This window comes from Musca domestica, unplaced genomic scaffold (assembly GCF_030504385.1).
Source record: "Musca domestica strain aabys unplaced genomic scaffold, Musca_domestica.polishedcontigs.V.1.1 14, whole genome shotgun sequence".
Taxonomy (NCBI): Eukaryota; Metazoa; Arthropoda; class Insecta; order Diptera; family Muscidae; genus Musca; species Musca domestica.
The window spans coordinates 10,193,914-10,266,002 of NW_026712192.1; the positions used below are offsets into that span (position 1 = coordinate 10,193,914).

At 35.3% G+C, this 72,089-nt stretch overlaps 4 protein-coding genes across 4 annotated transcripts; 2 read left to right on the top strand and 2 right to left on the bottom strand.

The window, feature by feature from the left end:
- Positions 1–4,192: 4,192 nt before the first annotated feature.
- Positions 4,193–5,283, top strand: LOC101900794 (FAD-linked sulfhydryl oxidase ALR). The gene is made up of 3 exons (XM_005184882.4): positions 4,193–4,420; positions 4,487–4,722; positions 4,796–5,283. The coding sequence occupies exons 1-3, from the start codon at positions 4,304–4,306 to the stop codon at positions 4,956–4,958; spliced, it is 516 nt and encodes a 171-aa protein (XP_005184939.1). The 5' UTR covers positions 4,193–4,303; the 3' UTR covers positions 4,959–5,283.
- A 4,320-nt stretch (positions 5,284–9,603) lies between these two features.
- Positions 9,604–17,709, bottom strand: LOC131800401 (cytochrome c oxidase subunit 6B2-like). Its single transcript, XM_059119174.1, has 2 exons — positions 17,552–17,709; positions 9,604–10,001 (listed from the first exon to the last, which is right to left on the bottom strand). Exon 2 carries the CDS (start codon positions 9,985–9,987, stop codon positions 9,760–9,762), a length of 228 nt encoding a protein of 75 aa, XP_058975157.1. The 5' UTR covers positions 9,988–10,001; positions 17,552–17,709; the 3' UTR covers positions 9,604–9,759.
- On the bottom strand, positions 14,575–17,545 carry LOC131801100 (arginine/serine-rich coiled-coil protein 2-like). The gene is made up of 2 exons (XM_059119173.1): positions 16,762–17,545; positions 14,575–16,426 (listed from the first exon to the last, which is right to left on the bottom strand). Exon 2 carries the CDS (start codon positions 16,323–16,325, stop codon positions 15,099–15,101), a length of 1,227 nt encoding a protein of 408 aa, XP_058975156.1. The 5' UTR covers positions 16,326–16,426; positions 16,762–17,545; the 3' UTR covers positions 14,575–15,098.
- A 3,001-nt stretch (positions 17,710–20,710) lies between the features above and the next one.
- On the top strand, positions 20,711–58,580 carry LOC101901316 (ATP-binding cassette sub-family D member 3). Its single transcript, XM_005184885.4, has 11 exons — positions 20,711–21,508; positions 46,034–46,146; positions 51,469–51,659; positions 51,719–51,816; positions 51,888–52,068; positions 52,137–52,419; positions 52,486–52,583; positions 54,836–54,926; positions 55,017–55,236; positions 57,470–57,644; positions 57,713–58,580. The coding sequence occupies exons 1-11, from the start codon at positions 21,396–21,398 to the stop codon at positions 58,124–58,126; spliced, it is 1,977 nt and encodes a 658-aa protein (XP_005184942.1). The 5' UTR covers positions 20,711–21,395; the 3' UTR covers positions 58,127–58,580.
- Positions 58,581–72,089: the final 13,509 nt, after the last annotated feature.

Below are 72,089 nucleotides of genomic sequence, written 5' to 3' on the forward strand. Positions count from 1 at the left end.
GTTGTTGTTGTTATAGTTGTGTTTGATTTTCCTTTGAACAAGGAATAAAGCTTGCCTTATGACATTAACATTGCCCACTTGATGGTGATGGGTGGAGGGTTGGCGAAAAGCTTTGTGTGTGTGCGTTGAAATTCACCACCAGCAGAGGGGAAGCCGAGACCCAGCTGACTATCGTGCCACAAAACGACCACCATCACAACAGGTTTACAGTAGTAATGCTGTTGCAGCGACGAGTGCAGGTACAGCATGCCATCAGGGTTGCCAATGTGCAAGAAATTGTTTATTCAAAACAAGACATTTTAAATTGTGACTAATATCGGGTGATTTTTTAAAAAAACACATAGAGGTCAGAACTAATAAGGAAAAGTCAAAAGTGGCGCGGGGCCGACTATATGATACCTAATATCGACTATATGATACCTAATATCGACTATATGATACCCAATATGCATATTTAGAAGATATATATGGGACCTTTACCCAAATGTGAACCGATTTTGATAAAATTTGGCAAAGGTATTTCTGAGCTCTATAAGATATCTGGTACCAAATATCATTGCTGTCGAATGCTTATTACATATGTATATATGGATGATGAAACATATAAATGAATCGATTTTCTCCGAACTCGATATACTTGCTTCTAGACTGAATTCGGTCGGATGTACCAAAAAATCAGGACTTTTGGACAGATATTGGCCATTTGGCGCACAATTAACCCAAAATCGACTGAGGAGATATTTGGGAGTTATATCCAAATCTGGACCGATCTTGACAAAATTTTAAGCACTTATTTCTGAGCTGTGTCTGATTTCTGGCACCAAATATTAATCTTGCGGAGCGCATATTTCGCATGTGGGGGTCTTAAAACGCCAAATCGGATGAAACATATATATATGGAAGCTATAGCTATATGCGAACCCATTTTCAATTCCAAATTTGATATACTTGCTTCTAGACTGAATTCGGTCGTATGTACCAAAATTCAGGTCAATTTGACTGATATGGGTCATTGGGTGCACAATAAACCTGATACATATGGGAGCTATATCGAAATATGAACCGATTGTCATCAACTTCAATAGGGTCGTCCTTGGGCCAATCAAATATTGTTTGGAAACTTTCAATCGAATAATAAATGAGAGCTTCATTTCGTTCACAAAAATGGATAAACGGACGGACTGACATGCATAATTCGACTCAGAAAGTGATTCTATGAAGATCTTCAAAAGTAACTATGGCTTCGATCTCGCTTCCTTCTCCGTGTTATTTTCATTTTGATTTTATGTAGAAAAGTAGTCCTGTAGCGACTGAGACATTAGAATTTTTTATAGTTGCTGGCCAGAATTTCCTAAAACAACCCACTAAACAATGAGAAGAGTATGTTTCTCCCTCTCTTGGTTTCACGTTTTGGTGAGTTTTTACAAACGTTTCCCCGTTTAATAAATTACCCCAATGGCAACCCTATAACCATTTGAACTATTCACAACAGAGAACATGTGTTACAGGTGCTCGCTCGCATAAAATCTACTGTTATATCTCTATCGCATTGCATTTGTTATTGTTATCCTTTGCAACAGTAGTAAAACTTGATAAAGCAAAATAGCCAAACATTTTTGTTGGTTTCCGTTTTGTTGTCTTTTAAAGTGAGGGTATGAAAGGCAAGAAGAAGAACACGACAATTTGATGGGTTAAATGGAAAAATATTAAACGAAGTAATTTCGTAGCTTGTTCTCTCGTGTTTCATATGTTTTGCCTTCGTTTTTTCACGAAAGCACGGAAGGAAAGTTGTTGCTTAACTATGACGTAGACTCTTGTGAATCGATTGGGGTTATTTATGTAGACATTGATGTCACCTGTTTATGCTGCAATAGTATCAAGCGTGCTTTACTATTTTTCTTTAGAATGGATTGAAACAAACTATGTTGTCATACGGCTGAAGTGGAAAAAGTGCACAGCATTTTTTGTCAAGTTTATTGAAAAAAAAAAAAAAAACATTATGCTTTGAAAACTAATAATGAATTTGAGTAAAATTAAATAAAAACAAAAATATTAAAAAAAAATAGTTATATACTCTACACCACAAATTGGTAAGGGTATTATGTCTTTGGGCATTTGTTTGTAACATGGAGAAGGAAGCTAGATAGACCCATAGTTACTTTTGAGGATATTCATAGAATCACTTTCTGAATCGATTTACACTGGTGGCCAAAACTAAAGCAACTTAAATCGCAAAGACAATTTCTCTCACAATTTGTGGATCAGTACGGGCTGAAGTTTTTCACGGCCTTCATCAGTTATAGACTGTTACTACTGATCCAGTTTCAAAACACCGACTTAGTATACAGAAATAATTATGAAATCACATACATATTTATGAAATATTTCTCGGAAATCATTTTTTGTGATATATTGTTTTCATAGTTACTGATAATATGCTGTTTTATTCAGGTACTGTATTTGCTTCTAGCTATTTTTAAACTTTTTTGGCCAGTACTTAAAAAACGAAAAGAAAAACACATACTGTTGTAAAAAACTTCTCAAAAAGGATTTATGACAAGCGAAATTGTCGAAGGAAGCAAAAAGCGATAAATATCACAGTAAAAACAACTGAAATTGCAGCGGTTATATGAATGTACAACAGAATTGCTTTTGTTTTGTCCAAGCCAAAATCGGGTTAATTGACTTTACCAAACATTATTTAAACAAACATTATATAAAAAATAATTTTGGTTTTTGTTTTAGGTTTTTAAAAAGCAAATAAAGTACCTAATTTAAAACAAGAAAAACTTTCTCATTTTCTTAAGTTTTGAAAAAGTTACAGGGCATTCATTCTCCTTGTAATTTCAGTTGCTTTAGTTTTGGCCACCAGTGTATGTATGTCAGTCCGTCCGTCCATGAAGGAGGTCAGCAGGTCACATTTATTATACGATTGAAATAAAATTTTTTGCAAACAATATTTGTTTGGCCCAAGGACGAACCCTATTGAAATGAATCGGTTCAAATTTAGATATAGCTCCCATATATATATTCAACCGATTTCGGCCAATATCACCAAGTGACCAATATCAGTCTAAATGACCTGCATTTTGGCACATTCGACCGAATTGAGAAGTAAGTACATCAAATTTTGTGTTAGTCGGTTCAGATATAGCTATATCTCCCATATATATGTTTCATCCGATTTAGGTTTTAAGTCCCCCACATGCGTAATATGCACTACACAAGAATGATATTTGGTACCGGGCATCTGGTGAAAATACGTATGCCAAATTTTATCGAAATCGGTTCAGATTAGGATATAGCTTCCATATATATCTTTATCCGACATCATTAAATGATGGTATGACTTTACCTTCTTCATTGTAACATGGTTTTAAACTTTGATCTGCATATATGTCCTCCTCACAAGATTTATCGGGTAGATCAATTGAACCTAGTGGGTAACTTTCAATAGTATAAACCCGCTCTGGTTGAATTAATACGGGTTAAGCAAATAAAAACTGCTAAAACCTGTATATGATTGCATGACGTTGCCTTCTTAGTTCTACCATGAATATAACAATAAAATTTATTGACATTTTATATTTCGTAGTAATAACATTGCCACTTCTTTTACGATTCCCAAAACATCCACTCCGCTATTACTTTGTAATAGTTATACCATGTTTTATTATATTAGGCCATGGTTAATTATATTATACCTTGGCTTATAAACGGTAAATAAAGTTTTTCGTGCAAGAATTTTTAACTTTAGCAACGCAATTAAAAGAATAATAGCATGGTAGATGAATATAGGTAGACGGGTCGACACAGCTGCTGTGACAATGAACTGTCAAACCAATTTTGGAATTGAAAATGTTGAATGAAAAATTATTTAAATTTGTAAAAATTGTTGAAAAACGCGATTTATAATAGCCCCCGAATGACGTAGCATAAGAAAATATATAAAAATCTACTTATATTTGAAAAAAACATTTAAGTTTTTTTGACGTATCAATGCTCCCAAGCGTTAATGCATCTACCTGTATTCTTCTGCCATGAATAATAGCGTCCATACTGTGCTGTTTACATACCACTGAAAAAAGTAAAAAAATATGCAAATGTAAACGTGCTATTGTCAAACGTTTCGCAACCACCGCCGTCGAAATAAAATCACTCGCCGCCGTTATCCGCTCACCTGACATTTCTCAATTGACAACATTGATCAGCTGTTCTTGATCTATTCATCCCGGCCGCACTTGGACGACTTTTCGCAAATTTTCCAGAAATTGCTAAATTAAACCGACAATAAATTACAAAAATGGCTAGTTATGATGCCTATGGAACCCCAACTAAACCGGATAGCAATTGTCGCACCTGTACCGATTTCAAATCATGGTCAAAACAACAAAGGCACATTTTTCAGAAGGCAACTGATGTAAGCACTTGTACTTTCTTGGTTAAAGAATGACAATTCATGTTTCCTTGTTTTCCCTATTTGTAGAAAGATGCAGCAAAGGCTGGTGGAGATGGCGGTACCAAGGATACTAATATGCCGCGTGAAGATTGCCCTTTAGATAAATCGCGTCTGGGCCAGTCGACATGGGGCTTATTACACACCATGGCGGCATTCTATTCGGATAATCCCACAGATAATCAAAAGAAGGATGTCAAAACTTTTTTCGATGTCTTATCACGTCTCTATCCCTGCGAATATTGTGCTCAAGATTTTCGTAAAGAGTATGTTAGAGTGGATGATGCAATTGTTTGAATAGTTTTTGAAACAATAACTTTTCTAATTTTATTTTTGTAGCCTTCGAGAAAATCCGGTCCAAGTTAATTCTCAAAAGGACTTCTCACAATGGCTGTGTCAGTTCCACAATCGAGTCAATGTCAAATTAGGCAAACCCGAGTTTGATTGCAGCAAGGTGAACGAACGATGGAGGGATGGCTGGCTAGATGGCTCATGTGATTAATAGTAACCTCGAGGTGTTATTTCAAACTACTTGTAATTCCTTTTGTTATTACATCGGTTTTATTTTCCCATCCGATTGCAAATTTGCCAGAAATATGTATTTATTATTAGAATTTTGTATGTTATAAGAAAACTAGTTCATATTTCTTCTTTTTTCGAAATATGAAGTTTCCTTATAATCCCTTTTCTAATTTGTAGCTATTTTGTTGTATTGTATCCTGATATTAATCTGGGGAAAGCATCTTAAACTATATTCCTTGGAAAAAGAAGTTACCTATTTGTAAATATACATATACATACCTACCAGTGTGCAGTTGTTACAACCACTTGACCTTTGTTGTTTTATCTTTTGCTGCAATACATTCGGCCCAATTACGGTTGTCGCATCAATAGTCGTCGTCGACTTTATGTGCAAGTCGCCCTCGCCGTCGCTTCGATTCAAAAATGGTATTACGGTAAGGCATAGAAGCGACATCGACAGTTTAAAATAAAAGTTGGCAACAACTTAAAAAACTTTGGCAACACTCCCTTGTTATTGACAAAAAAGATAAGAAATTTGTTTGTATTTTGAATTCTAATTTTGTCTCTTTCGGAAAAAATATTGTGAAAAAATGAATATTATAAATGCGTTACATATCTTAAGTTCAAGTGAGGAGGAAAGGAGAATGTATTAGCAGTGGCAGCAAACAAACATATTTGCATTGCCTTACTCTTGATTGTGTTGTTCCAAAAGTTTTCAAGAGTTCAATAGTTTCTTCTTTCCTTGATGACTTTTTACGATGGTTTTTTCTGGGCGATAGAGAAGCTTCAATAATAGTTACATCAGTCTCCTCATTAGTTTTTCGTATTTTCTATTCCAAGTGCACGACCTGGCGGATTCAGTAACTTTTGAAACTGCATTACATTCGCGACAGACTCCTCCCAAGGTGACAAAGTCATTTGCTTAAAAATGGCACCTCCAGTACTGCTGGCTTCGCCCTTATTGTGCAGAATTAGTTTTTTAGTTTTAAATTTTAAATCTTTCTAAACCTAAAAGAATTTAAGAAAACTAATTAATAAAAACATACAAAAATAATTTTTAACTTTAACATACTTTTCTCTAATCGGAGGCCCGTTTACATTTAATTTTGTAGCAATGGATTCCCAATCTGATTTAAAATTTGCTGGAACATAACTTTTCGTAAACCCGTTTGCCAAGCATGTTTTTTCGGTAACCAAAATTTTAAATTGCTGTTGTTATTTTCATGGTCAAATATCAAATACAAAATGGTTACAATATCAACGTCGACCAAAAAATACAATGTCGTCACAAATTTTTACGGCGACAGATATTCTCAAATATCGACTTCACGTCGACTGTTGTATCGACAATGATAATGGCAACTATTTGTCGCAATCGACAAAAAACGACAACCGTAATATCATTATTGTCGCCTCGACTTCATTTTGCGACGACGACGATAACCGTAATAGGGCCGATTGTAAAAAACAGGTGCCGAATTGCTATAGGAAGGGAACCCAATGTGAATATATATAAAATTATTAAATATTTTTTTATGGAGGTACCAGATCGCATATGACCCCTTGTCGTTATTCCACATCAAGCATAATAAACATGAAGCGAAGCTATGGCTTAACAACAACAATTTACAATGCGTAACATCCTTGCAGACCCTAGACAAACACCCCTGGCGATTGATTAACTCACTATCGTCCTTAAATTTGGAATTAAATATAAAATGTTAGTATTCCTCTGCAGAGAGGCATAACATTACATAATGAGAAGGCAAAACTGGGTTCTCAATAAGCGATAAGGCAGAGTAGCATATCAAGAAATACAAAACCAAAATGTTAAGCCAAACTCGAACGCAGAAATGATCGTTATTGTGTATTAGAAAACTGAGGATATATATTGAAAATAAAAATCAAAAATGCGTAATAGTACAAATTTTCAAATAGTCTTTGTCTATAAAAAAGCTAACTAAATCCCGCGATTGAAGCAGGAATTTCTTTACTGTGTTACATAGCTTATGGAATTGACATAAAGGGGAAAGATGCTTTACGATTTTTACACCCTATACCACATGGTGGCAAGGGTATTATGTCTTTGTGCATTTGTTTGTTGCTTTTGAGGATCTTCATATAATCACTTTCTGAGTCGATTAATGCATGTCAGTCCGCCTGCCTGTCCATGTATTCTTGTGAACATAATGCAGGTCGCATTTATTATCCGATTGAGATAAAATTTTGCAAACAATATTTGTTTAACCCAAGGACGAACCCTATTGAAATTGGTGATAATCGGATCAGATTTAGATATAGCTCCCATATATCCTCAACCGATTTCGGGTAAATTTTGCACCAAATGGTCAATATCAGTCCAAACGACCCGAAGTTTGGCACATCCAACTGAATTCAGTGTAGAAGCAGAAGTACATCAAATTTGGTGAAAATCGGTTTAGATATAGCTCCCATATATGTGTTTCATCCGATTTGATGTTTACATACCACATGTTCGTAATATGCATTCGACAACAATGATATTAGGTACCAGATATCTTACAGACCTCGTAAATACTTCTGCCAAATTGTATCAAGATCGGCTCGGATTTGGATATAGCTCCCATATATATCTTCAACCGATTTCGTGTTAATTGCACACCAACTGAAAAATATCAGTCCAAATAACCTGAGTTTTGGCACATCCAAGCGAATTCATTCTGTACATTTCATTTACATGGTCAAAATCGGTTCAGTTATAGCTATAGCTCTCATATATATGATTTATCCGATGTTGGGTTTAAAGACCCTCACAGGCGTAATATGCATTCCACAACAATGCTCTTCGGTACCAAATATCAGATACAGCTAAGTGTATCAAGATCGGTTCAGATTTACATATAGCTCCCATATATATTTACAAACGATTAATGGTTAATTGTGAACCAAATAGTCAATATCAGTCCATATGACCTGAATTTTGGCATATTCGACCGGAATCAGTCTAAAAGCAAGCAACATCAAATTCTGTAAAAAACGGTTCAGATATAGCTATAGCTGCCATATATATGTTTTATCAGATTTGGTGTTTAAGTCCCTCACATTCGTAATATGCATTCGACAACAATGATATTTGATACCTGATATCTTATAGAGCTCGGAAATACCTCTGCCAAATTTTATCAAGATTGGTTCAGATTTGGACTTAGCTCCCATCTTCAAACGATTTCGGGTTAATGGTGCACCAAATGGCCAATATCAGCCCAAACGTCCTGAATTTTGGTACATCCAAGCGAATTCAGTCTAGAAGCAAGTTCATCCGATTTGGTGTTAAAGTCCCATAAAAACATAATATGGATATTCAGAATTGGATATGCCTCCCATATATTAGTTTCCTCTGAAATCAAACTATAACTGCTCTAAAGCCAATTGTTGATCGGTGGTATGATCTACTTCAAATAATTTCGTTTGTTACGGGAGCTCTACTAAATATGTATAGTGGTGTAGGATATCATATAGTCGACCCCGTCCGACTTTTGACTTTTCCTTACTGGTTTTAGAACTGTAGAGAAAAACAATTAAGCTCGTAGACTCAAGTAGTGTTAAGCAACAATGCTTCGATAACTAACTGGTGGCAATTCCAGATTTCAAGAATGGACCTTAACTAAGGCGTAAAATGAACCCCTTATATTAAAAACCAATCCCTAATCTGTTGGGTTCCATCAATACAGTAGGGAAAGACGTGGCTGATGAGTTAGTTTGAGGCAAATATCATTCGATTTATATACCGATTAATGAAACATTTTAAACAACAATATAATAGCTTCTTAAAAAACTCTTAGTCACAGGGTATCTAAGGCCATCTGGCGGATAATTTCAAGAAAAACAAGCTCCCTTTTATAACATAGTAGGCCTGATACATAAATCGTGGTGGGAATACTGACCGGTCACTGCAGTATCAGGTATCTGACCTCAAGATGGGACAACAGTGTTCCTGACTATTGTAGACCATGTGAAGATGAAGAAGAAGTAGAGAGAATTGGACACGTACTATGCAGATGTGCCATGTTATCTAACAAGAGACATAGGTTATTTGGCAGGAGAGAGATAGAAACTCGAACGTTCTTCTGAAACATAGATCCCATCATCATTTACAAGTTTGCAAAGGCATCCCAACTACACTTCTTACAAATATCTTCTTCTTCTCGTCTCTCTACCTAAATTTTTCATTTCACCATGGACCAAAGGTCGCCAAGTGAAGCACTTGCCGAATTCGTGTAGCTGCGCATTGTTAAACCGAAACAAAACCAATATGGCTAATGGTATTAAAAAATAACCCCCTTATATCAAAACGTTCTATCTCAGTGAAAAAAATTGTTAAAAAAACCAATTCCCAGTTTGAAAACTCAATCACCCCGAAAAATTTTTGAGGAACATACAAACCTTTCAAACGATTTGGCCTTCTGCTATGTGTATTTTTATGTGTAATGGACACACATTTATTTACTTGATTAACTACATTATCAAGTGTAGCCTCTCTTTATTGGAATTTGCAACAAAGCATTATTATAATGTTTTAGAAATTAAATTTATGGATTTGCGAATTCGCTACATTCTTTTTCAAAATTTAAATGAACTTTTTGTCGTTTTGTTTGTTTTTTTTTTCTTTGTTTTATTTTAAATTAGAATTCACAATTCATGGTAATTTTGTGGATTGCAATAACAATAGACGACAGTTACAAAGCTAGGTGTTCATTAGAAGTGTCTTCTTCTGCACAGCAATTTAACCAATACTGAAGAATTTAGATTCTGCCGGGGAAGGTGCCGCTGTCGATTTGGTCGTTCCACTTTTCAACCCAGGCATTGGGGCACATGGAGTTGAAGACCTTCTTGAAGTAATTGCAGGGTTCGTAGTTGGTACCACGTTTCTTCTGGCAGCGATGGAAATCCACATAGGATTGGTAGCAGTAACGGGTCACGTTTTGGTTGGGGAAACGTGGATCAAAAGGAGCGGTTTCCAATTTAGTCATGTTTGTAGTGTTGCCTTTTTTCGATGACATGGAAATTTGAAATGTTGTAAAATTAATAATACAAACTTTATGTATAAGGGACTATAAATAATGCAATGGATATAGCTTTATTGTTTTGACACAATGAATTGGGGACAAGCACACACACACGCACAGCGTCCAAATGAGGTTAGTTTTTTGAATTTTCCGTTGACAAGCATTTTTAATGGGATTTGAGAGATGTATGTAAATTTTATTGCAATTATTGTTAAGCAAAGATGGGAAAAATAAGTAAATACAAAGACATTTTATTATTAGTTTATGAATCTAATTTAGATTGGCAGATAGTCTTGTTACATAAATCAGAATTGCAGAATCGTTGTGAGATTAGATAGGTGGCAACATTTGTTTACAATTAAAATATTACGAAATTGGATTGAACAATATAAATTCGATTCTGAAACTCTGACATGAATCAGTTGATGTTAGTATAAACAGATACTAATGTAAATAAATTAAAACAGAGTAAGTTCTCATATGGTTTTTATTTAAATCATTCTACATTTTTTATATCATTTTTGAATTTTTCTAATGCGTTCTTTCATTACTGCACCACGTATCACTAAATCACTTAAAACTAGAAATGTGATGTATCATCACATAAAATAAACCGGTCTATTTGTAGAATAGTAAATCAAACATTAGATTCCTTTCTTATTTTCTCAGTGTATTGAGGATATTGATGTTATGTAATATGTGGCGATTTTAAAAAAGAGAGATTTCCATCAATAAGAATAACTATTTTTTAACACTCTGCTATGAGAGTTATTCAATGCATCCACTATCGCATATAGGACAAATATTCATTCATTTATATTTTATACCGAAGCAAGTCAGAATTCTAAAATGTGAGATGAAACAAGTAAAAAAACATTAAGTTCGGCCGGGCCAAACTTTTAATACCCTCCACCTTAGGGTAAAATAAACATTAGAAGAAATGTGGCAAAAACCATTAAAATGCCGATTATGGGGAGGTACCGTAATATGGGGGCTACACCAAAACGTGGACCTATAATTACAATGTTTCGCCACACGAACTAGGACCCATTATGGCCCACAAATACCAATTTTTAGACAAATCAGTGAAAAAATGTGGCAAAAACCATCAAAATACCGAATATCGGGAGGTACCTTTATATGGGGGCTATATCAAATAATGGACCCATGCATGCAATGTTTCGCTACCGAAGCTGGAACCAATTATGACCAACAAATACCGATTTTCAGACAAATCCGTGAGAAAATGTTGCAAAAATCATCAAATTACCGGATATCTGGAGGTACCGTTATATGGGGGCTATACCAAATTTTGGACCCATACATGCAATGTTTTGCCACACGCTCAGGGACCTGCTATGACCTACAAATACCAATTTTAAGACAAATCCGTGAAAAAACGTGGCATAAATCATCAAAATACCGAATATCGGGAGGTACCGTTATATGGGGACTATACCAGAACGTGGACCGATATATCTCATTTTCAATACCAACCATCCTAGACACAATGCAAATAGCTCTGCTAAATTTTGAAGCTCTACGTCAAATAATGTGGGCTGTATCGTGATTTCAACAGACAGACAGACAGACGGACAGACAGACAGACGGACATCGTTAAATCGACTTAGAATTTTATGCTGATTATGAATATATATACTTTATGGGGTCTAAGACGAATATTTAAGGATGTTACAAACGGAATGACAAAGTTAATATACCCTCCTTTCCAAGGTGGAGGGTATAAAAACTGCAACCATCTTCAGACTGCTGTCATTTCGAAGCCACTAGTCCAACAGTTGCTAAAATTATTACAGTGACAGCTCATTATATTGTTTGCAAGCATACAAAAGGATTTTGGTGAGAATTTCCGTGACGGAATTCAATGTAATAGTGTGATTTCTTTACATTTGGCTGGAAAACCACAAGTGGCTATCGTTGGAGCACTCCAGCATTTAAATGTGAATAAATCTTTTGTGTCTCATACCATCGCTCGTTACCGTGATACTGGTAGCGTAGCCCGACGTCAAGGAAGTGGACGGAAGAAAACAGCAACATCAGCAGAAATGGTTCGAAAAGTAAAGAAGCGACTTGATCGACACCCGCGTGGCAGAGGCCGAAAAATGGCTAGTGAGCTGAACGTATCGCAATATTCCATTCGCAAATATTAAAAAATGAGCTCGGGGTAAAGCCATTGAAATTCCAAAAAGTGCAAGAACTTACACCGCAACAGAAAAAAAATGTACCCAAAAGAGCTAAGGAGTTACTTCTCCTGGCCGAAAGTGGTGAACTACCGAATTTGGTTTTCTCCGATGAGATAACATTCGCTCTTAAGCAATTTGTAAACCATGAAAATTATCTTGTTTACTTGCCAAAGAGGTCAGCTGAAAATGTGCACCTTCGGTTGGCCACCAGAACTCAAGCGTTGGCCATGGTAATGGTGTGGGCCGCCATAACAGCCGATAGTCGCTCTCCGCTCGTATTAATCGACCGTGGCATCAGAATAAATGCCGAATATTATCGCTAAAATATTCTGGAGGGTGTATTAAAGCTTTGGGCACGCAAACATTTTGGCCGCAAACCTTGGACATTCCGACAGGACTCATTAACATCGCACTCAGCACGCGAAACCCAAGAATGGTTACAAAATGAGGTTCCTCACTTCATTTCCAGCGCAGAATGGCCACCAAAATCTCCGGATATCAATCCGTTAGACTATTGTGTCTGGAGTATTTTGGAAAGCAAGGTTGGCACTAAAAAATAACAAAGTGTCGATCACCTCAAGCAAGCGCTTCGCCTGGAATGGACCAAAACACCGCAGCGTGTGACGGTTTCATTGGCAGTTTGAAGGCCATAATTCGTGCCAAAGGTGACCAATTCTATTTCGCTATTTCGGACATTTTTAGCTTTTGTAAAAATTATGGCATACATTATGTATACATTTCAGTTTCAATACCAAACCTCTTTGGGGGGTACTACAAATATCACTATTTTTATTTATCCGGACTTAGAAATTTATTCTGTCCACGTGGTGGTGCAAACGGAATGACAAAGTTAATATACCCTTCAACTTATGGTGGAGGACATAAAATAAAAGCCAACAAGGCCTGAGAGATCATAATCCAAAGCAAACAAAAATCAGTGGATTTCAAAATAATACTGCAGCACTGGAAATGAACGAAACTTAACTTCATTTACGAAGTTTTCGCTCGCTAAAACACTTTTATAATTTTAATGAATAAAGTGTTGAAAAGAAAAATGTCACATACATATTTAAAGTTTTGACTTAATGACTTTCATTTGAGAAAAAAAAACAAGTAAAAAAGCTGATGCTTGATTACCCTCCAACATTTGGAACGAATTTGGTAATTTTCAAAAAATGAAAAACGTTTAAAATTCAGTTAAAATCTTAAAAAATACCGAATATAGCCGTTATATTAGGGTCTATACGACGACGTGTACCTGCATAGGCAACTTTTGTCATAAACCATTACATACAATTCAAATGCGAAACTTAAATAATAATAATCGGTGAATAATGTAGCTTAAAATCATCAAAATACCGAATATTTTATGGGCTACACGAAGACGTGGACCTGCACAGACAATTGTCTGTCTTAGGCTGTAGTAAACATTACGAGCATCAAATACCAAATTTGAAACAATTCGGGTGAATAATGTCGTTAAAATCAACGAAGTATCGAATATCGGGAGGTACCCTTATATGGGCGCTCCACGAAGACGTGGACCTGAACAGTCAATCTCCTGTCATAGGCTGTAGCATTCACTACGAACATCAAATGCCAAATTTGAAACAATTCCGGTGAATAATGTCGCTAAAAGCATCAAAATACCCAATATCGGGAGGTACCGTTATATGGGGGCTATACCAAAACGTAGACCTACAGGACCCATTTTCAATACCAAAAGTCCTGCAGACATAATATACATTTGAGTAAAATTTTATCAATCTACTTCATTTCGTTCGGAAGCTAGAGTGATTTCCATAGACGGACGGACACATCGCTAAATCGACATAGCATTTTATGTATATTTTATATATATATATATATATATATATATATATATATACCTTGTGGGGTCTAAAAAGTATATTTCGAGGTGTTACAAACGTAATGACAAACTCCATGCTATGGTGGAGGGTATAAAAATGTAAAAAAATTGTAGATTATGACGTAAGAATAGAATTAAGGAAGAAAGAAATTATTTTTTATATTTCGTTGCGTACCGGTACCCTAACCATGTGTTAGAGTACGACAAAAGTTAAAATATCAAGAGGCTTGCGTACCGGCGATTTGTTAACGTGGTGCCCGAGAACTACACGTAAGAAATATATGTAGCTTCTTTACTTGTTATCATTTGTTATATATCACTTGGAACAATTACATTATCCACTTAGCTTTTTAAAATAATTCAATTGTTGATAAAAAAACACACATTTTTCTCCAAAACCTGCCACAAATTGACTACAATTTGTTCGGGCAAAAATAATTTTGTTCACTTTTCTCTCTTCTCCGATAACAAAAGAAATTTTCGTTTTTTTTTTTTTTTTGTAGATTATTTGCTTTCAAGTCACTATTTATTGTGGATTGGGCTTCCAGGTGCTGTATTGTTGTTTATTGATTGGCTGTCTGTATTTGAAAACATCTACTGGGGGAGTTTCTTTTTCTAATAAATATTATAGTTTCTTGAGTACGGGAGTATGTGTGTGTAATTTGTGGTATACCATATATATAATAATTATATAATTTATACGTGTATTATATAGTTATATAAATGTATCTTACAACTACTTAAAAACTACACTTAGAAATAGGAAAGAGAAATCAAAAAGAATAGGAAGGATATTTCAAGATTCACAATTGAAAAATAAAAAAGTTTGGAAAAAATAACCCGAAAATTGAGTGGGTTAGGTAAAAATTATAAATCGAAAATGTAAAAAAAAAATATATGCACAGTTCATTTCTAAAAAAAGACAGACTCATGTTTTTCAAGTTCATTTCTTGTTCTTCGTTCTTTGCATTCTTAGTTCATTTTATGATTATTTTTTGTGTTTATTTAATTAGAGGTCTATTGCCTTGCTCCGATTCACAAGCTGTGTTTTTATATTTATTCACTTCCGCCAAATACAGTGACCAGAAATCCTTGGGATCATTACTGACTTCTGTTTGGGCCTTTGGCTTGGCCACCACTCCGGTTTTTAGAATTTTACCACCTTTGCGGCGTCCCACAATCGGCGGTGGAGGTGCACTTTTGCCAGTGGCTGTGGCCACCAAATATGGTGCTGTTGCAGGACTGACAGAGGATGCAGCCAGTATGGGCACTACAGGATTTACAATTGCCGGTGGCACAACAGCTGCCACTGAGGTTGATGGTTTCACCTGTAATTGTTGCTGATCTTGCATTTTCTTAAAGATTTCCAGAAATGAACCATCATTTGCAAAGACCGGATGTGATGCCTCCGGTTTGGGTGGTGGATAGACTTTACCCTCTTTGGCCAAGGCCTGCCGTAATTTTTCCTCCATTTCACGGTGTATACGAGCCCGATCAATTGGCTCATTTTCATCGAATTTGTAAATACCTTTATCAGCATCATTTTGCTGTTTGCTTTCATCATTTTTTTGCTGGGGCAAGGGCAAATCTTCTAGGTTGCCTACATAGTTTGAGTCTTGGCTTTGTTTAGATTCTTGTGAGTTATCATTTGATGATGCATCGCTTTCCTTTATAGCATCGAGGTTATTCTTGTGCGTCTTCTTGTTGGATTGTTCTTTCTCATTTCGATCGCTTCGAAAATGTGAAGACGATCTTGATCTGGAACGTGACTTGGAACTACGACGTTTATAATCGCCGCCGCCTCTTCTGTCGTCGGTGTCATAATCACGATGACGATTTTGCCGCCTGTTATAGGCCGGCGACCTGGAACGTGATCTAGAATAGGAGCGGGATCGTGAATCACGATATCGTTTAGAATGTGAAGAATGTTGACTGCCACTGTCAAGACGTCGTCGCGAGGAATGACCACGGCTACGACTGCGGCTGCGACTAACAGAATATCTGCTGTTTCCACGACGTTGACTGCCACCGCCACCGCCGTAACGGCCGCGACTTCGGCTTCGTGAACGACTATAATCATCATCACGATGTCGACTATAAGGAGATCTGCGATTTGAATGACTCCGTCTATCATCTCCTCCTCTTCGATGATGATAATGCTCATCACTTCTCGACTCTATGTCGAATTCATCTCGGCGTATACGTTGACCACCACTTCCACTGGACATGGTGACGAAATTTATTTGCCTTTACTTCTGCTTTATGTTTGGGTGTCTGTCTGTCTGTATGTTTGTTTGTTAGCACCAAGCCACCAATGTGAGCCAAGTACCTGCAAATCAAACCATCATCCTCATAATTAGAATTTTGTGTCTATGTTTTTGCATTACAGATTTTTTTTTTGGTTTGTTATACCTATTATTCTTTTTTCATGCTATATTTCTCTTCAAAAATATTGGTAAATTTCTTTTCTCATTCAAAATATTTTCTTGTTAATTTGGCCAAAGGGCTGTTGCAATTTTTCCAGGATACAATTTACATAAGTATTATTTTGGAATTTAACAAGAAAATATAATGGCATTTTACAAAAATATATTTTGATTTGTTTTTTTTTTTTCGAGTTTAAAGAAAAATATTTGTAAAAAATTGAATATAATTGGACATTACTTGATTCTCGTTTCTTTTGTTAGGGCCGCCGCCTTTGAAGAGCTGTTGTGTTTTACCACCAGCCTTTATTGCTTCAAATGATTTGTTTCCGAGTTTCGATGTTTTTTGCTTAGATTGTTGTTTGGCTGAGTTGCTGCTTTACTGCTGCTGGTTTGTTGGTTATGTTGTTTGGATGGCTGTTACCATTCGCCAGCCACTGGGGATTGATGGTTATTGGTCCTGTTTTATTTTTTAGCGTAGAAATGAAATGTATTTGTGTTTTTCGTAAATTCCTGTATAAAAAATGAACTTGAACGCATGAATATTTTATGTCTCCGCTTGAACTGTGCATTAAAAATTGTCATTTTTTGTTTTTTAGAAAACCAAAATTTCTAAATAAATTCAATTGCAAAAATATACTTCCTTTTCATAATATATTTCATAATTTTTCTTACTGTCCTAGTTTGTTCTCTCCCCTACACCACAGTAACCTTAAACCTACGTAGCATAATTGCTTGGAGCAGTTATGCTCCATGGAAAAAAGTTTTCATAAAAATTCTCGTTATGTAATTTTTTTCTTCTTCCATTAGCTTGCGCTTGCTGTGTATCTCACCCTTCTTGTTCGTTCATTCGTACGGTGTGTTACATATAGTGGTGCAGTAATCACATCACTTAACTTTGTTCTCCACACACAAAACCATTTTCAATAAAATTTGCTTACTCTGTTTTAATTTTATTTATCTCGTTGTAAAATAAGAAATAATGGATTTTTTTTTTTCGATTTGCTTGTTTGATAATAACTTTTGCATACCTTTTGTAGGTTCTTTGCTTCCTCAAAAGAAAATTTTCGCTGCTTCAACGCTGACTGACTATGTCACGATCCTAATAATGTGGCCGATTGAAAATTTTCGTAGCTTCAATTCGTTCGTATTTGCTGAATTATTCGTTGCTGAATAGTGTGCTCGTTGTCTTACATGGCCGAGATTACACAGACTTGTCTACGAGAAAAATACAACACAATGTGGCTACTTAAATTGTGACGGGAAATTAATGCCAAATAACCAAATTCATAAAGTACTTTAATTGTGTTCCAGAACCTGCAAATTAGTACTAATAAGCATTAATTCTGCTACAACGCGTTCCCGTACTCCAAAAACTAGCAAAACTTGCAGCTCTCTCGAGAAAAAAATGGCGCTGAGTGGTGCACATTTCTGCTTTTTTTAGCTACATGAATTTGGCCGAGCAGAAATGTGCATATTGTAAATTTGACATTTAATTGGCAGGGCTAACAAGGTTGAAAAATGTATTGATACATTTCAATAAAGAAAATGATCAACTTGAAAACTAAAGGAAAAACCAATATTTGTCGTGCAAAAAACAAAAGGAGAAAATATGGAGCAACTGATGTATTCACTTTTGGATGATTCCAGCAGTGAAGAGGACTGGCTGAATGAGGAATCAGATTATTAATTATTATTATAAATTATTAATTTTAACTTATCGTCTTCAATACTCATTTTTTAAATGTTGGCGCTCTTTTCAGTAAGGTTTCACCAGTCCGATTTAGGCTGTTTACTTTTGGAATTTTGAATTTTGACATTTTATCGCATTTCTGCTAATTTTCCGTTCCCTTATTTTTTGAGCAAACCTAAATGAGAATGACATTTCGAACTGTTCTCTCTTCTGCTAGTTTTACTACTAAAAAAGTACTGGAACACAACTTTTGCAAGACATAGTCCTGTTTTTTATATATTTTCTTAATAGTACAACTTTGTTATCCCTTTTTATCATTATCTGAGTTAAATTATTACATCGTTCCTTTAAAATAAATGATTTTTGATGATATGGCAATAACATTAGTACTTTTTTAAATGAAACAGGCAGTTACCGCTTTTGTTTACATTGGCAATTTTTTTTTTGTTAAAAAGAATAAACAATATGAACTTTTAATTAATTTCGTAAAATAAATCGCCAATTATTTCTGCAAAAAGAGTCTGAAGCAAAAATAGACAACCCAACGAAAACCATGAACTTTCAAAATTAAAAATTTCGCCCTTGGTACAATTACCAAGATAATCTCATGCAATAATATTATTACTATTTGATGTCCCTTCAATGTCTAATTTTTTACCATTTTTATATCTTTAAAGTCAAGGAAAAATATAATCAAAAACAGAAGACTAAAATATTAGCCTCATACGTCATGTATGACTTGATAATGGAATGGTTGAATTTTGCAGGAAATCGTGAGCGTAAGATTTCGCTTTAGTATAGAAACCATATAACAGCTATTATGGAGATTTTGCTAATATATTTCAGATGGCTACTGTGGGTTTTAACCCCCAAAGACGGACCTATACATAAGGAACCCCGAAATTAATGGATTATTTCCTATTTTTGTAAAATATGCCACTTGTCGTACGTAGATATTTTAGGATTGAAATTAATTTTAAATTGAAAAATGACAAGGTCGAGTTTGTCAGAAAAGCGTTGCCATATTCAATTTAGCAAATGAGACTACCTCTAGTGTTTTAGCCATGGTCACCTCCCTTGAACTGCATGCACAACTTGTGTTCCATGGGAAAAATATTATATTGTTTAAGATTTCATATCCCCAGCTAATATGTTTCGCCATATTGTGGTAGGCGAATAGAGAAAATCAAAACTTTACCGATTAGTTGGTGTGTTTATGTCAATGGTTCCATTCAGAAAAATAAAATTAATTTTACAGAAAATACGCCACACGTCTTGCGTAAATAGTAATGGAATATAAAAATTATTTGAAAATTATAGATGAGTTCCAATATGAAAAAGGGTTGCCATTACCGATCTAAAACTCACGAAGAAGCCAGGCTATGACTTAAGCGAGTCAAAAAAGCGCTTTTATGTACTTTCACCTTTACACACTAGCATATGTTTTTTCATTTTTTGTCTGTTCCAGAACTGCAAGAATGTTAAAATTTTTACTAAGACAACAAAATGTATAATTTTGGGATAAAACAATGTTGTCCATCTATCTCGAATTCAATTTTGCAGGTAAAAAAACATAATGTTCCGTTCATTGTGGTTGTGGTTTTTCCACAATATAGTATTTTTTTTTAAATAAAAAATATAAAATAGACAAGACCCATTGTTGCATGTCTAAAAGTATATTTGACACAATAAGACACCAGTACAGAGTTGAACTTTTTCTACTTTGTTTGAAGTTGAGCCACCTTTCTTATTGATGACTATATATGACTTTTTACTGCAAATTTAATTTTACACAACAAACAAACAACACTTTTAACTATCTAGTCGGAAAACATCTTCTTAGAATCTAATTATGCATTTCTTAAGGCGAGGGTACATAAGCAGCATAAGCTAGGCATATTAGTTCTGAGAAAAAAGTATTGGCTATAATACCAGCACAATATTGAAAAACAATTCTTTTGTTTTCAAGAATTTTAATTATTTTATCGAAGCGTCGTCGTTTATTACCTTGTGTAATTTGACAGAGAGCGGTCATAGCATTAGAGTTGAGTTTTTTTTTATATTTTACAATTTTTTTCCTTTTTATTGTACCGTGTTAAAACAATCCAATCGCTGATTCTGGTTATGCACACCATTTTAATATATTTTTATTATTGGTCTGTTCAAAACCTGCAAGAATCTACTAATTTTGCAATTTTTCCGATATTATAAGGATAAAATCGGTGATCGTAGTAAAACCTCTTTAATTCTTGCTTTTCTGGAAGAGACCACATGTGTGCGTCAACGCGCGACATGAGAAAACGCTTAGATCGTTCGCTCTACTTTGCCATTTGCTAATAAAAGTCACATGAACGTGGCGAAAGTGAGCATAGCAGCAAAAGCAAAACCACCAATCGATAATTTTGGTTTACTACCGATAACACTAATTCGATATATCGTCTTGTCGTGCCTCTCAACTAATCGACCTACATGTCCCTAAGTGTATCTGCATCTGCTCCACAATAAGAAAAAAACATTCCCCACCAATGGTCAGATGTGTTTTGTGCGGTGGAAAACTCGTAACTGTTTAGTAGCAAAGCACGGGATGGGATATTTGTGATTGACAAAATAAAATTTGTTGTATATAAGAAATTAACAAATTAAATAGCGAAATACAATACCAATACACTTGTAAATACCACGACAACGTAACGGCGGCAACAGCGACAAAAGTCAAATAGCACAACCAGCACTATTACAGAAAACCAAACGAAAAAGAAAATTTCGACAGATTTTTATGTAAATTGCACTGAAAACACTTTGCCAAAGGTTAATTAACAACGTTTTGTTTAATATTTAAAGGCAAAGAGAAAAAAAAAAACGAAAAGTGTTTCGAGTTTGTGTGAATGTTGAGCGAGAAGGAATTGCAAAATTGTAACACTTTGACATTTCCATACTAATCAACGGACATTGTTTGGTGTTAACGCGGCGACGACAGGCTGTGCTTTAGTGCAAAGAGAGTTCTAAGAGGCAAAAAGGCCAGAACAAAACAACAAAAGCAAGTGGAATATTTTCTTTTCCCCCTTTGAGTAATTCCACGAAAGCAAGCGAAAATATAGTCTGTGTATTTGTAATACAAGTAATACTAACTTATTTGTAGTAAATTTGTGTTGAATTATTGATTTATCAATTAAACAGTAGACATGGCTCCCGCTCTAAGTAAACTACGCGAAAATCAAAGTGCCATTGTGGGTCTAACAGGCATTTCAGCCGCCCTCTGGATTATAGCCTATGGCAAGATGAATAGCAGACGCAGGTGAGTTTATTTGGCTAGAGTAATGTTTAACCTAAATATGAATGTGTGTACACACTACCTACCTATATCGTATCGTATCAGTATTGGCATGGCTACGCCGTGATCAAAGTGCAAAATGCTAACCAAAAAGAAATTCTTTGGCCCTCTGTTTCTTTGGGTTTTGAAAATACACATCTACTAGCGTGTGTTTTTTTGGAAAGTCATTGTCATTGCTAATAGTGTGAGGTCGTTGTTCGAACATCGACGTGAAACCGCTATCATAGTGACTGTGTTTCATTAGTTCCGTCCGTCCGTCTGTCTGTCTGGTTGATTTTTTACACAATTATTGCTAAGTTGGTTGGATGGTTGGTTGTTATTGCATGTGCTTTACTACATGGAGACTGTTTCGCTGACTAGCTTGCTCACATAGCTAAAAGCTTCAACTAAGGAATCCGGTTTTTAACATAACTTTGTGAGATGTGGGTTATGTTAATACCTGTATTAGACGGTTTTGTTGTTTCTGGTATATTAAGATTTTCAAGTGCATCTTAGCAGACATTGTTGTTGTTGGACAACAGCAGCATTTTAAACAAATCAACTGTATGTTTGTCCTTGAGCAACCACACAAATTTGAAAACTGTTGAAGTATCATCTCGACTGTTTTATGCTTAAAAAAGCCGGTTTTATTGTTTCAAGTTCAGGTCGCACAAATATCGTGAGCATTTGAAAATTCAAAGATAATGCGTTTTTAATCCCTCCCTCACTTTAGATGTATTGGGTAGCTATAGTTTTTTCAAAGGGGAAATATTTTAGATTAATTTATCAAATTTTCCTACTGATCTCAAATCATAAAATAGATCTATGATTAGCGTTGATGCCCTTTTCGACTGGTTGTGGTGGTTCTGGCACCTCCTCCACAAAGGGTCAAAGTATTGAATATTCATGAAGCTCATAAAACACGAAACTAACATCGGATACCAATTAGACTTGGCACATCCCACTATTTCCATAAACACAAGAGCTGGTATAAAGATGGTGGATATCGGACTATTCCTACTGGTACCTCTCCCACAAGGGGTCAAAGTTTTGAATAACCAAAACGATTATAAAATCCGAACTAAGCATCCGGTTCTCTTCGCATTTCACACATCCCACTATTCCTATTAACAGAAGATTTGCTGCTGAAAATGGAATGTATCGGTCCACTCTTTCTGGTACCTCCTCACAAAGGGACAAAATTTTGAATATTTATGGAGGCACAGGTCAATATTTCTATCAACACAAGATCTGTTATAATGATAGTAGAGATCGTATGGTAGAGATTCTTCAGGTACCTCACCCACGGGTTCAAGAATTTTGAAAATCAAAAGGCTCAAAGAAAGCGATATAACCATCCAACTCTCTTCAAATTTCACACATCCAAATAATTTTGCTAACGCAAGATCTGTTGCGAAGATGATAAACAGGGTGAGATTAAAAAAAAAACTGCAACAAAGTCAAACGCCATAATTTTTAATTTTTTTTTTTTAATTTTATTGAATGAAAGCAAAAAATGTCGGAAATATCATCAAGTTTTAGAATAAATTTAGATTCGTTCGAATTGGTCACCTTTGGCACGAATTATGGCCTTGAAACGGCCAATGAAACTATCACACGCTGCCCGAATGTTGCTCTGTGGTATTTTGGCCACTTCGCGGTGAAGCGCTTGCTTGGGGTGATCGACACTTTGGTAGCTTTTAGTGCCAACCTTGCTTTCCAAAATACTCCAGACACAATTGTCCAACGGATTGGTATGTGGAGATTTTGGTGGCCATTGTGCCACCCATTCTTGGGTGGCGCTGGACAACGAATGTTTTCTCATCGGAGAAAATCAAATTCGGCAGTTCACCACTTTTGGCCAAGCGAAGCAACTCGTTAGCTCTTTTAAGTCTATTTTGCCGAATGGAATATATCGATATGTTCAGCTCACAAGCCATTTTTCGGCTACTGCGACGCGGTTTTCCTTCTTTACTTTTCGAACCATTTCTGCTGATGTTGCTGTTTTCTTTCGTACACTTCCTTAAAGTCGGGCTACGCTACCAGTATCACGGTAACGAGCGATGGCACGAGACACAAAAGATTTATTCACATTTAAATGCTGGAGTGCTCTAAGGATAACCACTTGTGGTTTTTCAGCCAAATATAAAGAAATCACAATTGAATTCTGTCACGAATAACTTTTTTTCTGGAAAATTTTCCCCAAAGTGCTTTTGCGTAAACAACATAATGAACTGTCACTGGAATAATTTTAACAGCTGTCGGATGAGTGGCTTAGAAATGGACGAGTGGCTGAAGTTGGTTGCAATTTGTGCATCTCACCCTGTAGAGTAATACTGCAGAACATTTTGAAGAACATGTCTCTATGACTTAGGAAATTGTTCCCTCCGAAGACTTCAGTTATATCCGACGTGATGAATCTCAGAACTTTTCTTCAATCGCAGTAGGAGATCTGGAGAAGGCGGTCCCTCCGAGAGCCAGCACTAGTTTATATGTAATTCCTTACATTCAAGTTGTTCGTTCATAATTCGAAACAATTCTATTGCAAAGTCGGATTATCTCGATTTTTTTATTTGTAGTTCGAATTGTTTTATTTGAAATTCGAATTATTTCTTTAATAATTGGAACGATTTCATTTGTAGTTCAAATAAGCAAATACAAAGCAAGTTTTCAAATTTTTCGTATATTTTTTTTTGCTTCGAATTCCCACTGTAGCTATTCGAATTACAAATGAAAAAAAAATCCAAATAAAAAAGAGTTCTCCCATCACAACTGTTCTCCCATCACAACTGAAATTCAATTTTCGAATTACAAATAAATACAGGCCGATCGTGCATGGAAGTGCTTTAAATAGCCGGAAAAGTATAATGAAAAAATTCTTTGTAACACTTCATTTTCTTTGCACAGATTTCAGAAGAATCAATACTATGTTGTTCTTCGTTCATAAATCTTATACTGCTATGCGGCAGTTGCCAGTGATGTAGTTTATAGAAACGTGCTACTACTTGGTTTTGCCTGAAGTTAGAAAACTGCATCATGTCTAGCAAATTATCAGGTTTAGATTTTGTAATTTGTTAAATGCTGCGCAATAATGATTAAGATTTTTACTGAGTACAATGTAGATGCCAATATGGGTATCATGATATTGTGAAATTAATATATAACTTTGAAGATGTCCTCAAAATGCATGATTTTTAATATTTTTTTAAGAATATTTAAAAAATAAAATGTTGAAGGAAGAATTTTGTTGAGTGATTATATTTTCAAATTAAAATTAAATCATTTAATGTATTTTGTACTCTATATATATTTATATTTTTGTACCTACTTTTAGAATCTCATTTAGTTGCTGATTTTTTTTATCTTGACATCATAGTGATCATGCAAAACAGTTTCAACAATATGTAATTATTTGCAAACTATAACAAATTACTGTTGGTAGTAACGAACGGAATATTTTTTTTTTGTTTAGTGTTGTAATGTAAAACAAAATATCGATATTGTAGTATTTTGTCACGGCCATAATGTGAAGCTGATACACTAAGCTCATACAATGGAAGATGACTTTAAAATCGATTTGTGTAACCTCACGTTTATTTTGTTTCTTTTGGAAAACATGTTTTTTCTGTTTTTTGTTTTGTTGCATGGGAAACCAGTCGTTTTCATCAGATTCACTGGATTACGAAATTAAAACTGCAAGTTGATGTGTTAAGGTTAATTATAAATGAGTTTGTTTTTTAATTGTGGAATTTTACACATGATCCGCCATTGCCCAAAATTTAGTGTGTATTTCCATTGAGAATGAATTGTAAATAAATATATTTTAGTATTCAATTTATTGTATAGGTATATGTATGCTGTATGTATAAATTGGTGAATCAATACTATAGATATATGAATTAAATCATTTTAATTTTTAATCGAGTGAATCGAATTGGGATGCGAAGTATTTAAAATATCGATTAATATTCAATTATATATTTAGTAACACATACCTCAGTAATCAAAGCAAATGACAATTATAATGTTTAACAAATGATCGTGATTAAATATCGATTAACTTCCGAAACAGCGAATTGGGTGGCATAAGTGACAAATGTCAGAAAAGCCAATAAAAAAATTTGACTAAAGGGTGATTTTTTAAGAACTATAGGCAAGTTGGCTTGACTATAGTTTAGCAAAAACTCTTCAATTTTTTCGAATTTTTTCCCAGTTGTAGGTTTTTTGCCCTGATTTCGGAAAACCATTTTTTTTCTTGGGGACGGACCAGGGACCCCAGATTTTGTCCGGCACTAGATCCGGATCTACTTACCCGATAAAGGCAATATAGATATCGTTGGAAAGCTTATAGTGACCCCCATATGGGCCCTTTTCGACTTTTTTTGGATTTTATTAAAACTCCGGTTCCAAAAAATAGATAATTTGACTAAACTTCCGAAGCGCTTATAAGTAACCCCTTCATGCGACCACTTGTTGGATAGGTATTTTTCAAAGGATTCCTATATTGTCTATATCGGGTAAGTGGATCTGGGTCTATACCGGGTCTTGAACACGGACTCCCGGAATCAGAGTAAAAATACCTACCTCTAGAAAAAAAATTCCAAAAAATCGAAGAGTTTTTACTAATCTAGAGTTGTTCCGGCAAGTTTTTCACAAAAAGAAAAGAAACACATAAAATTCGGAAAAATGCATCATTTTTTTTTTTTTTTTGAATTTATAGTTCAGTCCATAAAAAATAATATTTGAAGTTTATTTCTTGTAAAAGTTGACCGTGACTGCGCCTCAAATGGTCCATTCGCTTAGTCCAATTTTGGCCGGTATTTCACGAATTAATGCTTCAATGTTATCTTCCAATGCCCTACAAAAAAGTAGTCTAAATGCGTTAAATCGCACAATCCACGCGGTCGGTCCCGAACATGAAATAAAATGCTTATCGAACTCTCCTCTCAATTAGTCCATTGCTACGACGCGGGTTGTGCGGTAGATGCGGAAACCAACTGCGGAAAATCGCAGGTCTATTTTGAAATTGTTGCGAAAGGTTTTTTACTGAAAAAAAAAAAAAATTAAAAAAATTAAAAAAAAGTTTTCAACTTTCCTGAGTCAGACAAATAGATCTGACGAATTGGTTTAATGAAGTGAAGTTCAATTGTGTGTACTGAAAATGTAAGGCACCGACATTGCAAACAAACAGGAACCGACTATATCATGAGGTTGGAAAATTTCAACAACCGATCGACACAAGGTGGAACTATTTCCAGTGCTTTCCAAAAGTAAAGATCTTAATAAAGAACAAGGCAGCAGGAAAACTTAAAAATGTGATTACTGGAGTCATTACTCGAAGCACTTACCCCTGGTCTTACTGCAGTACCTGCTTGATTGTCACCGTGTGAGTCATCCTAACCATTTTATGGTGGACAGAACCCCCAATCAAGGATAGACTTGTGTGATCCAGAGTGAGAGAGAGAGAGGTCCAATGATAGAAGAGAGAGCCTCTAGATCAAGAAGCCTACCAGGCAGATCTGAGTGGCTTTCATACTGATGTAGCCGCCGAGGTAATTGACCATTACTGTATGAATCCCCCTCCTCAGAGTCCATCTACCACCCATTACAGGCGAGTAACGTCGTCTGCCTAGACAAACCAGGGTATTTTTTAACTTAACTACGTTCAAAATGATGTAGCCTTCACAGTTCATATTGGGCGCGATTTTATGAAGATGTGCGAAACGTCTGCCCAGCGTGGACCGCACAATACGCTGCATCTTTTGCAAAACATACCCAACTCACTCCAGAGGATCTTGAGCCAGAGTCCATAAGAGTAGATGTTCTCTCAAACCTGGATATTGAAGCAGAACCAGATTAGCAGTCCACAAGCCCCAACATATATTACTGCTAAAACAACAGGTCTTGCGTTTTCTCATTATGAAGGGTACTAATTCATCTGCCAATACTACCAAGTTTTAAACCATTTTCTTTGTTCTAACACTTACTATGCAGTAAAAGTGCTTTTTCATAAAAAACAAAAATACAGGCGACACACATTTCCGCACACAACCTTACCCAACCTACCACAAATTGTAACATTTTAATTCTGAAAAATATAGCTAATTAACAGTACTCTAATTTATGGTTTCGAAAAAAGTATTTTAGAACCTCGTCTAAAAATTAATTTAGATTTAAGATGCAAAAGTCCAAATGAGTCTGAAAAAAATTTGTTTGGGATTTTCACACAAAAATCAAGTTTTTTAGATTAAAGGTGAATTAAATTAAAAAAAAAAACACATGTGTGGACTTGACGAACAACAATCAGCATAAATTATAAGAATTAAAAAATTTTATTTTTAAATTTCTTAATGTATTTACAGTTGGCAATTGATTTTGTTTAACTGAAAGAGGTATATAAAAATAAAAATGAAATGCTGCCATATTGTTCTATCTAAAGAAAACCTGGTTTTGAGGGAAGACTTATATAACGATTTTTATGTATGTTTATTGAGAACCAGTAGGAAGTTTTCTATTTATATAAAGTCATTAAAATGTCAATTTAATAGAAGCACTGCAGAAAGCATCCTTTTGCTGAGAGACCATCGATAATTCATATTTGTTGGTAATATTTTTTTACGCTCATGTAATCCACATGTTTTCTTATTGTATCAGGATCAGAAAAGCATATAGCAACCATTGTATTCCTAATATCATAAGTGGCTATCAGTGCGTAACATACTATAAACTTTACTATAACTTTTCATTAATCAAGTTTTGTTTGTGCTTCGTATGTAGGAATATGTGTGCTAACTAACCTACGTTGTTAATATTATTGAAATTTTCATCACGAATTCAAAACTAATTGTGTAATGGTAGTGTCCAGAACTTATGTCTATCAGCGTAATAATTTATAGTTATTATCAAGAGAACATGAAATTTTGCGATATATTTCTCTTTCAATGGCGGCAGCGTAAAAGCAAGCTAATACAGTCAACGCTCATTCTTGTATGCTTATATCCGCTTCTAGTGGCAATATGACTATATTGGGAAGTAAAAGAATTGAAATTTTTATAAAAATAAGCTTTGTATACCATGGTACAATGAATATAAGATAGGATAAGTTTTACAAAATTGTGTAAAGCAAGGGGGTTTGTTTATTTGATGTTTATACCCTCAGCCATGTTAGAAGAAAACAGGTAGTCGCATCGACACTGCTGCTGGGACAATGAACTGTCAATCCAATTTTGGAATTAAAATTTTTGAATAAAAAATTATTCAAATTTTGTAAAAATAATTTAAAAATGCAAATCATCACAACCTCCGATTGATGTCCTATAGGAAAACGTGTGCAAATATACTTATTTCAGAAGAAACATTTAAAAAAATTTAATATATCAACGTTTCCAAGCGTTGATGCATCTACCTGTATTCTAACTGGTGCGCACAATGATTCTCGCAGGGTTGAAACTTGGAACATTGTAATAATATTGTCAAACTTAGATCGAGTACGCAAATGGACAATATTGGTCCAGTCCTTCCGGTCAAAATTAAAAAAATATATGTATATATTTTACTGCACAGAGAGTTCAAATCCTAATATTTGTAGGTGTAAAAATGGACGATATCGGTTCACTCCATCAAGTAGCTCCCCAACAAAGGGTCAACATTTTGAATAATTTTAATTTGATGCAAGAATCCGATTGTCTCCAAATTCCACACCTCACAATATTTTTATTTACCCAGGGTCTGGTGTGAAGATGGAATATATCGGTCCACTCCTTCTGATACCTCGCCCACAAAGGGTCAAAAGCTTGAATATCCATGAAGCTCATAAGACTTGGTACATCTCAATATTTCCATCAAAACGAGATCTGTTATAAAGATGGTAGAGATCCGACCATTTCTTCTGGTACCTCAACCACAAATGATTTGAAGATTTTGAAAAACAAAACGCTCAAAGAACTCTCTTCCAATTGCACGTATATAAACATTTTTGTGAAGATGATATATATCTGCGAACCCAGAAGAAGGTCAAAATTTTCAATGCTTTTATCTGTCGACAATATCGGCCCATTCCATGAAGTACCTCCCCCACAAATAAACTTTCTTTCAAACTCGTCACACCCCAATATTTCTATCAACATAAGACGTTTTGTGAAGATGGAAGATATCGGACTATTTCTTCCTTTCCAATATTTCCACAAACACAAGATCTGGTGTGAAGGTGGAATATATCGGTTCACTCCTTCTGGTACCTTCTCCACAAAGGGTCAACATTTTGAATAATTATATCTCATAAAATGCGAAACAAGCCACCTATTCTTTGCAGACTAGGTTTATCTAAATATTTTTGTCAACGAGAGATCTGAATTTTTGTCAACAAGAGGTCTGAATTTTTGTCAACAAGAGATCTGAATATGGAAGTGAATATGGAATTTATCGGCCCACTTTTTAGATGTTATTTTATGAAGTGAAATACATCGGACCACATCGATCGATCCACATCCACATTTGAACATATTCAAAAATTATCACCCAAATAAAGTACAGGAAGTAATCGATATAGGCCAAATCTGGCCCCTTGTAATATTTGTATCGGACTTAGGTCAGACATGAAATGGTCAATATTGGAACCGCCACCATAAAAGGTCAGAAGCTTTAATAATTATAATAGAATGAAAATAGCGTAACTTCGTTTTTGAGCATATTTTAGGACCTTATTACCCTACGGACCCAGAATTGTTCACGATATAACTGTAATTGCACTTTTTTCGAATCTCTGGAAAATTTTCAAACAAAAATTAAAAATTGAACTGACGTTACATGGAGTCCACTGTGAAATAGAATAACTTGGTATAATTCCTAAACACCTATCATTCATAATCCAGAATGTGATTTTTATAATATCAGCCATAAATTAACGATAAAAACCAGTCTAATAGCATCTCAAAAAATAGTATGACTAAGCATTTGCTTGGGCACGCGTTTAACGTTATGCGTTTTTCTACGTTTTAATTGGTTTCTATACGGATAGAATCTAATAAAGTAAACACCGCTACTATATTTAAATTGAAAAACTATAGCTCAGTCTCAAACCAGCACTTTGTTCATTTTGTATTGAAAGATCTTAATATTTACAATTAATTCGATTGAATATCGCCTGCGTATTTGTTACAAACCGTTAATCGCATAGGATGGTGCGAAATAGGGCCATTCTTCAGAATTTTTTCGGCGAAGGGTTTCAACATTTTTGATAGTTGTTTTTTCCTTACGAATTGGATCATATCTGTTTTAAATAGACGTAAGTCCGTACAGACCCACAAAAATTACTTTTGTAAGAGAATTTAAATATATGTCAAATGTTCATATACATCTCTTATACATTTTTTACTCAATACTTTTTTACATATCTATGTTTGTATCTATATATGTGTATGTTTATTAAAAAAAGTATTTATTTTAAAAATTAATTATAATTTGACATACATATATGTCATTGTGATGAGCAAAGTAGAGTATTTGTTTATATTTTTTCTTTAATTGAAATTCCAAACCAAAGTTCACTTGTCTGTACATAAATAATAAAAACACTTAATGAGTTTTCTTTTAAATAGATTATTCTAAATTGTTTGTTGTAGAACTTTTTGTATTTTTTATACCCTCCACACTATGTATGGGTATATTAAGTTCGCCATTCCGTTTATAACTCATCAAAATAATAATTTTGCACAGACCAGACTTTTGCCCGATGGCAGGTCAAGTTCGAAGATGGGCTACAGGGTGAGATAAAAAACTGCAACAAAGTCAAACGCCATAATTTTTACATTTTTTCAAATTGTATTGAATGAGAGCAAAAAATGTCGGAAACAGCATCAAATTTTAGAATAAGTTTAGATTTGTTCGAATTGGTCACCTTTGGCACGAATTATGGCCACTTCCCGAATGTTGCTCTGCGGTATTTTGTCCCGGCGAAGCGCTTGCTATAATATTTTGCTATAATATTCGGCATTTATTCTCATGCCACGGTTGATTAGTACGAGCGGACAGCCTGTTATGTTATGGCGGCCCACATCATCATCGCTTGAGTTCTCCAACCGAAGGTGCACATTTTTAGCCGATCATTTTATTTATTTACAAACTGCTGGACAACGAATGTTTTCTCATCGGAGAAACCAAAATTCGGCAGTTCACCAGTTTCGGCCGAGCGAAGCAACTCTTTTGCTTCTTTAAGTCTATTTTCTTTCTGTTGCGGTGTAAGTTCTTGCACTTTTTGGAATTTCAATGGCTTTACTCCGAGTTTAGAAATGACGAGTGGCTTAGAAATGACAGCAGTCGGAAGTTGGTTGCAGTTTTTTCAACTAACCCTATATATCGCTCTACGATATCGTATAGCTCCCATATAACGGCACTCCCCCGATTTTCGGTAATTTGGTAATTGTACCCAATTTTTTCAATGAAATTGTCTGAAAATTCACAAAAGGAGTTCCTTCTTATTACTTTACCCCCTGACAGGGAATTGTCTATATAGGTCCACTATATCGTATATCCCCCATATAACGGTACCTCCCTATATTCGGTATTTTGATGATTTTAGCTACTTTTTTCAAAGGAATTGTCTAAAAATCCATACTAGAAGTTCTTTCTAAGCACTTTAATTCTTTTTAAGCACATATTCACGGGAGTTGTTTAAAATTTCGTATTTAGAATTTGTAATGGGTACAACGGCCTATTATGAAAAATTGCGTATGCAGGCCCACGTCTTCGTATAGCCTCCATATAACGGTTCCTCCAAGTATTCACTATTTTAATGATTTTGGCAACATTATTCACCGGAGTTGTTTCAAATTTTCTAGTTAGAGTTCGTATGGGAACAACAGTCTATGAAAAAATTGTCTATGCAGGTTCAGGTCTTCGTACAGGCCTAGGTCTTCGTTTAGGCCCATATATCAGTACCTTCATATATTCGGTATTTTGACTATTTTAGGTAGGTTAGGTGACCGAAATTGTTAGAAATTTTGTGTTTGTAAAGTTCATAATAAGTACTACAGCCTGTGACAGAAAATTGTCTATGCAGGTCTAGGTCTTCTTATAGCCCCTCCAAATATTCGGTATTTTGATGATATAGGCAACATTATTCATTGTTTAAATTTCGTAGTTAGAGTTCGTAATAAAAACTACAGTCTATGATAGAAAATTGTCTATGCCGGTTCAGGTCTTCGCATTCGTTTGAAATTTCGTATTTGAAGTTCCTAATGGGTACTACAGCCGGTTACAGAAAATTGTCTGTGCAGGTCCAGGTCTTCGTATAGATCTATATATCAGTACCACCCTATATTCGGTATTTTGACGATTTTAGGTGCAAAATTCACCGATTATTTTTCAAGTTTTGTATTTGAATATTGTAATGGCTTATGGCAAAAGTTGCCTATGTGGACCTGAACGTCTTCGTATAGACCCCAAATATAACGTCTATATTCGTTATTTTTAAGGTTTTAACAGAGTTTTTAAGGGATTTTATTTTTTGAAAATTTCCAAATTCGTTTTAAATCATGGAGATTATTCAAAGTTCGGCCCGGTCGAACTTACTGCTTTTTTATTTGTATTATATTCTTTTGAAATTGATTTTCACAAATGAACTTTGTTGCTACAAAATAATAACTAATGACGTATGTTAAAAATGGGATTTTATTATAATTATATCTATGTGTGGAAATCGATAAATTTTTTCTAATTCATTAATATTCGAAATGTAATTTTTTTTACAGAACAACATCAACATATTTATTTACACCATTAAAATGGCTAATTTTGTTTAAAAAATTTAATATTAATTATCTAAAATAATAAAATGTAATAAATTTGCCAAAAGTCGATAAAAATATATTGTATTTTAATCGTAAATATATCCATATTAATTGTCTAATGAATTTACTGACGTATATTATTTCGGAGGTTATTGGCCGTTATTTTGACCCAAATACAATGTTTTATTTTGTTGCAGTCACAACAGAAACTGGTGGGTTCTAGCTGCAAGAGAAAGCTGTTAATGCGAAATAACAATGGAATTATGGGACAAAATTAATTCATTTACTGACGTTGTATGAGATATGTATGTTGGGGTACCAGAAGGATATATCTTTACATTTCATCTACCGACTTTATGAGTGTTATTATTATTCTAAATTTTAAGCCTTTCTTGGGAAGGTCCCTAAGGGTGTGGACCGATTTACACTATTTTCGTACCTGATCTAAGTTTAATACCAATATTGCCATAAGCAAAGTTCGAACTTAAACGTCGCTTTATATAAATAAATACATATATATTTTCTGAAAACAGAGTGCAGCTTTGGCCGTGTGGAACATAGCGCCCGTAGCTCCTGTTGAAAACAAATGCTGTCAATATCCTCTTCTTCAACTATTGTAAACAAAAATTCAACTTGGGCTGATAACGTAACGCCCACTCCTTGCTCAATTTCGAGCATGAAACAGCAAATCGTTTAGGGTGCATCGGCTTTTCAATGTATGGGTGTGGGTTTTCGGTGCCCCAAATGCGACAATTTAGCTTGTATACATGCGGAGCTGACGGTGCTTCTCTTCTTGTAGAATCCATTTTATACCTTTCCAAAGCTTAGCATAAAGATTTGAATGTTGAAAGCTTCAATCAAATCGAGTTGTCCCTTCGATCCACATAATTTTTTTCTGTCCAAAACGTCTCCAAATGAAATCATAGAAACCAAACAAAATTTTGTACCATTTAGAATTTTTAAAATTTAGTACTTTTCGAACAACCGCCAGATTTCAACACCAAATACCATCAGAGACCCCAATATTAAATTTCGAGCTCTATTCCTTCACCCAATCTTAACCACAGTCACCAACAGTGGCATCTAATCAAAATTCAGGATTCTCTATTCCTTAAACTAATACCAAATTTAGTACTATTTAGTACTTTTCGAACAATAATAAACATTTTCAAAATCATCCTCATATCTCAATTCCAGATACCAGCAGAGACTCCAATATCCATACCGAATTTAGTACCATTTAGTGCTTTAAATGCAAATGTAGGACACATTTCCAAAACCATCTACATATCTTAACCACAAAACTTCAAACTTCAGGACTTTAGCTCTATTCCTTCACGCAATATCAAATTTAGTACTACTTTGTACTTTTCGTATAATTCTAGTATACATTTCCAAAACCCCCTCCATATCCCAATTCCAGATACCAACAGAAACATTAATATCAAATTTGAGTATTCTAGCCCAATTCCTTTGTCAAATACCAAATTTAGTACCATTTAGTACTTTTCGTACATATATAGGATGCATTTCAAAAATCATCTCCAATATCTTAACCACAGACACAAACAGTGACCTCAATATCAAATTTTAGGATTTCAGATCTATTCCTTTACTCAGTGCTAAATTTAGTACTTTTCGTATAATTTTAGTACACATTTCACAACCCAAATCCATATCTCAATTTCAGATACCGCCAGAGATCTTAATATCAAAGTTTGTTACCTTAAAGTTCGAATTTCCCAAAAACCCTTTGGTTTTGAACTCCTTTAGTGACTCTCATTCCAAATTTCATTCCGTTTGCCCAATACGAAGTATTCAGTTTTTAGTACTTTTCATAGCCGCACCCAGCCTAAGTGTAATATAAATATTACTTGGTGCGAGGCTTGGACTACATGATGTCATGTTTATGTTAGAACTTTTTGTAGAGTTAACCTACATCAAGAGGATTTATTTGAGGTATAGGTAATGGAGAAGAAAGTTTTTATCCAAATCCAATAGTTAACCCGTTCATATGTAAACCTACTGTAAGATACTTTGAATTAGATGTGTTACATCTCTTGTAAATTTTGAATTTTGATCGGAAATTACCTGTAGATGTCGACCGATATTTTCCATAATCGAAATCGATTTTTTTCATAATCTGATTCTTCCTTCGATACGTGTTGTTTTACATTAGTAAGGCGGACGGGCATTTTAGCCATCGGCGAAATTTCTACCTTATTATTTTACTATCGGATCCTATGATTTTTTTTTAAATCTGTGACTACAAATAAGGGATCTGGGCTTACCAGAAAAATCGAATTCGGAACACTGTACGTCCGGTTATATCGTACATGACCTCGGTGTAAGAGTGAACGTCTATTTTATCGATGTTGATTGTGCGGGTCGATGGGCAAATAATTTCCACCAATATCCACCGCTATGAATCCTATAAATAACAGTCAAGTCAGCAGACGGCAGTATTTCAGATACACACAAATAGAAAATACCCTGAGACGTCTAAGGCGTTGACAGTGTCTGAATGAACGATAGTACAGCTGCTGTGTCTAGGTAGATCGATAACGCTCGCTGCGATAAGACTGTAGGTGCAATAAAGCTTGGGCTTTGTTTCGTATCGTCTGCTAGGTTGTGTACCAGTTCTATTCCCATAATAATAATGGAATTCCGGCTCTGAGTTCAAAGTATTCAATTTGTTGCCCTTTTGACTGATCGATGATTATATTTTATACCCATTTTGATAACAAGGCCTAATTTAAAAATAATTGCATTTTAAAGATTTCCAGTTCTTGGCAGAAATATTTTACCTGAAGAAAGGAAGCAGTATGTATTGAAAATTAGAAAGAACATGCAAATATTAACAAATTCCGTCAAAGCATGACAAGATGTACAAAATGTGCAAAAGGGCCGAGATTCTAGTGAAAATATGACTTTTCTTTATAAAAATTGTCATTTCACATTTTCAGTGTATGTATTAGTGTAAGGCCTAAAACTAGATAGCAAAGCTAGCCAAATAATTCTTTTTTTTTCGTTCTTTTCAAATTTATAAATTTTCAATAGTCATGCTGAGCACGTTGTTTATTTGATTGTTTATTATATATAACGTCATCAACAGCCAACCGCCACGACTGAACATTGAAGCGTGTGTTTTCTTCTTATGGATGAATGTGTGTGTATGTAATTGGCAGAGGTTCTTATACCGCCAGATTCCACAAGTTAGAGGTGTATTGTATTTTTTTGTTTAGATTTTTGTGGTGTTTTCGTCTTTATCTTTATTGAATGTTTTAGGTACCTCAGTTATAGTTTATTGAAATGACTCAAAGTTTACTGATAACATTGAAAACTGGCCATACCTCATTCTAAGTCCATGGGGCTTTGGGGCCTTAGAAGTTCTTTTTTATTTTTTTGTTGAACATTTTTGAAATTATTATTGTCGATGGGGCTCAATGCAATGGGCACGGGGTTGGGTGATTGTATCACCCACGTCAATTTGGAGGGCATATTAAGTTCTTCATTCCGTTTGAAACTTTGCGAAATAAGAATTTTAAACTCCACAAATTATATAAAGGGTGATTTAAAAAAAAAAAACAAGTAAGCAAAGGCTACAGTCGAGCGGGGCCGACCGTTGAATACCCTACAACACTATAATAAACGATACAGTTTATATAGGCGAGATACTCGAAAGAATTCCACAAGATATTGTGACAAATAATAAAAGAAAACCATCAGGTTTCGTTCTCTAATTTTTGAATAATGGCAACTTAAACTAATTTAAATGGTCTTCCTAGATCTGGAACCAATATTTCCCAAAGACCTATAATCTCCCAGAAGTGGCAAAAGATTAACATTTATTATTGGTTTTTGACTGAAACGCATCTATATGAGATACAGACATTTGACTATATTCTTCAAAGAAATCAGCGTTATTTGTGAATTCTCCAAAAAGTCACTGGAATAGACATTTTCGTATTTTGTCTACAAAAGTTGGCAAACTATTTCACACATTGAATATTTTTGGATGGCCATCCAAAACTGCTTGGCTTTTGCAATGTCCGGTAACCCCCATTCAAATGTGCCTGAGGATCGGGCGATAATTACGACCTACTGACAATTTTGCAGTTTTTTGGTCCATTTCAACCCCTAAATATATGGCGATCATCTCCAAAAAGAGTAGCCTTCTATTCTGACCCTCATCTTATCCCCATGCAAAATTTCGTAAGGATCGGGCCATAAATGCGATCTGTATATGATATCCTGATATCCTAACTACTTAGTTTTGTTAGCTGTAGAAATATTACCAAATGTTTAATTCAAAATGAAAATATGCCAAAAATATGGCAAATTGAAAAAATATGAGAAAATTTAAAAAAATCAATATTTTCATCTTCATTGAGATATTTTTATGCGATTTTTTAGACGTTTTTTCTTTCCTGCCAAGAGGCCATTCTGAATTAATGAGAACTGTCGAAATCAGTTCAGCCGTTATCGACATATAAGAGATTTTTCAAGCATATCTTCTTTGATAAACATATATATCGCACATAGTTCGCTGTATATCCGATTTGTTGGATGTTAACATCAATGTAAAGGTCAGAAGTAACCTTGTCATGGCTTAGGGATTTCGCCGGTATTTAAAATATTCGCGGTTTCATGAAAAATTTTGAATTTTTTCAACACAAAAGATATGGTAAATATTATCCGATGACCACCCAAATTGGTAGGCTTCTTTTCCCCCCCTAACTCTAGCTACATGCGAAATTCCGCGTCGATTGTTCTATAATTGCGACCTGTATAGCTACTTCAAAATCCGACATTTTTTCAGTATTTGGTCCATTTCAACCCCTAAATATTATGCGATCATCTCCAAAAGAAATAGGGTTCTATTCTGACCTAAGCCCCACCTCCATTCTAAATTTCGTGAAGGTCGGGCTATAATTGCGACCTGTAGAGTGATTACAAATTAACATGGACAGACGGACAGACGGACGGACGGACATACATAGCTAGATCGACTCAGCTCGGCGAGCTAGGAAGATCCATATATACTTTCCTATGTGGGAAATCAATATTTCGAGGTGTTACATAATTTTTGGCCCAATCAAACTTATAATACCCCCAACACATAGTGTTGTAGGGTATAAAAATGGGTATTGTAAAATAAAAGCACATAACATTCGGAAAAGGGCATGAAATTGTTATTTGAATTAACAGTGTGGTCTATATAGCTCAATGTTTAAAGATTATTCCATGCAAATGTTAACTGCGACTGGGGCTTAAATGGTCATCCCCTTAGTTCAATTTTGGGACAATCTTTCTAACAGGCAGTATCTCTCTAATAAGTCTTTCAATGTTGTATTCTAATGGAGAATCTGAAGCGGGCTTGCCTTTATAGACAAGAGCTTTAACATAGGTCCACAAAAAATGGTCCAAAGCCTATAAATCTCACGATATAGTCGGCGAATTCGTCGGTACCGAAGGTTACTTCGGAATTCGATCTGATATCTTCTATAATCTGGCTTGGCTTTTAACACCAAGTTCAAAAAGGAAGCGATCTGTATTGGTTGGATCCATAGCGATACGGGAGTTAGGTGAGTAGGTTTGATCGGGTTTGAAGAGTTGCAGCTTGTTGTTCTGTTCGTTCTGACTCCTCAATCGGGTTCTGCTTCTAAGTCCTGTCACAAAAAGGATGCAACCTGTAGGGATTGGGTCGACAACGATACTGGAGTTAGGTGAGTAGGTTTGGCTGGGCGGCGAAATAGGTGCAGCGTGTCATGTGAACCTGTGCCACAAGCTGGGCAGATGTTCTGCGCATCGCTGTCAATAGGAATTGCGGCGGCTGCATCATCCAGATCTTATTTGAGCCAAAACTAATCAGGTTTTCGGGGTAGCTCTCGGTCTTCATGGGAGGGTCTCCTAGTACAACATTCACTTTACATCCTTCCATGACTTTTGAGGCCGCGTTAGAATGAATACTATTCAGTCCTGCTTGATAGGTCTGACCTAGAGGCTCTCTCTTATTCCTCTGTACCTCTCTCTAGATAATGAAGGTCTTTCCTTAGGTTCCTGGGTGGAGGTTGCCTATCCACCAGATAGAGACTCGGATTGCTTTGTCTGTAACACCCAAGCAGGTATTGCATAAAGCAGATGAAACCTTCGCCTCCTCATATAGGTGGTCGAAGTCTATAGTCGACAGGTCTTATGAGAAGGCACCCTGTAGCGATTATTAGGGCGGCATTCTTGCAGAACTGAATATTTTTCCACTGCGTAGCACAAAAGTTGGCGGACCACACCGGATCCGCATAGTTTACCACTCATGCTTGTATTGTAGCAGTTATGGCTCTGATTCTATCATATCTGCTGTTACCGCAGAACCGTGAGAACTATTTAGTCCTACTTTATAAGCCTGTTGATCTAGGGTCTCTCTCTTTTATCTCTGTACCTCTCTCGCTCTCTTTAGATCTTGAAGGTCTCTCCTTACTTGTCTTGATGCGCGTGCTATGTGGATTCTACGAATAACTCGCTCGAATTTGTACAAAAAAATGATCTCGAATTCAAAAGGAAGCGCTCCCGTAAGAGAAAAAAATCGAGCAAACTAAATTTTCGATTTCGCTCAAATAGGAGTGATTATATTTTCCTCGTTTTTGAGAGGGAGCAAACTTCCTTCAAAATCAAGCCGATTCTACACTTGCCGAACACTCTTTAAGTTTTTTGTGATTTAGTTTAGACATAAAAAAGTGCCAATCGATTTTCAGTATGATAAGAAGAACAAACGTGGGATTAAAAAAAAAAAATTTCGCTAGGAGGAATCAAGGCCTACATAAGGTCGGCTTTATATGTATGTTTATCTATGCCTCTCTCTTATATCTCTGTACCTCCCTCGCTCTCTTTAGATCATGAAGGTCTCTCCTTACTTTCCAAAGTCCGTTGTTACGCGTGCTTTGTGGAAATCTCTGAAAAACTCGTTTGAATTTGTATAAAGAGTGAACTCACCGGAAGCGCTCTTGGGAGCGAAAAAAATCGAGAATACTCAAAGTTTCGATGTCGCTCGATGAGGAGTGAATATATTTTCCTCGGTTTTTGGAGTGGGAGCAAAATTTATTCAAAATTGATTAGATTTTACTCATTCCCAGCACTCTTTTAGTTTTAGTTAAGAAGTAAAAAATTGTAAATCAATTTTCAATATCATTACATTTTCCTCAGTTCGAATGTAACCACCCCTTTTGTGATAGAATTTTCTAGAATTCCCTCCACTTTCTTCTCAGTTTTGTCCATATTTTAAAATTATTGTTGCTGTTGTTTTGATTCCCCTACATTTTATTTACCCATTCCAAGCCTGAATGAACTTTTCCCATTCATATTCAAATTTATTCGACTAAAGTCAGTCACAAGTGTATGGCTGGCTGCTTGGCTGCCGGGCTATGGCTTGTTGGTTTCTCTAAAATAATTTTTCGATAGATAAAAGCTAGACATTAAACAGAAAAAAAAAAAACAGTCGTCAAATACGACACGCCATACGATCAAAGTCCGCTCGAAATTAATTCAATAAAATGAATTGCAAGGTTATGGTTTCCAAAAAAAAAAAAAAATCAACAACAACAAAAACTTAAATAGGTGGTAAAATATCATGATGATGATGAGATGACCAAGAAAAACTGTGGAACAAAGCATCATTAATATTTTGGCAAAAAGCAGAACACGGTTTCACCGGCGCTTAATGCAAAAACTATTTTTGTTTAATTTTCTGAAACTCGATTTTTTTTCTTTGGCTTTCTTTGTTAAGAAAGCCGTTTGCACGAGTTTATATGGCCAAAACGACAAACTCTTAACCCTAACATTAATCATGTCGCCTTCTATAGTAAGGCATTGATATTAACCATTTCTCTTTCGATGACGCTTTGTTTGTTATCTCCCCTTTATTTCTAATTTTTATTGCCATAATTACAAGAGTGATAAGATTTTATTAGAACCTCATTATCGGTTCGGTGCCAGTTATAATGACCACGAGCGAAAAATATATAAAAAAATTGTTCTACTATTTATGTTATTGTTGCTAATTTGAACAAATATTTTATTTCCCGATCTAAACCAAACTATTATTATTATTGGGTGTTCAACACTCGAAGGTGTATTTATCTACATACAAGCATATTTGTTAGTTGATATTGGTTGGCTGGGGATTGTGGCCAGTGTTGCCATTGCAGATTTACAAAAAATGGACGGAAACGGCGAATGATTTAAAATGTAGGAAGATAAACTTTGGGTAGATAAAAACTGGTCTGGGACGACTTTATGATAACCTACACCACAATTCGCATTTTTAGAGCTACCCGTAAGAAATCAAATTGGGAGCGTTTTAAATTTGAAATCGATTGGAACTAATATGTGAAAGTTATAAATTATCTTTATAGACTTTATTCTACTCGGACCTTAATTGTACCATCCAAAAATTGAATATATTTGGAAAAACGTAGCATGGTCGGTATATCATAGACATTAAATTAGAGAGAAACATATTCAAATCTGAGAAGATTTGGTAAAGGTTTCTAGGCTATATCAAATATTTTGGGTCGTATAGCATGGCTTTGGGAAAACCACAAGTGGCTATCTTTAGAGCACTCCAGCATTTAAATGTGAATAAATCTTTTGTGTCTCGTACCATCGATCGTTACCGTCCTATTGGTAGCGTAGCCCGACGTCAGCAGAAATGGTTCGAAAAGTAAAGAAGCGACTTGATCGAAACCCGCATCGCAGTGGCCGAAAAATGTCTTGTGAGCTGAACATATCGCAATGTTCCATTCGGAAAATATTGAAAAATGAGCTCGGGGTAAAGCCATTGAAATTCCAAAAAGTGCAAGAACTAACACCGCAGCAGAAAAAATTGACTCAGTAGAGCTAAAGAGGTGATTCGCTTGACCGAAAGTGGTGAACTCCCGAATTTGATTTTCTCCGATGAGAAAACATTCGTTGTCCAGCAGTTTGTAAATAAACAAAACGATCGTGTTTACATGCCAAAGAGGTCAGGTGCACCTTCGGTTGGCCACCAGAACTCAAGCGCCGGCCATGGTGATGGTTTGGGCCGCCATAACAGCCGATGGTCGCTCTCCGCTCGTATTAATCGACCGCGGCATCAGAATAAATGCCAAATATTATCGCGAAAATATTATAGAGGGTGTATTAAAACCTTGGGCTCGCAAACATTTTAGCCGCAGACCTTGGACATTCCAAAAGGACGTGCCACTCAAGAATGGTTACAAAATGAGGTTCCTCGCTTCATTTCCAGCGCACAATGGCCACCAAATTCTCCGGATACCAATCCGTTGGACTACCGTGTCTGGAGTATTTTGGAAAGCAAGGTTGGCACTAAAAAATACCAAAGTGTCGATCACCTCAAGCAAGCGTTTCACCGGGAATGGGCCAAAATACCGCAGAGCAAATTTCGGGCAGCGTGTGACGGTTCATTGGCCGTTTGAAGGCCACAATTCGTGCCAAAGGTGACCAAGTTGAACAAATCTAATCATATTCTAAAATTTGATGCTATTTTAGTCATTTTTTACTTTCATTTAATAAAATTTTAAAAAATGTAGAAATTATGGCATTTGCCTTTGTTATTTGTTATCTCACCCTGTATATAAACAACTAGTAAGTGCTCGCTACCTCGTCACCGAAAAGTCCACCATAAATCTTTTTCTTAGTTCTAACAGTCGTAATAGGTTTTTAAGTCTTAAAATTCACATATTTTTTAGTTTGACAAAATTGTTTGATCAAAACTTTATACATTTTAATAAATTCTCAGACTTTCCAGATTGAATGTATCATTCATTTTTTTCCTTTTTCGAAATGAATAATGGAAAAATGTTTACCCTTTACACTAAAAAGTTTTTAAAATCTTTCCTTTTGAAGTTTACTGAAGAACATATTAGTTAAACCCTTGCGTTCCACATCAAATTTTTCTGACCAAAACTATTTCAACAACTTTTTATATTTAGTAACCAAAAGAGACCTCTATATCGAATTACAGGATTCAAACTCTACTCATTCCTTCGCCGGTAAATTAAATACCATTTAGTACTTTTTGAAGAATCATAGTACGCATTTCCAAATCCATCTTCTTATCTTAAAACTATATACCCAACAGTGGCCTCCAGACCAAATTTTAAAATTCCAGCTCTATCCCAAGACCCAATCCTAAATGTGTTACCATACATGTGTACAGTTATACTACACGTGCACCTACTTCTCTCCATCCTAGACAACAACAGTGACCTTGATACCAAATTTTAGAATTCCATTTCTATCCCAAAACCCTATCTCTATCTTCGTACAGTTGAAGTGCTTATTTTCAAAACAATCCCCATATTTCAATCTCAGATACCAACGCATTTCCAAAACCACCTCCATATCTCAATCCCAGATACCAACAAGGATCTCAATATCAAATTTGAAGATTCCAGCCCTATTCCTTCACCCAAAATCAAATTTAGTACTATTTAGTACTTTTCGTACAAATATAGTACGCATTTCCATAAACAATTTTTGGTCACAGGCTGTAGTACCTATTATGAACTCGAAATACGAAATTTGAAACAACTCCGGTTAATAATGTCGCTGAAGTCATCAAAATACCGAATATTGAGAGGTACCGTTGTAGGTGGACTATACGATATCGTGGAGCTATATAGACATTTTCTCTTTCAGGGGCGAAGTGCTTAGAAATAAGTTTTAAATATATACCCCACCTTGACCTGCCTGCGAACAAAAACCTGATCTATGCAAAATTTGAGCTTCCTATCTTCATTGGTGTTTAATCTAACGTGATTGCAACAGACGAACGGACAGTACATATCGTGGACCTATGTAGACAATACTCTTCCAGGGGGCAAAGTACTCGTAGGGGACTCTTTTGGTGGTTTTTCAAACAATTTAATTGAAAATTTTGGCTACAATCATCAAAATGCTGAATATCGCGGCTGGGCGATACCATTATATTAGGCTATATGATATCGTGGACCGATATAGCCCATCTTGGCCTACCTGCAGACAAAAGACTCATCTGTGCAAAATTTTGGCTTCCTATCTTCATTCGTTTTTACTCAAACTTAATTACAGCAGACGGATAGACGGAAAGCGCTAAATCGTCTTAGCTTTACGCTGATCAAGAATGATCAAGAATATACATACTTTGTTATGTCTAAAATTATTATTTCGATGAGTTATAAACGGCATGACGAACATAATATACCCTCCTCACTATGTATGGTGATGGGTATAAAAAAAATCAAAATAGGCAACACTGATGCCGGTAGTAATAACAACACACAACGTAATTGATGGGAGGAAGGGGGGGGGGGGGGGGGGGGGGGGTTGGTTTGCCATGTAAACAATACTCCACCCTCGCGTATGGCGTGTCACAGTCAACACTTTGTTTGTATGTTTACTGGGAATGTTAAAGCTTACGCTCCTGAAAATTAGAGAAAATAACACATCAACAACAAAAGAGAACTGTTAATTTTTTTTATTGAATTGTAATTCTAATTGCGTCATAAGTTTGAAAGTTAAACAGTGTTGGTCAAATTTTGATGTCATTGTCTTGATTTTTTTTTTGTATGGCCTATGCCACCATTTATATGGAATTTAGTTAAAATTTAGTCTCATTAAGTGATTTTTATTTGTTTATTTTATTCGAAATGACAATTGATATGTTTTTGACGCCTAGGTCGCCAGTAGGTCAACACATTTATAGGATCCACATTTCGATCTTCTTGAAGATGCTTTGATTCAGAACTTGAAAGGATTTCTTGTGGTTTACTTTTATGTACAGTACGCCATAAAAGGAAGTACAACTTTCAGGCAATGACAATCTCTGAAAAATTACTTTTCACAAGACTAATTTGGTTGAACTGAAAATAGTACCATGGTAAGTTCAATTTAGTGACGTATATGTTGCTTTTAAAAGACATTTTTCTAGTATCCATTTCCGCATTTTCTGGTTACGACAATTCAAAATTACTATATATTACTATATCCCCAATGGAACCAAATTCAAATTTTCTGCCTAAAGGCCTTTTATACTTCGTTCCATGGTACAATAAAAAGGTAAGGTAGGGCTCCCAGCTGATTACAAATTTTTTTTAGGTGTGCCCGACTTCTGCCAATTTTGTGTATGTATTTGTTGCTTTGAAAAATAAAAACAAAACATTTTCAAAATCAATGATTGAAAGAAACTAAAATTGCGGGGCGCGCAATACTAATATTAACCTGATTTGCCATGGAATTGAAAGATTGAACACTTAGGATCATATTTTTGAGAGAATTTCAATCATCTTTCACGATATTTGACTCATTTTCGAAAGGAACAAAAAATACCAAATAAATAGAAACAATTTGTTGCCTATAATTTTGAATGATTCTGACAGGAAGCGGGCATAGCCTCAGGGCTGTATTTCTGTAGTTTTACGAAGTTGTTCTACCTCCTTATTGTACCATGCTTCGTTCTGTTTTCGATAAACTTAATATTCGCAGACAATGAAAGGAAGATTTCCTTCAAACAAATTCTACGAAAAGGATGATTCTATATTATGGAATTTTATTAACCCATCTGAATGAACGCATAGTAGTGTCGAAGTCTATGCACATTATATCTGTCGGCCTTCATAGCTACTATTATTTTTATGTTTAACATATGTTTAACCCGAATTAATCAATCTCTTTATAAACTATTTTTCAGAAAAAATGGTTACGATGAACGAGTACAATACACTATCACAGAGAAAAAGGACAAGAAACCCCCAAAGGCCCATGTAAATGCATTGTTTTTCAAACAGTTGCGACAAATTCTACGTAAGTATTTTGGCATTAAAATTTAGAATATTGCATTTTTATACCCTACGCTTTTCTGTTGTACAGGGCATTACGTCTTTGTGCATTATTTTGTAACATGCAGAAGTTCGTGATGAAGATCTTCATAGAATCACATTCTTAGTTCATTTATGTCCGCATTTATTGTCCGATTGAGATGACATTTTACACAAATCATTTTTTATTCTTTGACGAAAAACGAACTCTTTATTTAAATTTTTGAGTACCGGTCTAAATTTAGATAAAGCTCCCGTATATATCTTCGTTCGATTTCGATTGATATTGGTATTATTCATCCAAATACAATATATTTCGGCACATCCGACCGAATTCAGTCTAGAATCAAGTACTTTAAATTTAGTGAAAATCCGTTCAGATATAACTTTAGCTCCCACATATATGTTTCATCCGATTTGATGTTTAAGTCCTAACATCCGTAATATGCATTCCATACCGTCGCTCGTACGGTAGGTAAAGAGATATGAAGATGAGATCCCTCCAGGATTTTGTCTCCAGTCTCGCCACCGTAGTATCACCACCACTGAACTTAATAAAGAATATTAGGTTTATATTTTTTTTAGCAACGATGCACGTCCTTGCCATGTCACAATTGGAGACTGCGTTAGAGACGTACAGCCCACTCCCTAGTCCAGTCACTCTATTGTTGTGGACATAGAGTTCCTGAACCAGGGCTATGTCTAATTCAGCTTTTGTGTGGGATAGGAGAAATTAATCCTCTCCTACTCCTAATGCAGCGGTGCTTGTCGGAAACGAATCCAAACTGTTCCGAAATGCAACTTGCCCCCACGAGCTTGAAGATAATCCTGACAATCCGTATCAATAGATATCTTGACTACCAGGCTGCCCCCCTCGAACTGACGATAAGCCAGTTGTGTGTTCTCAGGTTGGGGGTTTGTTTGCCGATTATCGACAGAATGCGTACCGCATCCACCGATGGTGGTGGCACCCAAGCTGTCAGGGGATCTCCTTCAAGGATACAGCCGCTAAATTGCACCCTTGCCAAAGCTCGTAAAAGTCAGTTACTGTGGTGACCAGGAATTCTTCAGATTCCTCGTTTTCAGAGCAGTTGACTTTTACGCCCTTGGGTACCGCTGCCAAACTGCGGCCTATTTGGATCACCTTTACCCAGAAAGACCAGTTCCTCAGACAATCTTCGATTATCAGCCATCTACTCTAGCTGATTTTATCTTTCGGTTCGGTTTTATCGATGACAGCCACTCGAAGATTGTCTGGGAATGCTTTCACTTCCGTCCTCTTTGGCTTGACCGCTTCCTTGTGGCTCTTTACAGGCTTTGAGCTTGTAGGGGGTTTGGTTACAATCGGCTTGGATGGCTGGGGGGTCTGCCTAGTAGATAGTACTTCAAATTTGGTGAAAATCGGTTCAGATATTGATATAACTCCCATATATAGCTTCATCCGATTTGGTAAGTCCCTCACAATCGTAATATGCACTCCACAACAGTAATATTTGGTAACAGATATCAGTTACAGCTCAGAAATACCTCTGCAAAATGTTATGTTGGATTTAGCTTTCTTATATATCTTCATCCGATTTCACGTTGATTATGCAACAAATGTAAAATATCAGACCAAATTGGATGGATATTTGGACATTCAATCGAATTTACCCTGGAAACTAATACGACATTTGGTGAAACTCGTTTTCCATATTGCTTCGATATGCATTTTTTAATATAGTCCTTCTCGAAGTCATATCATGCATGATCTATAGCAATTTTATTTGGTACGGGAGGTACAAATGCCTTGGTCAAATTTAGGGGAAATCGATTCAGAGTCTGATATGCATCCCAAATGTTACTTCCCTCTGATTTCAAATTATAACTAATCTGAAGCCATAACTGGCTTTTTACTGGTAGCTCTACTAAATATTTTTATTGGTGTAGGTTAGCATATTGCCAGGCCGACCTAATTTTGACCTTTTTTACTGGTTAACCAATGCAAATTCTTTCTTTTTTGATTCGTCCGAGGGACCGAGGGTATATTATTTTTACTCTTTTCTCTTAACTCTTCTAATTCAAATTCTATTAGAACGCCTTGGGCGGAATGTTACGGTGTTCTGTAGTAATCTTCATTATAGGTTTTGTGTCGAATCTCATTTGAAAGAGTATTGACTTCTCACTCAATCACTAAGTGGTCTTTGCTCCCTATCCAGTTTCTCCACTTTATTGATAACCCTCTACCAAATTACAGATGTCTTGAAATAAATTCAATAATCTTTGAACAAAATCTTTAAAGTACAGTGCTTCCATGTAATGAGAGGATTCCGGTTTTATTTAAAATATTTTGTAGGGTTACAATTGTGTGCATTACGTTCTTATTGAAACATCCACAAATTAACGACGATATCTTCTTCGACTGCGATTACGTCGGCGATAAGGACTAGCAGTTGTTTCAAATTTATTTGGTTGTAGAACATCATCATAGTTTAAGGATCCGACATTTGCAGATACGGGGCAACAATTATTTGATTGTTCGCATCCTTCCCTAATTTTACAATGCCCCGCTCGTAACTTTACAATTTGTAGAGAATTTTGCCATAATTTTGTACAATTTTCAATAATTTTTCGATACAAACGCACCGATTTCTTTTGCAATAAATAAAAATGATCGGTTGCATAACCAACACATATGAGAAATGTTAAACTTATTGCCGTTGTTGCTGCTCCCAGTATATATTGTTCCCAGTCCATGTAGATTTTTGGTCGTAGGCCAGCAACAAGCAATAGAATTTTGCTCATTCTGCACGTTACATTCTCAATTGTACACCAAACAATTAACGCACTGAATTCGACAAGCAATAGACTCATCACTGTTTCGGCTGCAACCTGGCATACATACGGCAGATGCCTATATCGTAGAGGGAATATTTCGATATCCAAAAGTAAGTCGAAAAATCCTATTATAAATAACCAACTTGCCAAAGTCGGAGCATTGGAACACAAATCAGCTTTTTGTACGATGAAAAACGATACGCCCAATATCGAGTGTAGCGATGCTGTTATTGCTACTGCCAATCCGGAGACCATTTCTGCGATGGGGTGAAGGAATTTTTAATTGTTACAAAAATAAATTATAAAACAATATTTTTATAAAAGAATTGAAAGTTCTTTTTATTGACTTGACAGACATTGCCAAGACTGAGTCGGTGAATACTCAAATTGCTATCAATTTTTTGGAAAATTTTTATCCCGATAGTTATCCACTTGCAAGTTAAAGCGGAAAACTATTATGCGTTTTGTACGAGTCAAACTCTCTGGGACTAAGCAATGTGAGACTAAATCATGAACACGGCCACGCATACCGTAGCTATCTGCGATGAAATTGGAAGTAGGAACAAGGTTCAAGTCTCTCAAGTCTCTTGCCGGCAGCACTTGGGGAGCTAAGAATGAGAGCGAGTAAAAAGAGCAAATTTTGACTCAGTAACTCAATTGTCAAAATTGCTCTCTAAATTGAGTAGCATTCATTCTGAAGCGATTAGAGAAGCTATGGAGAAATAGGTTGTTGTTGCAGCAGTAGTACATGTAGATTTTTGAATTCTGCTAATCTGGTTCAAGCTCCAGGTTTAAAAATTCGGCTACTTTAACGGGCTGTAGTCAGAGATCTTCTGGAGTGAGTTGGGTAGGTTTGGCTGTGCAATTAAAGGGGTGCAGCATATTGTGCGGGCCTGTATCGCACATCTTCGTCAATTCGTGCCCAATACGAATTGAGACGACTTCACCATCCTGAACGTATTTGCGCTAAAACTGCCCTGGTTTGTCTAGGCAGCTGGTGTTCTTCTGCTGCAATGGATGGGGGTGAACTCCGAGGACTGCATTCATTCTATAATTGCTGATAGCATCTGCGACTGCATCGGTATGAATGCCACTCAGTCCTGCCTGATAGACTTCTTGATCAAGAGGTTCTCTCTTATACCGTTGGACCTCCCTCTAGATCGTCTATGTCCTTCCTGACACGCCTGGGTGGGGGAGTTGTATACGCCATATGTTGGTTGGGATGACTCTCACGGTAACACCTGCATACTGCAACGAAAGCATATGATTATGTTGACGTAAGGGACGGTATTTCGCCTCCTCATGTAGATGATCCACTTCTTGTTCCGGAATTCCACGTACGACTGGCGTCCGCACATATAGTCTCGGAGATCATTCGTTAGCAATTGCTGAGGGCTACTTCGTCATATCAGATTAGTTTTTGCTAAACTGCGTTTTAGATTGTGTGTAGCCCCATAATTCGTATTGGGTACGAATTCATAGCAATGTTCAGAAAATCTGCCTACCATGTGGCAAAGGCCTATATGAGACGTTGCACATCTTTAATTGCCCAGTCCAACCTACTCACCTAACTTCAGTATCGATGTGGATCCAGTCCATACAGGTCGCTTTTTTCATGAACTTGAAGTTAGAAGCTGAACCACATTAGAGTTGCATCAGAACGAACAAGCATCACGAGCTGCTATAATAACAACATCTCCGTAAATACCAACTGTATTTGTCCAGCAACGAATGCCTTCCGGCCTTTAAGTATAGCTACTTTAGCTCCTTTATAACGGCACTTCTCGGTTATCAGATTTTGATATTTCAGTCACATATCGCACGATATGCTGCCCGACAAACTCTAGTAGTTTTGGCTAAGTTAAGATTAGGATAGTGCAGCCGACTCAATTCCTATTGGGAATTGGGATTGATAACGACCTGCAGAACATCTGCCCAGTTTGTGGCACAGGTCCACATGACACGGTGCAACTATTTCGCTGCCAAAACTATTCAACTAACTCCAGTATCGTTGTGGACCCAACACGTATAGGTTGCTTCTTTTTTTAAACTGGACTTAGAAGCAGAACCGGATTGAGAGAAGTCAGAACGAACACAGCTGTATGAGGTTCTACAACAACAACGATCACAATTTGAAATTGAGCTTCTTTATTAAACTTTAAACTTTTGCAAATTTATTTTTTAACCATGCCACAGCCATATTCTAAACATATGGTACATGGCAGAACGTGTGAAGAATTTATCACTGTTTTTTCAACATCGGGCGCTAAGTCCAACGATTTGCTACTCCTTTTAAATCTTTGTTAAACCTATGAGGCTCGGGACAATGGCGTACCCCACTCAAATGATGAAGTCCTCCATAACATTTTACAAAATATATGCACTTCCATTCGTAATCCATCCATAGGTTTCAAAATAAAAATAATGCCAAGAAAAAAATTCGCCTAAATTTGGAGAAGTTCAACATTAATTGTAATTTTTTTTCTTGCAGCCATATTAATTCCCAGATTTTGGAGTATGGAAAGTGGTCTTTTAGTTCTGGTAGCAGCTTCACTGGTTGGACGCTCTGTCAGTGATATTTGGATGATACAAAATGCCACTGTGGTGGAAAGCACAATTATCCATATGAATAAACCTGCGTTCCAAAAAGCTTTAATAAAATACTTAGCTGCATTGCCAATGGTAACAAATGATTTCATATTTCTATTAAATTTGCACTTCAATTTTATTCTATCATTTAGATTTCTGTTGTAACCAACATCTTAAAATGGAGTTTAGGTGAACTGAAACTAAGATTTAGAACAAATTTAACACATCATTTGTATAATCAATATTTGAAGTAAGTTTGGAAAATAATTAACAGATTGAATAATGTATTTTAATCACAAATATTGTCATTTATACTTGCAGCGGTTACACCTACTACAAAATGTCCAATTTAGACAATAGAATAGCCAATGCCGATCAATTGTTAACAACCGATATTGATAAGTTTTGTGAAAGTGCCACAGACTTGTATTCGAATATCAGTAAACCCATATTGGATATATTCATATATGTTTATCGTTTGACCACAACTTTGGGTGCCAAGGTAAAACGATTGGTTCCAAAAAAACAGTGTTTCAAAATCTCATTAATTTACATTCATATTCATTTTAGACACCCTCCATACTTATGATGTATTTAGTGGTAGCTGGTGTTTTCCTTACACGATTGCGTCGCCCCACTGGCCGCCTCACTGTGGAAGAACAAAAACTTGAAGGTGAATTCCGCTATGTTAACAGCCGTCTGATCACAAATTCCGAAGAAGTTGCCTTCTATCAGGGCAATACACGTGAAAAGCTAACCCTGTTGGCCAGCTATTCGAAATTACGTTCACATTTGCGTAAATTTTTGGAATTCCGTGTTGGCATGGGTATTGTGGACAATCTTGTGGGGAAATGTAAGTTTCGTGTTCTTTTTTTTGTGAATCTAACTGCATATTTAATGTATTTCATTTTCCAAACAGATTTTGCTTCTATTGTTGGTTTCTATGCTGTGTCCATACCCTTCTTTACTCCCAACCATCCCATGTTGTCTGGTGAAAATAGTGGCAAACGTTTACAAGTAAGTTAAATGGCATAGAATCAATTTGATTTTTTTTTTTAATAGGGGAAAATTTTTTCGAATTTCAAAATAGGGATAAAAATGCTACGTTCCATAACCAGGAGCAATCATATTCTTCTCATATATTTTTTCCATATCACAAAGGAAAAATTCGTTATTCCAATAACAAAATTGGCATTCTTGCAGATCTAGAACAAATCAAGTGCGGGGAATATACTTTTTATACCCTCAGTCATATTGGCTAGAGAGAACATATACCATTTGATACGGCCAAAACTTGCCTCAACGAAATAACGGTTTTAAATACTAGGTCTCTTTGGAGTCGATCTAGCGATGTCCGACCATCCGTCCATCTGTCTGGCTGGTGCGCACGATAACTCGAAGGGTGTTTCCGATTTGATCCGAACTTGTTACATTGTAATATTAATGTCAAACTTAGATCGAGTTCGGAGTTGGGCAATATAGGTCCATTCCTTCTGGTACCTTCTTCACAAAATGTCAATATTTTCGAAGAAAATAATTTACTGGAAAGAAAGAGAAAGGATAATCTGAATTTTTTCCAACTTTGCAAATCCTAATATTTGCATCAGTGCTAGGTCAGGTGTGGAAATTAACAATATCGGTCCACTCCATAAAGTACCTCCCTCACAAAGAGTCAAAATTTTGAATAATTATAACTCCTAAAAATGTGATGTAAGTGTCCGATTCTCTTCAAATTACACCTATCACAGTATTTTTATTAAACCAAGGTCTGGTGTGAAGATGTAATTTATTGGTCCATTCCTTCTGGTACCTCCCCCACAAAAGGGTCAAAATTTTCAATATTCATGAAGCTCATAAAACACGAAACTAACATCAGATTCCATTCAAACTTGGCACAGCTCAATATTTCTATTAACACAAGATCTTTTAAAAAGATGGTAGAGATCGGACCATTCCTTCTGGTACCTACCCCACAAAGGGTCAAAGTTTTTTAATCATAAAATTCGAAATAAGCATACAGTTCTCTTCAAATTACACACATCACAATATATTTATTAAACCAAGGTCTGGTATGAAGATGGAATATATCGCTACACTCCTTCTGGTACCTCCCCCACAAAGGGTCAAAATTTTAATATCTATGAATCTCAAAAAAACCCAAAATTAACATCTGATTCCATTCAGACTTGGTACATCTCAATATTTCCATTAACACAAGGTCTGTTATTGGACCATTTCTTCTAGTACCTCCCCTACATAGGGTTCAAGATTTTTGAAAATCAAAACACTCAAAGAAAGCGAAATAAGCATTCAACTCTCTTCAAATTTCACACATCTAACTGTTTTTGTTAACGCAAGATCTGTTGTGAAGATGATACATATCTGCCAACCCCTTCCAGTACCTCACCACAAAGGGTCACAATTTCCAATACTTTTATCTGTCATAACTTGCGAAAGAATTCGGCGATTCTTTAAAACTTGCAATATTTAAATATTTCTCTTAAGCAGAAATTTAGAAATGTATGATTTCGTATAAAATTGGATTTCGATTTCGTTTAAATTTTGCACATATCAATATTTTTTTATCTGTATTAGATAAATATAGAAATGGAGTACTTCGGTCCGCTACATTTATTAACTGCCGCATATATCCACATTTTCCAAAAATTTGCACATACCTCACATAAAGTACAGGAAGTAGTCGAAATAGTTCAAATCTGGCACGTTGTAATCTGTTTATATCAGTCTTAGGTCAGATACGTATTGGTCAATATTGGCCAACTGCTTCGGAACCTCCCCTATAAAGGGTCAATCATAACTCAAGGCTGGGGGTATACATCTGTCGGCAAAACCGACTCATACTTTTTAACTTGTTTTAGATTCATATTGAATATTCTTATCTTTGATTTGAGTTTAGAAAGTATACATCTGCTCCACATGAAGAGCAATGTTCTATTGTGTTCACCATGAATAATGAATATAAATGCAATGATATTATAATTATGTTTTTACTTTAGTTCAGATATTATGTATTTAATTCCATAATGCCATGTTTACGTTAGAACTTTTTGTAGGGTTAACCTACTTTGAGAGGATTTTTTTGAAGTAAAAGTAATGGATATGACAATTTAAATCCAAATCCAGTGGGTTAACCCTCATATATATAAACGTACTATAAGACCATTGTTTGTTTATACTTTATAGTTCAGGAGTTTATGTTGAACCCTTATTTCTTTCATTTTTTTCTTTTGTCCCCTCCGTCCAATTAGGCTTACTATACATATGGTAGAATGTTAATTAAGCTTGCAGAGGCTATTGGTCGGCTCGTGTTGGCTGGTCGTGAAATGACACGTTTGGCTGGTGAGTATATATATTTTTTTTGAATTTCAAATTTAATCACATACATGTATGCTAATTATTTGAATTTTTCCACAATTTACTTTTGTTAAGGTTTCACTGCACGAATGACCGAATTAATTAAGGTATTGAATGATCTCAATAAGGGTACCTATGAACGCACCATGGTCAACAATACCCTGGCACAAGAAACTGGCTTTGGTCCAGGCAAAGGTGAAATGGTGTTTGTTGACAATATCATTAAGTTCGAAAATGTTCCGTTGGTTACACCAAATGGTGATGTTTTGGTCAAGAATTTAACCTTTGAAGTTAAGTAAGTATAAATTTTTTTTTGGGATTTATTTGAGCTATTTTTATTACGTATCTAAAAATATCTAAAGCTTTATTTTTACTGATAAATTGTAGAAGGTTTTCAGAGTGGGAAATATAATACTACGATTTTAGAGCCTATTAAATCATTTTCGAAAAGCTGGTGAAGCAAGTTCCTTATTGTAAAAATATTCAATTAGAATATCAATTCAGTGTTCAACAATAATTCTTAGTCTTCTGTGAGCAAACATAGGATTTCAATTATCGGAGTCTTAGCCTTTTTGTTGTTGTGGATTAAATATTTCCAATTTGAATCCCTATCATTGCATATAACATTGATTTCGATCAGCTCGGAGAAGCGACAAAACGGATAAATTTTGGTAACTTGTTGTTGTTAGACCTGTGCCACAAGCTGGGCAGATGTTCAGCACATCGTTGTCCCAATAGGAATTGAGGCGGCTGCACCATCTTAACTCTCGCTCTTCAGCTGCGATGGGAGGGGGATAGTCTCCTAGTACAGTATTCACTCTATATCCTTCCATGACTTCTGAGACCACGTTAGGGTGAATATGCCTGCTTGATAGGCCTGTTGGTCTAAAGGTCTTTCGTTACGTGCCTAGGCGTAGGTTGTCTATCCACCAGATGTTGATTCGGATGGCTCTGTCTGAAACACCCAATCAGCATTTTATTATGCCGTCGCATTTGTAAGACCTTCGCCTCTTCATGTAGGTGGTCGACAGGTGTCATGAGGAGGCACCCTGTTGCAGTTATAAGAGCGGCATTCTGGCAGGACTGAATATTTTTCCACTGTGTACCACTAACGTTGGCGGACCACACCGAAGTCGCATAGTTTAGGTCAACAAGGTTTCCTTATCAGCTCCCCAAGTGATGCCGGCCAGAGACTTGAGAACTTTGTCCCTACTTCTAATCTTATCGCAAATAGCTGTGGACGACTTGAAGGGGGCTATCAAATGTGACCTCTAAGACCTTGGGGTAGTTGGTGGTCGGAATTGCAACACAATCGACTTTCACATTCAAAGATAGCCTCATCTCCGCAGTCCATATGCTGAAAAGTGTGTCCTTCGATTTAGTGATGGATATCTTCATATTCTTCGCAGTGAAAAAGTAGGTAAGATCAACTATGTAAGCGTTTAACCGATCGCATATGTCATCTATGATTGGTCCGGACGCCACGAGCGTACAATCATCTGCGTACGTTATTATCTCTATGCCGTCTGTAGGTTTTGGAATGTTAGAAAGGTAGAGATAAACAGTTCCGGATATATTAACCCACCTTGGGTAACCCCCATTTCACTCTACGGTACTCGACTTCTTGTTTCTGAATTCCACGTACGACTGGCGTCCAATCCCTCGTCGGCCGGTTCTATGTACGGGATTGACTCGAAGGAATAAATCTTCGACTAGGATCCGCCAACCCAGTAAATAAATGTTTTTGTAGCTTGTACCTTGGGGTGCAGCACCAGTTCATCTTGGGTCTTCTTTGAATAACAGTTTTACGGCTCTGGCAAAGTGTGCGAAGGGGTGAGCGTAATCGAGCAAATTTCCTCAAGATCCGAAGACTATAAGCCTTTTATTGCCAGATCGCCAGCTTTCTGATTTCGTTCTTTGTGCAAATGACTGGTTCCCAGCCCAGACGAAAGCAGTTTGCATATTTCTTAGAGTTGATCGATATTTCAGGACGACATAAGATTTGAAGTTCAAAATGAAATGGTTTTTGAGAGCCACCAAACTGACTTGCCTTAAACTCTGTAATCTTAGCTTCCAATACTGCCGTCTAGCGATGGATTTTGATATCTTGCACCATGGGTCGTTGTTCCAGGTTATTTTGGCTTTTCCTTGAAGAACAGTTTCAGGACTCTGACAAAGTGGGTGGTTGGGTAAATCAGAAAAATTGGGACTAGGTCTAGTGACAGCTTTCTTATTTCCTTCAAATATCTTCAAATGACCCGTTCCCGGCACAAACGGAAATCAGTTTGCAGGCAGATTTCTCCGAGAAAGAATTATATAGAAAAACGACCTTATTATGACCTTATTCAGATATGAGCTCTTTTGAGAATTGTCATTTGTAAAAAACACGCATTTTTTTTTAAATATTTCGATTCAAGATAGGTTTGTAAGTGAAATTTTATGAGGATCCAAGATATAAGCAGTATCAACTTATATATTCTTATATATTTATATTAATAGAACTAATACTAAATACAATTCATCCTCAGATCTGGTACAAATGTGTTGGTGTGTGGTCCTAATGGCTGTGGCAAATCTAGTTTATTCCGTATTTTGGGAGAATTGTGGCCAACATGGGGCGGCAAGGTGGTCAAGCCAAATCGCGGCAAACTTTTCTATATACCCCAAAGACCCTACATGACACTTGGTTCATTGCGTGATCAGGTAACTATAAATGTAACAAATAAATTTTGTATTCCTCTAAAATCACATCAAAAATCTTTTCCACACAGATAACCTATCCCCATACCCGTGAAGATATGCGCCGTGCTGGCAAAACCGATGAAGACATCATGCAATACTTGGACATTGTACAATTATCCTATTTAGAGCAAAGAGAAAATGGTCTGGATGCCGTTGAGGATTGGATTGATGTGTTGTCGGGTGGCGAAAAACAACGTATTGCCATGGCTCGTCTGTTCTATCATAGTCCACAATTTGCCATTTTGGATGAATGTACAAGTGCCGTGTCCGTTGATGTGGAAGGCAAAATGTATAGCTATTGTCGTGAAGCTGGCATAACATTATTCACCGTGTCACATCGTAAATCATTGTGGGTTCATCATGATTACTATTTGCAATTCGATGGTCGTGGTAGCTATGAATATGGTCGCATCGATCAAGACAAGGAATATTTCGGTTCATAAATATATAAACAAATGAAACATAAACCTGCCAACATTTAAATGCTGTGTGCGTTGGCCAAAAATGTACAGAAAACAACGAGCGGTAGTCATGCATCGCCCATTTTTACAGTAACAACAAAACTACAACTATTTGACTATCATATAGTGGCCAAGATTTCTTTAGTGTAATTTTTTATTTTTATAGCTTTTTTTTATTATTACTACATGTAGAACTTCATAGAACAATTGTGTTGAATTGATTTGTAAACTTAAAACTTTCCATTGCACATGATTCCATTATTATATAATAATTTTCAATCCGCTCTGAGCTACAAATTTAAAAAAAAAAATATAGTTTGCTTTCTAAGAAAAGGCGTTTTACAATACTTGGAATTGATTTCCTTAACAAAAACAAAAAAAGAACAACTTTGGTGCTGGTTTAAAATATAAAAAAAGAAACGATGCGAAAATGAAATTTATACAAAACTATTTGTAAATTAAATAATACTTTTTTAATAATCTCTAATTAAGTAAATTTTTGCACTCCCATCCAGACACACATCCTTCCATATTCGCGAAACCTTTTTTTATTATATTTGGATATGTTTTCCTATAACTAATTCAATTTTTTTTTGCAACTTGATTTGTATAGACCATTTAAATGAAATGATGTTTTTAAGTTCTTGCTTGTATTTTGTGGTAAACTTCATTAGATATACATATATGTAACAACATGTTGAAACAAATAACACATTTTGTATTACCTAAAAAGAACATAGAAAACCCTTATTTACTTTAAAACAGTAGTTATATTCATAAATTATGTATGTATATATACCAATGTCATCTTTATATACAAGCAAATGTGTAATCTACTGAAAATAATGAAATAAAATGTGTAAAAAAACATCTTGGTATTTTATTTAATGAGACCCCATTCAAAAAGCACATGGTCTTTGTTATCTCGGAATTTATTTTCAATCATTTTCTCATGTTACAATCATTTTGTTATTTTTTCATCTCATTTTGTTCCGTTAACGTTGATAATTTTTGTTGCGACTATTACTTGGCTTTCTGTTACGGGTACGATTTTCGAATGCTCTTGGTGGTGGCAATGTGTCATTATAATTTAAAGAAGTTCGGGGTATCCGTGTCGAATTATTATGTTGTCTCATCGATGGAAGAATATTATTTTTACTCTTCCTTTGAAGATAATTTTTCCAATTAAAATTATCACTTGCACTTCCAACAATCCAAAGAAATATTGAACTCACAGCTATAGTTGTAAGTCCCATTGCATATCGTTCCCATGCATTATAGATGTTTGGTCGTAGCCCAACACCAATCAATATACTCTTACATATTTTACATGTCATTTTCTCAATACTGCACCAAACAGTGGGCGAAATTAATTTTGTCAAGGAAAAGGCAAACAGGATCTTAGCTGCTACTTGATACAGGCGCCGGACATGACTGTAGCGTTGAGGAAACTTTGCCATATCGAAAATCATAATAAAATATCCAATTGAAAATAGCAGTTTTGCAAAATTTGTTTTTGTGGTACATAATTCGGATTTCTCCTCCAGGTAATATAGCAGGGACCATAACACATGCAATGACACCGGCACAGCTATATTCATTTTAGATTTTATTTATTTATTTTTTGTAATTATTTTTCTAAAAATAAATAGTAACTCTATCTTGAAATGTGTAAAAATAATACTTTTTTTTTAAAAATTGTCAATAGTTGTTATGATTAGAACCGACCGGCAGGGTTGTATCCTACAATGTAATTAGTAAGGTATAAAAAAGATTTTTGTCATAGGAGTTATATTTAAAATAACGCCTGGAGAGAATATCCAAGACAAAATCAAGGGAACTGATGAGGATTGGTGGCTCTTTCCGAAACCTAGGTATTCCCTCCCTTACCCCCTGGTAAACATTACCATCGTTCTTCACTAATAAAAAAAAAACGTTGTTTTTATCTGAACAACAATAATGGGATTAAGCCTGACAATTTTGCAATAAAAAGAATAAAACTGTTTAAAAATCACGGGATTTTAAACCAGAGAATAGATTCTGAATCACTTTTGGTCCAGCCACCAAACTAAAAATGTATATAACGTTGATATAACTGCTACAACAAAATTGAAAACAAATCAATTTTTATATCCTACACCACATAGTGGTAAGGGTATTATGTCTTTGTGCATTTGTTTGCAACATGGAGAAGGAAGCGAGATAGACCCATAGTTACTTTTAAGGTTCTTTATAGAATCACTTTCTGAGTCGATTTATGTATGTCGGTCCATCTGTCCGTCCGTCCATGTGTTCTAGTAAACAAAATGCAGGTCCCATTTATTATCCGATTGAGATGACAATTTCCGAACAATATTTGTTGGGCTCAAGGACGAACCCTATTGAAATTGGTGAAAATCGGATCAGATTTAGATATAGCTTTCATATTTCCGGTTAATTGTGCACCAAATGGCTAACATAAGTCCAAATGAACTGCATTTTGGTACATCAAACCGAATTCAGTCTAGAAGAAATTACGTCAAATCTGGTGAAAATCGGTTCAGATATAGCTATAGCTCCCATATATATTTTTTACCCGATTTGGTGTTTAAGTCCCTCACATTCGTAATATGCATTCGACAACAATGATATTTGGTACAAGGTATCTTATAGAGCTCAGAAATACCTCTGCCTTTTTTTATCATGATCGGTTCAGATTTGGATATAGATCCCATATATATCAACCGATTTCGTTTTAGTTGTGCACCAAATGGCCAATATCAATCCAAATCACCCGAATTTTGGCACATCTAAACGAATTCAGTCTAGAAGCAAGCACATCAAATTTGGTGAAGACTGGTTCAGATATAACTATGGCTCCCATATATATGAGATAAAAACCTGCAACAAAGTCAAACGCAATAGTTTTTAATTTTTTTTTTAATTTTATTGGATGAAAACAAAAAATGTCGGAAATAGCATCAAATTTTAGAACAAGATAGAAAATTTTAGAACATTTAGATTTGTTCGAATTGGTCACCTTTGGCTAGAATTATGGCCTTCAAACAGCCAATGAAACCGTCACACGCTGCCCAAATGTTGCTCTGTGGTATTTTGGCGCATTCCCGGCGAAGCGTTTGCTTGAGGTGACACTTTGGTATTTTTTAGTGCCAACCTTGTTTTCCAAAATACTCCCGACACAATAGTCCAACGGATTGGTATCCGGAGATTTTGGTGGCCATTGTGCGCTGGAAATGAATCGAGGAACCTCATTTTGTAACCATTCTTGTGTGACGTGTGCTGAAGTTCTGTTTGAATGTCCAATGTCTGCGACCAAAATGTTTGCGTGTCCAAGGATTTAGTACACCCTCCAGAATATTTTCGCCATAATATTCGGCATTTATTCTGATGCCAGGGTCGATTAATAAGAGCGGAGAGCGACCATCGGCTTTTATGGCGGCCCACACCATCACCATGGCCGGCGCTTGAGTTCTGATGGTCAACCGAAGGTGCATATTTTCAGTTGACCTCTTTGGCAAGTAAACACGATCATTTTGTTTGTTTACAAACTAATTAACAATTTTTTGTAAAGCCAGACGCTGAAAATACGCTTTAGTCATTAAAACAAAACATTATAGTTTTAAGCATGGTACAATGAAGAGAAGGTAGGTCAACTTTGAAAATTTTGCAAGTATAGAGGTCTACCTGTTTGGCTTGTAATGTCAGAATTAGTATCAAAACAATAAAAAATCAAACAACTTGTTGCATTTATTTTAAATAAATAATTGAAAACCGCGATATCTGAATGAAAGGTCAACACTTCTTTTCAAAACCAGGTTCTATATATCTCTAAAGGATTATTTCGCTACAAAAACTCTAGATTTTGTCGATGCATACGTTGAAATAAACATTTTGAAAACACCCGATTTTCAAAATTGTAAATTGTAAATTTTCGTGTTAAAAAAAATTTCAAAATTGTAAATTTTCGTGTTAAAAAAAAGACTCAATAAATTTGAATTGAATTGAATTGAATGTTTTGTCATTGAAGAAAACCAAATTCCCCAGTTCACCACTTTCGGCCAAGCGAAGCAACTCTTTAGCTCTTTTGAGTCTATTTTCTTTCTGCTCGGGTGTAAGTTCTTGCACTTTTTGGAATTTCAATGGCTTTACCCCGAGCTCATTTTTCAATATTTGCCGAATGGAATGTTGCGATATGTTCCGCTCACGAGCCATTTTTCAGCCACTGCGACGCGGGTTTCGATCAAGTCTCTTCTTTACTTTTCGAAACATTTCTGCTGATGTTGCTGTTTTCTTCTATCCACTTCCTTGACGTCGGGCTACGCTACCAGTATCACGATAACGAGCGATGGTACGAGGCACAAAAGATTTATTCATATTTAAATGCTGAAGTGATCTAACGATAGCCACTTGTGGTTTTCCAGCCAAAGATAAAGAAATCACACTATCACGCTTGAATTCCATCACGAATAACTTTTTTTCTGGAAAATTCTCACCAAAATGCTTTTGTACGCTTGTAAACAATATAATGAACTGTCACTGGAATAAATTTAACAGCTGTCGGACGAGTGACTTAGAAATGGCAGCAGTCTTAAGTTGGTTGCAGTTTTTCATCTTACCCTGTATGTTTCATCCGATTTGGTTTTTAAGCCCCTCACATTCGTAACAATGATTTTTGGTACTTGATATCTTATAGAGCTAGGAAATACCTTTGCCAAATTTTATCGAGATCGGCTAAGATTTGGATATAGCTACCATATATATCCGATTTCAGGTTTATTGTGCAAATAATATCAGCCCAAATGAAGTGAATTTCGAGATGTACAGGGTTGCCCATATTCGACGGACCCATGTTTTTTTCGGCCATTTCGATGACTCTTTGGGCCCATTCCAATCGACGAAGCTTGTCCGAAGGGAACAAATGCAAATCAATGCGAATAATCCGTTGTAAAGTGGACCGACCCATGCCCAACTGCTGAGAACGGCGTTTTTGGGATGTTCTTGGGGACCTCTCAACATTGGCTCGTTCGGCAGCGATATTCTCGGCCGATCGCCTTGGTCGACTTTTATATGGCCTCTTCGGATTAGAAAGAGCCTTACCAGTCGAAAATTTTTCGTATAAACGCTTAATGGTGTTCTTAGAAGGCACGTTGAGTTTTCACAATTGACTTCTTCTGTTGAATGTAAATTTCAACTATTTCAGAGCGCTCGCTGTATTGATTCATGGTAAAAATCTGCTTGGACTGACGCTTCAAACGCGGTATGTCATTAAGCGATGTGACATCTCTGTCAAAAGTTATGGCGTTGCCAGATGGGTACGTCGAATATGGGCAACCCTGTACTTTTCCATTTTTTTAAGGGAGCTCTACTAAATATGCCTAGTGGTGTAGGGTATCATATAGCCGTCCCCGCCCGACTTTTGACTTTTCCTTACTGGTTTTTATTAAAAAAAAAAACACAATCTTCAATTTTTTTTATTTCAAAAAATTCTATATTTTTCCTTTTTATGTATATATTTTATTGACCATTTTACAAAGTATAATAATATGACATAAACATATACATGGATACATAAGTATTTGCGTGTGTGTGTTTGCTTTGTGGTTTATGAACTTGCGCATAATTCTTCATATTCGTTCTTATTTTTTTTGTGATCCAATTTTAGGATAATTTTTTTATACATTTAAAACTGTACGGTTGATCATTTGGTTTTTGAGGTTCAGCTATTTTTTATGAGAATAATTAATTCACATTGTCGGCTTACATAAAATTTTAGGGGACTTTTGTTCTTGTAATCTTAGAAGTAATTATTTATAATTATTTGTATGTATATTTTGCTAAGTTTGTTTTTCTTTTTTTTTTGTTCCTTAAAATATCTCCTCATTGAATATAGGTTGAGATAAATTAATTTCAATTAATTTGTGGTGTTGTTTTTTTTTTGTTGTGTATATACAATGTTTTGGGAATATCGGGTTTTATTTATTTTTTATTTGTATTTGAGCAAATTGAATACAGATACATGAAATAATAGCTTGATTTTTGTTTTATGGTTATTGTGGCTGTAGTGGTATGCTATGGTTATTGTAGTTCTTTTTATGGTTATATTAATTAATATTTAGTTGTTAATTGAACACTGATTAATAAAATGAGGAATATTAAATTTACCATACATGCAACAAGGTCATAGGAAAATTCAAAATAAAATTATATCCCTTAGTCTCAAAAGGAAATTGTTTGATTTTTGAGTCATAAATTTTGTTGCTAGTTTAAATTTTGAAAAATAATTAATTTTGAATAGAAAAATGTTCCGTATTTGTATTCATTCCGACACCAAGTTCGTTTAGAAGTTAAAGCCAAACGCTTTAAGCTATTTTCAATCTGTGGGCAGGCCCAAATAATTTCCAGTATAAATAATTCTCCATCACATTAAACCATTAAATATGAATGAGATGTTGGGTTTGCGTCATGGGTTAGACAAAGTACAAGACATGGTTTTTATATACGACGCAAATCGGAGGTTGTTATAATATGCATTTTTCAACAATTTTTACAAATTTTAATAAGTTCTCATTCAACATTTTCAATTTCAAAATCAGTTTGGCAGTTCATTGTCCCAGCAGCTGTGTTGATGCGACTACCTGGATTCCTGTACCATGATGCAAGAGAAGACGTGTGAAACTAACCGCATTCGGACTTTAAAACCGGATCTGGCACTGTGATTCGTTTGCTCCCAGTACTCATTCAATCATTGATTCTATCGCTCCCTTTGATACATTCATTCAGCCGATCTTCATCAAACCGATAACCGTTAAAGTAATTGTCCATCCCCTATGTCAATTATCGTCAACCAACAAAAACTTATCACCGACAAGCGTACGAGGCGATAAGCGTCGATGGGATGTACGAGTTCGATTGCCTTCAAATTACACACATCGCAATATTTTTATAAACTCGAGGTCTAGTGTGAAGATGGGATATATCGGTCCATTTCCTCTGGTACCTCCCCCACAAACGGTCAACATTTTGAATATCCATGAAGCTCATAAAACGCTAAATAAACATCCGATTCCATTCATACTTGACACATCCCAATATTTATATCAACACAATGTCTGTTATAAAGATGGTTGAGATCGGACCATTCCTTCTGGTACCTCCCCATAAAGGGTCAAAGTTTTGAATAACCAAAACGTTTTTAAAACCCAAAACAAGCATCCAGTTCTCTTCGTACCATTATTTCTATTAACTCTAGGTCTGGTGTGAAGATGAAATATATCGGTGTACTCCTTCTCGTACTTCCCCCGACAAAGGTTCAATATTTTGAATATTCATGAAGCTCATAAAACGCGAAATTAACATCCGATTCCATTCAAACTTGGCACATCTCAATATTACGATCAACACAAGATCTGTTATAAAGATGGTAGAGATTGGACCATTCCTTCTACTACCTCCCCCACAAAAGGGTTAAAGTTTTGAGTAACCAAAACGTTTATAAAATCCAAAATAAGCATCCAGTTCTCTTCGTACTTCACACATACCATTATTTCTACTAACACTATATCTGCTGTGAAGACGGGATATATCGGTCAACTCCTTTTAACATTTTCAAAAAAAATATTTATATTTGGGCAAGCTATTTTAAAACATCTTTATTTTGTAAATCGCATGCCGAGTCATTTTTATACCCTCCACCTTGGAAAGGAGGGTATATTAACTTTGTCATTCCGTTTGTAACATCCCTAAATATTCGTTTTAGACCCCATAAAGTATATATATTCATAATCAGCATAAAATTCGAAGTCGATTTAACGATGTCCGTCTGTCTGTCCGTCTGTCTGTTGAAATCACGATACAGCCCACATTATTTGACGTAGAGCTCCAAAATTTAGCAGAGCTATTTGCATTGTGTCTAGGATGGTTGGTAATGAAAATGAGATATATCGGTCCACGTTCTGGTATAGTCCCCATATAACGGTACCTCCCGATATTCGATATTTTCATGATTTATGCCACATTTTTTCACGGATTTGTCTTAAAATTGGTATTTGTGGGTCATAGCGGGTCCCTGAGCGTGTGGCAAAACATTGCATGTATAGGTCCACGTTGTGGTATAGCCCCCATATAAAGGTACCTCCCGATATTTAGTATGTTAGTTTTTTTTACCACATTTTTTCACGGATTTGTCTAAAAATTGGTATTTGTGGGTCATAATGGTTTCCAGCTCCGGTGGCGGAACATTGCATGTATGGGTCCATAATTTGGTATAGTCCCCATATAACGGTACCTCCCGATATTCGGTATTTTGATGATTTATGCCACATTTTTTCACGGATTTGTCTTAAAATTGGTACTTGTAGGTCATAGCGGGTCCCTGAGCATGTGGCAAAACATTGCATGTATAGGTCCACGTTGTGGTATAGCCCCCATATAACGGTACCTCCCGATATTCGGTAATTTGATGATTTTTGCCACATTTTTTCAGGGATTTGTTCGAAAATGGTATTTGTTGGTCATAATTGGTTCCAGCTCCGGTGGCGAAACATTGCATGCATGGGTCCATGATTTGATATAGCCCCCATATAACGGTACCTCCCGATATTCGGTATTTTGATGGTTTTTGCCACATTTTTTCACTGATTTGTCTAAAAATTGGTATTTGTGGGTCATAATGGGTTCCAGCTCCGGTGGCGAATCATTGTAATTATAGGTCCACGTTTTGGTATAGCCCTCATATAACGGCACCTCCCCATAATCGGCATTTTAATGGTTTTTGCCACATTTCTTCTAATGTTTCTTTTACCCTAAGGTGGAGGGTATTAAAAGTTTGGCCCGGCCGAACTTAATGTTTTTTTACTTGTTAATTTTTGCGTGCTTCATTTATTTTTGGATGCTGTGTTTATTTTTATGGAGGACAAGCTGTTTTGTTTTGACAAATCAGCTGATGGCTTGCAAGTTTTTGCACGGTTTCCCTCTGTTCACTTTTCTCAAATTTCTTGCTAAAGAGAACAAGGAGTGGTTTTGGTTGAGTAAATATTTGAAGCATTACATTTTCTTGGTTAGCATGCAAATTCTTAAAATTTCACTCCAAATCCTAAATAAATTGACGTGTCTTGTCTTTTTGATTCTGACCACAACTGCAGACAAAAAAAAAAGTTTTTTTGAGGTTCCAAAGATCTAGTGAAAATTTTATGTTAATTGAATCGGGTATCTATTTTGAGATCTGAAATGATATATCTTAAAAACCCTTCTCCTATGACCCCGCATTAAATGTATGTATGAATGTCATTGTCGGCTTGTTTTATGTAACACACCTATTTTATACTTTTTCCAGTTTAGCATTGAAATATTCATAAGTTGTAGTGTTTCGACTTGTATTACTTAAACTAATATTGATTTTATCAAAAAAATGTACTAATTTTATTTCCTTTCTTCTATTTATAATTGTTGTTTTTATGTATTCAATAAATTCTTATTTATATTATTATATATATTTTGTATTTCTGTAAATATTATTTTGTTGTTTTTTCTTGTCTCATATAAAGTAATTCACTTGAAATTGCATTATTGTGTATTAGTATTTTTTGTTTTGTATTTTTATTTTTATATAATTCTTGTTTTATTCTTTTGTTTTATTATTTTTTTTATTTTTCTTTTCAATTGCAATGTATTTTGTTGTTTAAATCAATTGTTTTAATTTTCTATAATTTGTTACTAATTCAAATAAATTTGTTCTAATTAACGTAGTTTTAATTTGTTTGAAAAGGTTGTTGTTGTTGTTCATTTTTGTACTTTTTGTTTTGAAATTCATATTTTAAACGATATGAACTATTCAAACAAAAGCCAACTTCACTGTCGTTACTTCTTTTCGTCGAGTGATGAGTAATTGTGGTGAGCACGAAATGATCCAATGAAGAGAAACTTCATAATTTGAGAGAGTAAAATTCCGTCTCATTCTTTTTCCTCATAATAATAAAATCTATAAAATTCGTGCTTATCAGGTTTTTAGACCATAAAAGATAACATTTAATGAAATTCCACCCAAAAATAATACCCATCACTCTATCGAATTTTTGTTAAATCAAACAAACCACGCCATTTATTTTCTTAGTTAAATACATGAATATTAAGACGTTGCGAAATATTAGATCTGACTAGTTACCCAAAATTTTGTAACAATTATTGCAAATTGCTATTGGAAGTCATAGGTGAATACAAAAATCCTACCAAAGAAAGCGGTTCCGAGAGAAATTTGAGAGTTCTTTTACAGAGAGTTTGCAAATTCTTGCCGGACAAATTTGATTCTGAAATTATTGTAAAACTTTGAAATGTGTTTTCGAAGTCGAGTAGGTCGTCTGGCTAAGCTTGGTAACTATGCAAAAGCGTGCAGGGTGAGATGAAAAAAGTGATGAAGCGACTTGATCGAGACCCGCGTTGCAGTGGCCGAAAAATGGCTCGTGAGCTGAACATATCGCAATATTCTACTCGGCAAAAATTGAAAAATGAGCTCGTGGTTAAGCCCTTGAAAATCCATCCAAAAAGTGCAAGAACTTACACCGCAACAGAAAGAAAATAGACTCAGAGAACATTCGAGAATGTGTGACGGTTTCATTTGCCGTTTGAAGGCCATAATTCGTGCCAAAGGTGACCAATTCGTACAAATCTAAACTTATTCTAAAAATTGATACTATTTCCGAGAGAGAGAGGACATAAATTATGAGTGAACACTCGACTTACGATCTCAGTTTGCATGTAGACACAGATCCCATCGGCATCTATAAGTTCGCAAAAAGGCTAAGAGTCTTCATGTACTGCCCAGACGAAACGGCTGAAGCTAGAAATTTTGCACGAGGATCAGTCTTGGTGCGTAGGCATGTGATAATGTTCGAACTAACCACAATTAGTACTAAAAATTGCATACATTGTACTTTACAAACGGAATAATTTAGTTTTTTAGAAATTTGGAATGAGCGTCACTGATGGAGTGGAGGATAATGAAATTTGATCGACGCTGTTCATGTGTAGCCTGGACTATGGAGATGGTTTTGGAAATGTGTACTTTAATTGTACGAAAAGGATTGAGTGGCACTATATTTGTTATTGGATGAAGGGATATAAATAAAATTCTTTAAATTGACATTTAGATTGCTGATGGAACCTGTTTTGAGATTTGGCAGTAGGTTGAAAATGCGTTTTATATTTGTACGAAAAATACTAAATGGTACAAAATTTGGTATTGATTGAAGGTATGGGGCTGGAATCTTCAAATATGATATTGTGGTCTCTGTTGGTATCTGTGGATAAGATATGGAGGTGGCTTCGGAAATGTGCACTAACTTTAATGGTATGAAAAGTACTAAATGGTACTAAATGTGGTTGGGTGAAGGGATTGAGCTTAAATCATGAAATTTCATATAGATATCACTGTTGGTGTCTGTGGTTAAGATATGAAGCTGGTTTTGGAAATGTGTACTATATTTGTTCGAAAAGTACTAAGTAGTACAACATTTGATTGGGAAAAGGAACGAAGCTAAAATCCTGGCATTTGAGGTAGATATCACTGAAGGTGTGGTGAAGGTGTGGTATGTAGTTTTAGAAATGTGTGCTGTATTTGTACAAAAAGTACTGAGTGTTACAAAATTGGGTATTGGGCGAAGGGATAGTGTTGGAATCCCGAAATTTGATGTTGAGGTCTCTGTTGATATCTGGGATTGTGCTATGAAAATGGTTTTGGAAATATGTACTATAATTATTCGAAAAGTACTAATCAATACTAAATAGTAATAATTGTCATTAGATAAAGGTGTAGAGCTTAAATCCTAAAACTTGACTTGGATGTCATCGTTGGAGTCTGTGGTTGCGAGAAGAAGCTGGTTTGGGATATGCGTACTATGATTGTTCGAAAAGTACTAAATGGAACTAATTTTGGATCACTGTTTGTGGCTAGGATGCAGAGATGCAGATTGTCTTGGATATGCAAAAAGCATTTATGTTTCCAACCCATTGCGGTATATGTCAGTTTTGGCATATTCGTTAATGTGTCTCTAAACCCTTTGAGTGAAATAAAATCTCATTTCCCATCATTTTCGCAACACCCTAATATTTCGATATAATAACGATATTGGAGCCAAACTTTTCATACCAATAATTTAAAATAAAAAAAATATTAACCTAATCAATCCATAAAGCAATTTCATTCGATAATTCACGTTACATGACATATTATTAAATATTAAGGTAAAAATTTATATATAGTATGAATTAGAATTGAATTATTATTATTGAGTGATGACATTTTTGGACTACAGTGACATTATTATTACATTTCATTTACATATAATTTCTCTAGTTTTTAAAAATATATTTCTATAGCAAGAACACAATTGAAATAGTTTTATATATGTCATATTAGTTTTGCTGTTTTCTATTTTTGAAAATTAATTTCATGTCATCACTAATTTTTATTTAGTTTTTTTTTTCATAATTTATTAAAGTAAGTCATGAATATTAATTTACACGGCTAATATATATTTTAATGCTTACAATTAAATATTATTATAAAGAATATAGATTGTAATCATACACTATGTATATAGTTTTATTTATTTTTTAAATAATTTCAATTACCATTTTTTATATATTTATATTGTTTTTATTTATTTATTTATTTTTTGCATGAAAATTTCTAAAATTATTTATCTAAAGTATGTAAAATAAAATATGTTAAAGTTAACACATATTTTGACAACAATAAGTATTGAATTGCACATTAATTATTTAATTTCTTATACAAATATTTAAACCAAAAACATCGAAAGCCAGGGATAAATGGAAAATAAACATATTGGCACAAATTGCATTGATTCCCACATGAAACTTAGGGATAATTAAACTATATTATTTTTGTAATAAAATCTAAAATGAAATATTTATTTAATATGCAAAAATATTAAAAAAGTAAAATAAATTGTTTTCATTTTCAAATAAAAAATTTAATAATATTTATAATAAAAAATACAAACATATTTCAACAATTTTTTTATAAGTACCAACTAAGCTTATTTATGTAAGGTATATGCATGAATTACAACAACTAACATTTTTATAAAAAAAAGAAACAATATTGTTATAGAACAGAAATTGTCAATGAAAAAATCTACAGGGAAAGTTTTGAAATTAAAACGACTTCTTTAAGATTTTGTTCTTCATTTTTGTAGATTATAAAAAGCGTTTTTAGAATAAAATTTCCATACTTTTCGAATGGACAGAGTCTTGTACTAATCCCTTAAATTCTGAAAACTTAGGGCCTGTTCTCTATGGCGATTCGAAAGTGAACTCGAAAGAGGGTACACAATCCATGAGTATTTTTCAAATGAAATAAAATCCAACAATTTGAAAAAAGTATTTTCTGTGAATATTCTGAACTTTTGTGGCTGAGGTGCCAAAAGGAGCAAGCCGATATCGTCCATCTTCGACCTCGATCTAAGTTTGATAATAGTATTACGATGTACTAAGTTTGGATCAAATCGGACTCTCCATTCAAAAGTTATCGTGCGCATCAATCAGACACATACACAGAAGGACACCCTAAGATCGATTCCAAATGTCCTGAAACAGATTTGGTCCACAGAGACTTAGGATCTACAACCGTTATCTCGATGAGGCACGTTCTGGATGTATCAAGACAAATACCTTCTGTACCATATGGCTGATGGTATAAATAATGAACATTTTTCATTGGAGCCTCAAAGTATGCTTTCAATTTTCAGTGAAATGCGAGTTCATTGCAATTATTTTTCTAAAGGGTTGGAAACATGGTACAATGATATCAAGGTAGGGCTATGATATCATATGATTTCAATTTTTTTATTTTCTTGGCTTAATATGTCATCTTTATTTGTTTATGTATGTGTTTTCTTTTCAATAACAAAAAAAATTGTTCAGAAAA

Excerpts from the sequence above, each read along its gene's own strand:
- LOC101901316 (XM_005184885.4), top strand. The coding sequence starts at position 21,396 with ATGGCTCCCGCTCTAAGTAAACTACGCGAAAATCAAAGTGCCATTGTG. Across the intron at positions 21,509-46,033 it reads AAGATGAATAGCAGACGCAG|AAAAAATGGTTACGATGAAC; the intron begins GTGAGTTTATTT and ends ACTATTTTTCAG. Across the intron at positions 55,237-57,469 it reads AATTTAACCTTTGAAGTTAA|ATCTGGTACAAATGTGTTGG; the intron begins GTAAGTATAAAT and ends ATTCATCCTCAG.
- LOC131801100 (XM_059119173.1), bottom strand. The coding sequence starts at position 16,325 with ATGTCCAGTGGAAGTGGTGGTCAACGTATACGCCGAGATGAATTCGAC.
- LOC131800401 (XM_059119174.1), bottom strand. The coding sequence starts at position 9,987 with ATGACTAAATTGGAAACCGCTCCTTTTGATCCACGTTTCCCCAACCAA.
- LOC101900794 (XM_005184882.4), top strand. The coding sequence starts at position 4,304 with ATGGCTAGTTATGATGCCTATGGAACCCCAACTAAACCGGATAGCAAT. Across the intron at positions 4,421-4,486 it reads TTTTTCAGAAGGCAACTGAT|AAAGATGCAGCAAAGGCTGG; the intron begins GTAAGCACTTGT and ends CCCTATTTGTAG. Across the intron at positions 4,723-4,795 it reads GCTCAAGATTTTCGTAAAGA|CCTTCGAGAAAATCCGGTCC; the intron begins GTATGTTAGAGT and ends TTATTTTTGTAG.